The following is a 72,089-nucleotide window of genomic DNA, read 5'->3' on the forward strand; positions in this document are numbered from 1 at the left end:
CCTCCTGTCACGTGCATGTATATTAACAATGTTTGTATTTTTATTTCTGTATTTTACTTCTTTTTTTTTTTCCCCTCCTTGTCTCTAACTAGCAAGCTGGAATTGTGGTTTCTGCTAGGACCTGAAAATAGTCCTGTGATTCAAATGATAAATGATAGCAAGATGTAAATAACTTTGATCGTCACTGTGAAAGTTTGCTTTTATGGTTACGGTCTAGAACTTTAAATATTCCTGGTAATAAAAAAGGAATAAAGAAATGAGTAGCAGGGACAGATCATGAGTCTTTATGGTTCCTTTGAAGTTGTTAGTGCTCATCTGCAAGCAGAATTTGGCCTACAGGAAGCAGAAATGAGATAAGCTGGGTACATCTATTTTTCTCGTTGAACAGAAAGTTCCAACAGAGGCCTGGCTTGTTGAAGGTAGTTTCTTGTGATGTGAGATTTCCACCTTCATCTCCCATCCCATCAGCAGATAACAGAAGCTCAGGGCTTTCCAAAGCTACCCTTTATGCTATAGTTGTCTATGTCCTGGGAACTTGCTCTGATGGATCTGGGCTTCAGCTTTGGTAATGCTTGGAGCAGAGAGAGCTCCCCAGAAAATTCATGATTGTTTCTTGCACATCACTCTGAGAACATCTGAAGAGAAAAGTGGGAGTCTCGGACTCAGTCTGGGACCTTTGCTAACAGCGAAGTTGCAATACTTCAGCACTTACCATGACTTCACAGCTTGAAATACAGTTTTATTTGGCTGGAGCTCCTTTCATATAACTAGTCATCCTAATTAGTCTTCCAGGCTTCTTGTCTGGTAAATAGAGTGATATAGATGCCTTGGAAAAGCAAGTAAGACAGATTTCCAAGAGAATGTGATAAAGTGCCCCTTTTCCATGGAAATCTTTCTATTAGTTCCTAAAAAGAAACCCAGAAGGACAATAATACAAAGAATATGTGTATTTAGGGGGAGAGAGGAAGGAGGGAAGACTCACTTGTAGATCCAGTGTGGGAGCAAACTTGTCTTTCACATTAACATGCTGTTGTTTGGTGTCTTCAAACAAGGAAAGAGTCAAGTGCATGCCCTGACTAGATTTTTTTTTTTTTAAGGTTGAAAGCGAGAGTAGGTACTACATCAGGTAGTTAACAGCAGCCAGTGCTCAGACTCTGGTGGTGACCAAAACACTTCAGTTCAGACTTCAGTCCAGGAGGTATCACCTGCCACTGTGATTCATCTACTTTGGGACAAAAAAATCAGTATTTGATGATGTGTCCAGGTGAAGATGCTTCCCAAAATACATACCACATTCCTTCCAGTGTATGAGATATTGCTTCTTTTTTTTTTTTTTTTTCCTGAGCCAATGTCTGGCCCCTTTTGGGCCATTTTCCTAGTACAGAGCTAAATCTCTGTGAATTCACTTCAGATTTCTAGAAAAGAGTAGCTGTTACTTACACCCTGGGCTTGTTTTTTGCCTAATGCCACTGAAAACAACACAGCTTGGAACAAAGGAAGAAATTCACCTTTGCCCATCCCTTGCACTGCAGCTGTCTCTGGCAGTGGTTTAGTAACAACACGAAACGTTCCACTTTGAAATTTACAGCAGCCACATTGCAGAACAAGCAGGGACAGCCAAAGGATGCAAAAATAGTTCCAGTGCCATATGAGCTGCTGATCTCATACAGTACCAAAAAAGAGACAATGAAGGAGCAGAAAGGAGGAGAGCAAAATGCCACAGTCCCATTCAATCAGCTGTGTGGATTCCATTTTCCTTCTAATGGGCTTTATAAAGTTGAAAGCACAAGGTAATGATGAAATCGTGATGGTAGTGAGGATTTCTGGATAAACTGACATGCATCCACCACTTTTGCCTTCAGCATCTGCTCTAGGATCTGCAAGGTCACCCTGAAAAGAAGTCTTTACTTACCCTCCTAAATAAGCAGTGATCAGGGTGTGGGGTAGTAACCCAATGTCAACCTGGCTGATCATTTCACTTTGTCCCTGAGAAGATCATGAGTTGACTTGCTCATAGCCCACAAGCATTCAAAGAAGAAGAGTTCTCTGACTCCGTTGAGTCCCAGAGACAAAAGCATAAAAATCCGTGATGGACGGAGGCTGGGGGTAGGTATGCTCCTTTTGGAAACAAAGCAATGCATTATTTTATTCCTTTCCTGAAAATAAAATTGAAATATCCTAGTGGGGATGGAATGGGTTGTGCGGGTATGGAAATGTGGAATTTCCTCACTTTAAGCATCTGAAAGTTAAGCCTCCAATGTGAACTGCTGGGACTTCCTTTGCCAATATATATATAAAAATAAAAGTCTAGAAGGATATTCATCCTACCCGTTACACAGACCAAAAGTTGGAAAGAATCACCATCTGGGAGCATTTCTTTATTTTGACAAAGAAAAGGCATAGCTGATCGCTCATCTAAAAGCTAGACATTGCATCTTTGCTAAAGTTAAATGACATCACTGTTGCCTAACATTTCTGACAGGAATTAGATGATTTTCTGAATAAAATAATGCTCTGTAGTTAAAAGAAGTAGTCTGTTGTGAAGTATGCAAAATAGCTGTTAATTAGTCCTTTTAATTGGTGTCTAACACTTTTTCCTTTCAACAATCCACTGAAGGATATTGTTGCTTTTTGTGGACTTTTACTGCCTTTGCAGCAGAACTTTAAATGTTCGCTAAGGCTGTAACACACAAAGCATTTAATTTCTATTCCACGTCCTATGGTACTTAAATAGTCTCAGGATCCATTAGATGTTAATTTTCTACTAAATCCCACATGTCTTCATGAGCAAGAGCACATTTCCGCTGAATTTTGTGTCACCAGTGCTGCTTCACTGCTTGGCATATTTAATGTTGTATTTTCTATATAAAAGATACAGCTTTTATTTTCTTTCTTTTTTTCTCTTCCTCCCACTCCCACCTCATTGAACAGCAAACATGTGTTCTCCTGATCCCAATAGTCAGAAAGTAAATGATGGTTACTGCCAGACAATCTACTATTCTGGTCCATATCCACAGCTGGTATGAATCAGCATAGCTCCCTTGAAGTTAGTGGAACTCACTGATTTATAGCAGCTGAAGAGTTGGTCCAAAGGCAGGCGTTTGCGCTTCTTTGGAGCTGATGTTCCTATGGGGAGCAGTGGTAATATTGATCTGACAACTCACCCTGTGGAAACTGGGAGCAGCAACAGTAATCACAGAGAAAAATTCTAATTTTTACCTTTATTTCTGTCCTCCTCCACCTTTGCTCACAACAGATTCCCATCAGATAAACACCCTCTCAGCTGGCCCACCACATCCCTTTCTCTCCATGCAGATATAACCCCTTCTGGTCTTCCTTCCAGCATCTTCTTGTCTTGTTTTAACCACTCCAGTGTTATGGCATGGATGGAAAAACTGACGAGGGAGGGAAATACAAATTTCTTAAAAGTTCTCCATCTGGCTTTCTTTTTAATTTTTTTTTCATTAACTATCTTTGACATTCCATTGGCATTTGAAAATATCTGACTTTCTGTTTATAACTTGGTTATATTAAAGTACAGAGGTTGAGCAGCATATGAGCAGATGTGGTTTGGAACTTGGTTTCTTCATCCAACAACTGACAAGACATCTGCTTTGCTGGGGACTGAAGAAGCAGAAAAAATAAATCGTCTTCTCATCGTAAATCTTTTAAAAACACTTCTTCTCTGATCTCTGGGCAAGACGTTCAAGCTGTGGCCATCTTACAACTCTAGGACAGCATTCCTTACTGGGAAACATTGCAAAACCAATTTTGGTTAGAGAGAGAACATCTTTGACGTGCTCTCCACCTCTCATTTAATGATGTCTGGAGAGTTTCCATCAATGGTGTTTTTTGAAGAGAGAATTTAGGTTGAAATACAAAGATTCATTTTTTTTAATTATTATTAAAAAAAAAAAACAACAACATACTTGGAGGGGGATTGTTATTCTATTGAGAAGTCAAACATCCAAAAATATGATTCACTTTCTCTGTACAATCTCCTCTACCTCATCTGAGGGAGAGTGTGGCAAATTGCAGTAAATGGAGTAAGACTACTAGATAATCTCATCTAGGTTCCATTTCCTGTGGAAAGGCTGGACTAGATGACCTTTTAAGGTCCCTTCCAACCTGGTTTGTCCTATGATTCCAGTAAAACTGGACAGATATATCAAGGACCAGAGGATTGTAAGGCTCTGTTCCACTACTCCCAAATTTAAATGATTCAGATTTTGGCCAGAATATTTTATTTTCACTTATATTCTATCTTTCTGGTTCTTAAATATTTTTTTTTTTATATGGGACATATCTTGATGAGCTCTGTTCTCTTTGAGGATGACCCCACACCATCTCTCAGGAGAAACTTATCAAACCCTGATGATCAAGAGAATTATAGAAAATTCACAGCTAGCCCAGACTCTCTTGTAGGGCTGTAGGGTGACTCTGGAACAGCTTTTTGGCAGTGAGATCTGCTGCTAACATCTGTTGTAAGCACGACTGAAAAACTGAAGAGCACTCCCCCTCATCTTCTGCCCTTCAAAACCTATTAATAGCAAGAGGGATTTTTGGTCAGGGTTGTTTTTTTTTTGCAGCTGCTGGGACTCTAGGGATCCTCACGGAAGAGATGAATGGGCAATTTAGGGCAAGATTAGTTGCATTGATTTGTCTGTTTGCAGAAGAATTTACAGGGCATTGGAGTATCTTTAATCCGTGGAATTGATCCAAGACATCCACCCAGCAGTGGTTAGTCAGCCGTGTAGGTACTTAAAACTCATAACGTACCTCCCTGTTTTGCCTTAACGTTGTATATTTAAATAAAGATAAGCATACACATGCACATCACATAGGTGGGGTTATTGCCTGTCGTCTACACTGCCTTGTGATGAAAAAGCAAAGTGAAGAACTACCTGAAGCTGTGAGAAAGGGCTGATCTGTTAGGGTATTTTGCTCACTGACAGGGCTACAGAAATAAACTAAACAAAATTCAGGAGGGAACGTGCCACAGGCCTAGAAGAGAAACAGACAGGTAGGAGACCGAATAAAACCCCAAAGAATTTTACAGGGATTTTTGGCGTTACCAGAAGCCTCCCCCAACCCAAGCAGAACTGACAATTTACAAAAAGTGTCAGGATGCTGCAACTTGTCATTTTGATTTTCACGGAAGTGCAAAGGATCTTTTCAGCCAGCTGTATCGTGAATATACTTTATCATGAATATATTACAAGCCATATTGCCATAATCTCTCTATGACAGTACAACTATTGAATTTTGGCTGAGATTCAGACTGAGGTGAGCTTTCAGCCACCTTTCAGAGTTATCTTTGCTATTATTTCTCTAATGTCTTTTTATTAGAGAGTAGCTGAGAGGGGAAAAAAAGAAAAAAGAAACCCATCAACAAACCCCACAACCATGGGTGATTTGTGGAATTCGGAAAAGAAAGTGTAATATGACTCTCCTTGCTATTATGATCTCTTCTTATCTTGCAGAGGTGGAGGTGACAAGATCCCAAGCTGCTGTTGAGCTGCTGCTGGCATCTTAATTGCCTGGTATTTTCCACTGGTCTTTTCAGTTCAGCAGTAAGACTGCTGTCTTTTTCGAGTGTTGTGCACAACACACTTGTGTGCTTAGGCTGGTGCCTGTTCCGATGCTCTGCTTGTGGTGATGACTGCTCTCAGAGCACACGCTAATTTGCACTGTAGTTCTGCTACTGTGAATTAGCAGAACCCAAAATTTCCTGGGTCTGTGCTGATTCCTTCGATGTCAATCGAGAAGTTTGCAATGGGGGAACACGGTGAAATTACTCCCTGGTAGAAAGCTCTTACAATTCTCCAGCCATGACTCATTTCAATGTAGAAATCAATGGAGCAAAACTTTTTACAGGGCATGAAAACAATGCGAGATTTCAGTTATTTCTTTGCAGAAAAATCTACAGCTTGCAAAGTTTGCAGAGATTGCTTATTCTGATCAGCAGGGTACATAAGATACTTCCCACACTAAATTTTTTTTTTTTTTGCTCTGGACAGAAAATGGCCAAATGAGAAATAGAAACCTGCAGAAAGACCTCTACTCCAGGGCTTTGCAATGTGAAGGAAATCTCAGGAGATGGAATCCAGCCTGGGAAGGGTTCATCTCACTTAGTTTAGGTGTGTACAATGTCAATATCTTTATGTGAACTGTGTGGCTCTGCTCCCATTATAGTCGACAAGAGATCTAGACCATGTATTTCATGGGACGGTGCTGCACCTTTTTCAGCTGTAGGTATCTATGGCTTCAGTCAGTTGCTCAAATGCAAATATCTAGTGTCGTTTGAGATGCCTCTGCCTACAATGGCCTCTCCAGAACTGTGTGAGTGTCCTGTAGTTTAAGCAGGGGATGGGATTCATTTACCCACGTAGGAGTTTCTAGAGCCGTTTCTGATACCCTGAGGTATGTATGGGACTGGCAGATATGCAGTTATGGCACAGACCCTACAGGAGACTAAAGCCCTTCTGCAATGGCAGCTGGGGGCCAGGTGGGATCATCTAATGCATCTCTGTTACATCTCCAATGCAAAGGAATCCCACCCTATCACCCAGGGACCAAATGGAGGTTTCTACCTTAGGGAAGCTGACCTGCTCCCCTGGCTACACTGGTTGTAGTGAGTAGATTAGTGTGTTTATAATTTGCTTTCAGCAATTTCCTCTCCAGGACAACATGCCAATATGTGGATTGGGACTGGTGGGCTCCATCAGAGTGGACCTGTGGCTATGGTGAACTGAAGATGACTAGAGTCTGGTCTGGCTAGAGTGAGCAGACGGATCTCTGCACCACTTCTCATGCTGACACATCCCTTCTCTGCCACCAGATCTGGACCTGCACTTTATGGTGTACAGACACAAAGCTCAGCCCTTCCCCATTCCTTCTCCAGGACCCCCAACTGTTTTCACTTGCTGAAGCCATGGTGGAGACAGCAGCTTAACGGAGGTGGCCAGCGTTCTGCATAGTATTCTTGTCGTGTTTCAAAGCTGCTTGTCTACCGCCTGTAATGGATGCGCCAGAATTTGGGAGCAGCTGGGCAGGACAAAGCACAAGTGCTCTTCCAGCAAAGCCACCCAGGGAATGGAGGAGTCCAGAGGGGCTGGCAGGGGGGAGTCAGGCTGACAGTGATTTTGGGAAAAGCAGGTCTCAAAAAGGTTTGAACGGTAGATTATCAGGATGACATCCTCAGTAAAACAAAGAGATTTATGATTCAACTGATATTTATTTGAAATGCCAGCATAGATCCCCTTTTCAAATACATTGTGGTTTGGTCAGTGGTTTTCTTGTTATAGGGGATGATTTTTTCTTGAAAAAAAAAATCTAGGCAATGTGGAAGCAGCCATGTCTCAGAGAGCGATCTCTTGATTTAGAAAAAAATACATAAGCAAATGCAGATCTGAAAATTGTTATCTACATTTTGCTTTGAAGTGGGGTTGTTTAAATCAAAGTAAGGCTGGGATTAGGAAAGCTTCAAATGGATACCCTTATCTTAGTTATTTTAGTAGGAATTTGGCATTTGAATCCCTCAAATGGTCTGGAAAATCTCAGCCGTGAGGATATACTTACAGACACCCAGTGCTATCCCAGACCCGGTGTGTGTGTGTGCACGTGCGTGTTTCCTAGCTCGTTAGATGCATTCTGCTGTAAGCAATGCTGGCTTTTTGCACCTTCCCAGGAGAAGAACAGTGTGTGATCTGAGGCATGAATTCTCCCCTGCACCAACTGACGTGTTGATGGCCAACCTCCTGTACAGCTCCATCCTCACGTCTAAATATAAATCTGTGCTTGTCTTTCAATGAACCGCAGCACAACAAAGGCCAGGGGTGCCGTCCAGCCTGAAAGAGAGACACTCTGCAGCAAGTGAGCTGGGAAAGTAGGCGTCAGCATGGCCCTGGGGAGGATAAAACCAACCGATGGAACCCAGGTCATAACCCAACCTCCCCCTTATATGTGTCCACGTATGCACATGCGCACCAAAAATGTTTGACCCAGCGCCAGCCCCAGCCCTAAAACCCCTAAACTCTCTTTCCATTTAAGTGCTAATTCATAACAATGCCATATCCGATGGCTCTAAAATAGCCCTGTGAATGTCTTGTCCTTTTATAGCAGTGGCTGTATTGTAAGGTCTGGTATGTGACAGGTCTGATAGTGACACAATGTGTGACTTCAAGAGACGGAACAGGGATAAAGACCTGTGTGAGCTGGTGATTTGTCCTGCATCAGCCACCTCTCTCCTCTCTGTCTGTCTGTCTCCTTCTCTCTCTTCCCAAAGCACCCCACAAGCAAACCAACATGCCTCCAAAGAAACCCGAACCTAAGAAGGCCGAACCTAAGAAGGAAGAGCCCAAACCAGCGCCTAAACCAGCAGAACCAGAACCCAAAAAAGAAGTTGAATTTAACCCAGCTTCTATCAAGGTATGTATCTTTTAACCTGGCGTGGGACGAAGCAGACTGGTGGGGCTTGGGTTGGTGGTGGTTCTGGAGGTGGCATATTCAATGCTCTGAGATTACGTTCTCCAAAGGTAGTTCTTGATTTTGAGCAGAAAAGGCAATTGCCACAGTTAGAGTAAGACCAGGAGTAAAGTCACTGGGGGCTCTGTTAAACAGAGAAGCCAAAAGCTGAATCTCATTTTATCTGAGGATGTTCAGACCTGTTTGTCCTGTTTTACCTCCAAAGTAGCAAATTTTATGGCATGCAAGCTTCACTGACCTTGGTGGGAAATTTATTGCTCTTCTACAGGCAGTATTGCAGGAAGATGCCAGCAAGGCTTGACTGTACTCAGGGCTGACCATCGACTCGGCAATGGCCAAGGCTAGACTGTAGACTTGGAGTGGGCTTGGAGCATGGGTTGAATTAATTTCTCTCTGCCTGGAATTCATCACTTTGGTAGACATCACCTGCCTGGGAGTACCTCAGAGGGAGCCAGTGACACCTCCTGTGCTTTTCCAGAAAAGCCCAACCGAATAGCAAAAGAACTGTGTGTGTGCTTCTGTGTGTGTTTTGGAAGGCAGAGGGAAACTTGGGCAAAAATCCAGATTTCCTGAATAACTTGCTGCTTTCAGGTTCTGCCCCAATAATTCCTCCAAAGGGCATAAGTTTTCTCCTGCTCCTCCTTTAAATAAGTCTCTGCTGGAAAGGGTCGCCGCTGATCTCAGCAGGGTTTGCTGAAGCCTTGCTCAAATGCGTAAGGACAAGATTATGTTTCCAAGGCCATTTCAGAAATAGGTTTTGGGAAAATTTGGGGCCATTGCTCTAATCCTGAGCTGCCTAACTGGAATCATGTTGCTCTTTCAGTGAACAATTCCATTGACAGGCAACTGCCAATGTGTAGGAAACAGGGTTTTAAAACTGTGAAATAGGTAATTCCAATGAAACGACACTGAAGATCTGTTTCTACTTCAAACACTTTTTCCATGGGAATTGACATTTCAGCAGATATCTGAGAATGCCTCTTTCATTTCAACAGAAATTTCAGTCAGAGAATGATGAGGAGAAAGAAATAATACATTCCTATGGAAATGACCATGAAATGGACTGTCAAAGAGTGACCTCCTGACTTAGAAAAAATGCAATAAGCAAATAAGGATCTAAAAATTACCAGCTCCCCTTTGTTCCTACTGAACCATACAGATTCACAGGCAATGTCACAGACCCCTGCACACGCCTTTCCCATGTTGTTTGCACAGTAAATACCTCACGATGGATATAGGATCATAGAAATGTAGAATCATAGAATGATTTGGGTTGGTAGGGATTAAAGGCCATCCAGTCCAACCCCCCTGCAAGAAGCAGGGACATCTCCAACCAGATCAGGTTGCTCAGAGCCCCGGCCAACCTGGCCTTGAATGTTTCCAGGGATGAGACAGCCACCATCTCTCTGGGCAACCTCTTCCAGTGCTTCACCACCCTCATTGTAAAAAATTTCTTCCTTATAAACATTGCAAGACATAGCAGGATTTCTTTGACAGGCATTTTCCTTTGGGAATTGTGCTTTGGGAAAAGGCATTTCCCTTGGGGAAAAGAAGAGGAGCTTTGCAGCATCTCTCAGGTTTCTTTCTTACGGGTCTTTGGGCCAGACAATGACTGGGTGTAAATCAGCATTATTTTGTTGATTAGTTTAAAGCAGCCAGATTATTTCCTGTTTTTTTTTACAAGAAAATAGGCAACCAGCAGGGGAGTCCTGGTGATCGCCCATGTTCCTGGTGAGCCAGAGGACTCAAGACAGGACTAGACAATGTCAAAGAAGAAAACGGACAGAGCTCCACTGCCATCCATGGGGCCTCAGTTCCTCAGAGCTGAGGCAAGGCATAAATGTCTCTGGGACCCTCTCTTGTTAGCTCAAAAGTAGTTTATCCCTCAGGAAAATACAGAAACTCTGTGAGAAAGAGAGTAAGTTACTCTGTTTCTTCAGTGTGCCTCCTGAGCACACTGCTACAGGTCCCAAGGGTGGCTTTTAAATCATGGGCTGCAGAAACCATTTGCTTCTTCCACGTGGCTTCTGCAGCTGCGGATTTCTAAGAAAGGAAAATAGGTTTGTTCTTCCTTGAATGATAAAGACCTTGAAAATATTTAAGTTTAAATACTGGCAAAAAAAAAAAAAAAGCAGCCCCACTCGAGACCAAACTGTGCAGTTGCTCTCTCACTCCCCCCACCCTCCGAGAGAACAGGGAGAGATAATATAAGAAAAAAGGGTTGAGGTTTGAGATAAGGACAGGAAGAAATCCTTAAAGTTACCGTTACGGGCAAAACAGACTCGACTTGGGGAAAACTATTTGTTTATTATTAAAACCAAAGCAGGAGAATGAGACAGAGAATGATATAACCGCCCCCCTCCACGCCAACCTCTCTCTCTTCCTGGGCTTAACATTACCTCTACTACCTTCCACCCCCGAGCGGCACGGCGGGGAGAGGGAATGAGGGTTACAGTCAGGTCATCACTTGTTGCTTTACACCAATCCTTCCTTGTTGGGGGAAGAACTCTCAGGTTGTCTTCTCATCTCCTCTCCACTTCTTGCAGCTGGCCCAGGCCAGAGGGTGAGGCCTGCAAGGCCCACAAGGCTTGCACCTCCCCCTCTTTTTCTCCACTTCAGCTTCTTCACATTTTCTTTTTTTTTTTTTTCCTGTTTTTCCCATTCTCAAATACCTTATCACAGAGGCATTCTCAGGGAATGTTCTGCTACCAATTGTCTCGGCCCTGGCCAGCAGCAGGTTCGCCCTAGGCCTGGCCAAGTCCACCAGACACAGGGGAAACCATGTCTAGCAGCTTCTTGCAAAAGCTCCCACCGCAGCCACCCCCCCCCGCCAAATAAAACCAGGACAGATAGTTTTAGAATAATGACACCAGGGTTGGTGCTGTGCTCTGAGAAGGACTTCCACCATGACCTTGGGCAAGTTCTATGTGATGGGATCCAGCTCTCTGCCAATGTCTCTGTTCTTAACATTCCTGCATTGTAAAAGGAGGAGGGGGCAATTGCATCAACTTCTCTTAGAGGGCACAGGTACCTTCAGCCAAGATGCCATGACACTGTGGTAATATTCAGCTGGGATACTATGACATTGTGGTATGAAGGGCAGCTAAGTCCAGTAGAGACATGAGTGGAAATTTAAAAAAAAAAACAAACAATACCTCCAAACTGGTATCACTAAAAAAATAGTCATGCATCTTTGCAGTCAACACAATTTAAAATAATCGTATACATTTTCATCCAAATAGGATTTGAAATAAATTCATTTCTACTTTTTTTTTTTAAAAAAAAACACACTCAGTCTGCACACTTATTCATGCAAAATCTTATTCTTCCTTCCAGCGCAATTTGCAATTATGGACTCTTATTGTGTTTTCTCAAGTGCTAAAACATGTGTATTGAGTTCCTAAAAAATAAATAAATCCAGTACTCCCATGATAACACCTGTTTATCTTTGCAGAGACTATTCCATTATCTGCTGTAGACAAAATTGGAGTAGGGAAAGCGTTGGTAGATACACGGCTTGAGTCTGTGGTTTTGGGCTTTTTTTTTCCAAAACTCATAGGAAGGGGAGATAATATTCTCTAGAAGTTTTCCTGGGAATTGTTCAATTAAATGTTTTTCATCAAAAATACTTTTGTCAAAATTGAAGCTATTTGTGGACAGGAACTGGGTCTGACACATATACAGCTTCCTGTTCCATAAACCTAGCTCTGGTGGAGCTCAGGCCATCTGGTGTAGATCAGAATACCTCCTTAGATCATGGTACAACATTTGAAAAAAATGCTTTAATGAGTTTTGAAATTCTCCAAACATCCCGTTTCTGCATTCCAGGATGAAACTGGCTCTTCTTTTCAAGCAGAAGGTAATCTATAGTTAAAAAAAGACAAGGAAAACAAACTTGCATCAAAACCAAATGTTAAAAATTATCAAAATGCATTTCCCTATGGAAGTGTCTCAAGTATCAGCATTTATTCTCAGATATTATTGCACAATTTTGTATTTGGAATTTCAAACTTTGCTTTTTAGACACTAAAAAGTCTCAAAATGAAAATATTTCTGTGGAAAAATACTTCTTGCTTCATTTTTCTTGACTGCTATAGTCTGCTGTCATGATAATGGTCTAAAAGCCTTATTTTGCACTTCAACATCATGTTAGATTTTCCTATTGTCTTTCTCTTGCTGCTTCGTGGTCTCAGTCTGTATGGGGTCTATGAGGCAAGGCATAAATGTCTCTGGGACCCTCTCTTGTTAGCTCAAAAGTAGTTTATCCCTCAGGAAAATACAGAAACTCTGTGAGAAAGAGAGTAAGGATGTCAGTTACAGTAGCGTAAATGTTAGATATGTCCCCTTAAGTAAATGCAGTTATTCTAAAGTTTTAATGTTACTGACATATACATTCCCATAGGATTCGATCCAAAATTTAGAAATTTTCAAAGTAGATTGAGTGCGGTTGAATGTTGTTTGCAAATCACAGAAAAAGTTTTGGGTTTTTTTTGTTTCTTTGTTTTTCTGTAAGAGTTTGGCTGAGACCATGAGGAAGTCTTCTTTTAGCAAAACATTTCTCTAGGATGGCCCCTGAACCTCTTTATTTTGGGGACCAGATCTCTGGAGACATTTTGTAGCTAGGAGCTTGTATTTTCCGTATATCTAATTAATTTCCACCTGAATGCTGTCTTTTAGCAGTGGGGGAAATTTTGCTAGAAATACATTCTGCTCTCCTGAAAAATAGTAAGGCTGATGCGAAGCAGGATTCATATTTTAGTGTTATGGGCAAAGTGGGAATGGCTTGTCTAGCTTTAGCCACCAGAAAGTTGATAATTGATCTTAAACAGATCATCTATAATCAGCAGAGAGGAGCTCTCTAGAGGTTTGTCACTTGCTAAAAACCTATATTGGGATGGACTGAATCACCCCTGGGAGATGCGGCTGATAGAGGGAGATGAGACAGGTATGAGGGTGCCAACATTTCAGCGGCTAAAGTTATCTGAGGTGACGTGCGCTCAAAGTCCAGTGAGTCTTGGGTCCAGAAAGGCCACAGAGAGACAGCTGGCGTGTGTGAGGACCTGGAAAGGACACGGCTTACTGTATAGCTATCCTTAACAACCGCATTTTCCCTTGTCATCACTTGATATGCTCATTGTAACAGCATGCAGTAATACAGGTGCCTGGGGAAAAAACAGTCATCGTTTATTTTTGTGGAGTGCTGTGATCTTGAAGCCATGTGAAACCTGTTCTCCCTGAAAAGCGCTGCAGGCTTCTGAACATCTGCAGGGATACTGAAAAACAAAAGCTTCTTCCCTTTTTCTGTGAGAAAATACGTAAGAGCATCCGGGATGGGAGCAGCCAAAAGGGAAATAGGCAGGCATCGTGTGCCACCAGTAAGGATGAGATCCCACCAGACTTGTCTGTTCAGCTCCAAAGCTTCTGAGCGTGCCACAGTGAGATGGAGGGCTTGAAGCCAGGCAGACTTGCAAGAGTGCACGTGTGAGCAGCCACCGTGGCGTAAAGCTGGGCTGAGCGGAGGTCAGGATGGCTGCAGTCTGGGAGGAAGGGAAGCAAACGTCTCTTGGGGAAGATGAGTTGATTTTCATGGGGGAAAATCCCATTTCAACAAAACATGCCCTGCTAGGTGAGATTGTCAGAGCAGTTTTGGTGCCTTGCTGAAGGATTTATTCTGGGCTGAAGTGACTGAAATGCTTATTTCAGTCAGCTTGGACATGGGAGAAATGCATGTGTTAATAGTGGACATATATGTGAGAAGGGCTTAGTTGGGGGAATGAAAAAGCAGGAGTTACTTTGTGGATGAAAAGGATTTTTTTTTTTCTGTTGTGTAAATGTATTGCATTCATGCGCAAGAGAAAAAAAGTTCTATTAAAAACGTATCTGTATGAAAGAAAGTCAGTTTTTGGGAGTGATGAATGTGTGTACAAGAGAGGGTGAAGCAGCATGTGCCACCTTTGAGCGTGAAGAGGTGCGTGTGTGAGACAGGTTTTGTAGTCACGTTTTTGAGGAGTTTGTGTGAGCAATCAGTAGCCATGGGGTGTGTGCCCTGATTTCTTGGAGTTTTGTAGCTCTGTGAGAAGTTTTCAATGTACCTTTTATTCAGAGAGAGGAATTTAGCTACATCCTTGACTTCTGTAAGAAGAGAAGGAGGGTGGGTGTAGGGGTGAAGGGTTTTGTAGACAAAAAGGCTTCTTTGTGAATAAGAAAGCTGTTGGCCCACTTGAGAGAGATTTTGAGTGTGCAAAAGAAGAATTTTACCTGGATGCGTGAGGGAAACGGGATATGAGCTTATAGGTGCACATCCCTTCTGGCGTGTGAGGCTCAGCAGTGGGTAAGCTTGGAGCTGGCTGGTGGCAGGAGTGTAAGGTCCTTTGCAACGCAGACCCATGGAAAGTGTGACACAACATGGGTTGCGTAGGAAAAAGAAGGGCTGTTCTTGCCAGAAAAAGCCATTTACTGGGCGAAGGTTAGGAGATCCCAGCACTGGGATGGTTTGAATCTCAACATATCGAAGAACCCCTTCCCTCTGGTGCAGAGACAACAGGAGGTTTCTTCAAAGCCGTTTCCCCAACCTGTTTCACCTCTGCTTTACACCAGGAGAGCACAGCTGTGTCAACAGGGCATCGGGTAGAAGGTGGTACAGGGCAGCACCGTACTCAGTGTGGGAACCATTTCTCTGAGTCTCAGAGCAGATGATGACCTGGGATGATGACCTGCATCCAAATTACAACAGGAGAAACTTCTAATTCAGGAGAAAGCCTCTCGATATCCCATGCAGCACACACGTATCATATCCAACTTGGAGGAATAAGTCATGTTATACTTTACTAAGATGTTTGGGGGATGGAAGTCTTTGCCCACTTTAAAACCTTTCAGAATGTTGGATCCCGTTGAGAGTTTGGTCAAGTCTTCCTTGACAATGATGTGGGAACTCTTTACACGTTTATGCCTGAGCCTCCAAGATCAGGTGAAGGTGGCCACCGTATGCATTGAACCTCCTAACACCCTGTCATCTTTCTCTCTCCAAACTATTTTTTCCTTGGTTTCATTCCTTCCAGGTGTTACAAATTCCCATTGTCATCATCATTATTATTATTGGCCTACAGTGCATCTCAGCAGAAATACTTTTAGAGAGCAATTTCCCTCCTGTGCTCACATATTTGAAGGTTTCTGAAGTGGGCAAGCACCTGTCAGGCTAAACCGAGCCCATGCTGGGCCTCTTTCTCTCAGTGGTTTCTTCCTGAGCCTTTCAAGCACAGAGAAATTTGAGTAGTGAGTCTTGAGAAGGCCCCAGGCGAAAACGACTGAAATTTTAGCAAAGACAAGAGAACCCATTGCAAACCCGTGGGAGTCAGTAGGAAATTTTTCCTTTTGCTTTTTATAGGATTTGCGTCTGACTCACTGTTCTTGCTACAGATCGGTGGTCTGGCAAGGTGTGAGAACTTTTGTAAGTTTATTGTGATTTATTTTTAATTTAGTGAGCGATGAATGCCTCTTAGGTGTGTGCTCAAAAATTGCATTGATCTTCAGATGCATAGAGACAACTCCCTTTTTAGCATCATAACAGTACAAACTCCATAGGAAGATTACAGATGCCATGTATTTTAAATATCAGATATCTCTCTTAGGATGTGATTAACCTTTATTTGAAATTGGAGAAAGCCCAGCCTGGCCTCCAGGGAGGGAACATAGACATTTAGCTTAGATGAGATGTCTATCTCAGCTGGTTATAGTGGAAAAAAAAAAGGAGCTCTACCCTAAAACCTTTGGCTGAACAAGTCTGAGTTGCTACCTCAAGCCCTCTGGAGGCTTGGATTGCATTATTTAAAAGTTTCCACAACTAGTTAACATGTGACTCACTGTCCTTTTGCACTGCAAAGGTAATGAACCAAAGTGCCCCGATACCCTTGGGATGGGCACAGGAGAGGAACCAGAAATGAATAAAATAGGAGAAATTCAATTCAATTGTAATAATCAGGAGAACCAGGTTTTTCTGCCCTGCCCAGCCTACACCAAAGAGAAATATGAGGATGAGTGAAGAAGGCCAAAAGCTTCTGCATGTTCTGTCAGCATTTCATGTCACTGAGTGTGGCAACTACTTGTTTTATAGAGCTTAAAGCTGCTTAATAATCTAATCTGACATCCTATATGCGGATTTTGACCCAGATGAACTCTACTGAGCCCAAAGATTTTGGTTAAGAAAAAACATTTTGGGCCCAATGAGAAAGAAAGGAAGGAAGAAAAAAAAAAAAAGAGAGATTCACCTGCTTTATCTGGACTGACCGTGGAGGAGAACAGACCTGCAGGGTCCTGAACCTGGGAAATCTCTGCTGCATCTAAAAGAAAATCCAGCATCCTCCCTACCCATCATTCCCTCAAAGCTGAGGGGAACCCAACTTTGGTAACCTGCGGTCCTTCCTAGGAAAAACCTGACCTGAGGTTTTCAGGTCGTAGTGGGCAGCAATTGTTTTGGGTGGGAACTGGAAGAGGATCATCCTCCTGGAGCGATCCCCTTCCCAATTCAGGACAGCTTTTCCTCCATAAATAGTGTTTTAACCTACCGTACCTCCTGCCCTCTGCATAGCAGGACGTGCAGAGACCTGACGTTACACACGTTACACACTCACAAGCGTGCGCGGAGGAGGGAAGCTCAGCTGGAGGATGCTGTCAGGGCTGCCAGCACAATCTCTGTTCCCCCTCCAAAGCCTCCTCGCTTGTGAGAGGCTGTTCTGTTTCTCAGGCTGAGACACACCTTGAACACAAAAATCAGGTGATGGTCGTGCTTATAATGCCTCGTTAGCAATTTGCTTCGCTGTTTCTGGATGGACACCGGAGATAAGCATAATTCAAATGCCAGGCTGCCATAGTATGCCTCTAAACGCAGCTCTACTCTTTTATTCACTCCTTTATTTACCACAGTCCATGTCACTCTGGAAGCACAGGATGTTCCCAGCCAGATTGGCCATTTTGGGGCAGCTTTTAATAGTGGAGAGAGGACGTTTCTCCCTCCTGCCCACCCCTTCGGAGCAGATAGCCTCAGGTCGACATGAATTTGGCAGCTTGCTTGATAGAAATTAATCAGTGCCTGAAAGCGTAATGGGTATTTCAGCATTAGGAAGCAACCTGTAGCCTTGACCCAGTGAAAAGTTTCATCAGAAGAGGGGATGTGGGATGACTCAAGTCCCCAGGGCTGTAGCACCCCCAAAGGAGATGATCTCCAAGAGACTCAGGCCAGGATGCAGAACGGCGAAGAAATAGTAAGACGTTGAGCAAGCAGTCATTAAAACGCCACAGAAGGGTTTCTTTGTGGTATATTCCACTCATTCTTAGGGCCAAAACCGAACAGTGCTGGAAATTGAAGGAGCTTTCCAGATGAATTTTCTGGGCCAACAAAAGTCTGGCTATCTTTGTATATCTCTCTTGTTCACAGAGCTGGGTGATGTTTCTTGTAAAAATGCTTTTTGGGGAGACTTGAAAAGTGCAGTTTGATGGTACCAGAATATTTTGCAAATACATACAGATTTTATAAAGACTTTGTAAAATCTGAAAAGCATAAAGAAAATTACCAGTTTCAGCTTTTTTTTTTAGTTAATTCCCTGTTCAGATATTTTTTTGATCTGAAGCAGCTATTAATTTTGGAGGATTCTTTCCTTCTTATATTAAAAAAAAATACCCAGAAATTTTTAATAGTTGCAATTAGTCCAATTTGGGCAAAAGAGAACATTTTGACCAATCTGGAACATTTTTTCTCCCTCATTTCCAAATAAAACTGTCATCAAGTAGAACACAAAACCCAAACCTGTTTTCAGTCTTAATCAAAACGACATTTCCCCCAAAAATTTGGAAACTGCTCAGTGGCACCCTAAAATATGTAGTAGTACAAGTTAAAAAAAAAAAAAAATCTGGGCAGTTTCCTCTTCCAAGTCTTTGTTACGCAGCTGCCAAAAAAAATAACTTTTTTGCAATGTCTGATGTCTGTGGCACAGGGATGTACAAACCCAAACCTGTAAACAGCTCAGCTTGGTCTGAGGGATGTAGAGATGAAAACCTGTCAAATTTCATATGCCCCGTTTTATTTTACATAGCTCAGAGTTGCAGCATTACTGAATTCTCAGGCCTTGGAGCATTTGAAGAGAAATGTGCAGCTTTCTGAGGAGCACAGCAGGATTTTCTGGACTTTGCTTGGTCTCTCATGGAAAGGAGATGATTTCTGTAGAGGATCTTAAACACCATTAACTTTATTTCCCTAATATAGAAGAAAAGCCTGTGGCACTGGGTAAAACCCTGCCCAAGGGTAGCCCAGCTTTGCTGATTCATTCGAAATCATGGAAAATAAGGTTTTCTGCAAGCATGTCTAGGGTTTTTTTTGTCTCTTTCTAAATTTCCCCATGTACCTCTGCATGTTTCACATCTTTATCTGTCTTCCTTGCTATTTATACACCCCTTGTCTCGGCAGTATCTCCCAGCCTGCTTTTCATTTCTGTGTGAAACATGCAAATTGTGCAAATGGTGCAAAGCAAAGGATCATGCAAAAGCAAATAATTAGTTTCAAAAGGTTTGCACTGCTCTCAGCAGGGTGATTTTGATGCACTTATTATTTTCCCGTCTCGATTTCTCTTTTAAGTCATTAAAAGGACACAAGAGGTTATTTATTTCTGTTTGCCCCCGAATGAGCTTTGCAGCTTTTTGAAAAGGGGGAGATGAGAGAATAACAAACGAGCCTTGTTTTGACAGTTTCTGGGGTTTTCAAGCGGCTCGGCAGCAGGTCCTGACTTAGAAAGCCCTTACAGCAACACATCCTGCCATGGAAAGTTATCTTCCGAAATCTCAGCCAACATCTTTGTCTGCTTCTCCAGCACGTGGTGTGGATGCGGCCTCTGTCGCCTTGTTTGCACATCCATAGTTGTGCATAAGGTAGATTTTATTTAATTTATGGATGGGGAAGAAAGAAACATATTGATGTGGAGATCCTGTGCTGTGAGTGGAGGCTGCCCAACCTGCAGCCTTGCCATCGTCCCTCCCGGCCTTGCCTTTTCCTCTTCCTCTCTCCAACCCATCTCTTGATGAGCAGGCAGTTATTAAAAGCACACTCTGGATACGGAGCAGCTCTGTAATAAGATCTGCATTTCTCACATAGCTGCTAAACCTCAATCAATATGGTTTTAATCGCCATTTGTGTAACGTGCAATAACTATTAAATTTAAATTAAATGCACGGCTCAGAGCATGCACAAGGCCCTGGCCAAAGTGCTAACTTTTCCCAAGCTGCTGGAAAGTTGGGCTGTAGAGACTGATTATTCATTTCTGTCGTAAACCGGTTAAATCTTAACTTGGACAAGGGGAAAAAAAATTGAGAGTGGCTATAGGAGGGAAGGGGGTGGGGAGGAACAGTGACTCTTAATAGAAACAGAAACTTTGGGTTTCCCCTAACTTTTGCAAAGGCGTTAGTGTTCGGGCAGAGGTGCCTGGGTGCATTTTTCCCTGATGTCTGTGGAAAAAGGCATTAGTGGGTGTTCCCTGTGTGGAGCAGAGCCACGCAGGTCGTGAGTTGGATGGGGACGGGAGTCAGAAGCAGATGATGATGTGCTGCCTTCTCTCCTGGTCCTGCACCCCCTCCCTTCTCAGGGGCAGGCTGGACTTTGGGTCAGAAATCACCCCAGCCTCCTGTAAAGCTGTAGTGGCTCTGGATATTCTAAAATCATAGCGCTTTCTGATGTTAGACTAGCAGTGAGCTCCTCCACCTCCATCTTCTTACCCCCCCCAGCCCAGGGACTGATCTGTTTGCTTAGACTTTGTTGTAAGGTTTCCAAGTGGCAAAAGAATTGGTTAAAGCCCAGATATTACAAAAAACATTAACAACAAAGCAACGTCAAAGCATATTTCCTAACAATATTTCTCATATATATATATGTATAAAATTGTCACATGCTGGCCAGTATAAAGAAGCGGAAAGAAATATGGGAAAGGAAATAAAAGTAATATTAGTAGAGGGGCAGTGCCAATATAATATCTAGAATGTTTCTTTTTCCCTCCCAAGCAAATTTCCTTCTTAAGTTTAATTTCATGTTTCATTGTATGCATGCGGCTTACATGGCATTGTTCACTCCCATCCTAACTGCAATCTGAATCCTAAAAAAAGCAGACAGACAGAAGAGGGACTCAACTAAATTTAAACTGAAACCATTGTGCTATGCTCGGGGTATGCGGTCAGCTTGCAGCCCAGCTTTCTTTGATGGGATAGTGGCTTCCCAGAATCCCAGCTATAGCCAGGGGACTGGGTGTTACTGCCACTAATAAGAGGGATCAGGAGAGCTTTAGCGGCTTTTGCTCATGAACGCTGTCCACGTCACAGCCCGATTCCTAGCAGGGAGTCAATCAGCATAGCCCCCTCCAGTCACGCATGCACCCGTGTGGATTTATCCCAGCTGAATATCTGCATCCAAGGATCTTTGCTCTACATCCAAAAGATCATATCTCCTAGATTTTAAAGGATTAGTGCAGATTTATCCTGGTCCTTTAAACGATCGTCTCTCACTTCTGGTTTCTCTGGGCTGATGTGTGTGTATGGTTGTGAATGTGAGTTGTGCATACATTATGCAGAAGGAAGAATTTTTTTTCTGTGGGAAGCTGTGGATGCCCCATCCCTGGAAACATCCCAGGCCAGGTTGGCCGGGGCTCTGAGCAACCTGATCCGGTTGAGATGTTCCTGCTCCTTGCAGGGGGGTTGGACTGGATCATCTTTAAAGGTCCCTTCCCACCCAAACCATTCTACAATTCTGTGTTACACATATTTATGTCTAGTAAGTATATATGTATATATATAAAAAAATATATAGTGTATATGTAAAAAATATATAGTATGTGCATGTGGGAATAGAGGTACATAGGAAAGAAATGTGACTGCGCATTTATGTGTATTCATACACACGTATGGATCAATACACACATATATACAGATATATATATATGTAGATGAGCAACCATTTACACTCATGCACACACCCCTATGCAGTTTGTTTTCTTTGTCCAAGAAAGCACACACCATACCCATGCAAAGTGCCTAGGTGGCCAACTCGGGGACCAGTGCCACCTTCCCAGCCCTCCAACAGGTACAGGATAGCTGAATCCCACAGCCCATCCTGCTGGCATCGTTCTGGGAAGGAAGGTGGAACCCAGCCTCCAGTCTGTGAAAGCTGCTCTGCTCCCACCAACTGAGGTATCCAAAGCCCAGAGTAAAAACAGTGACAATCCATTCATAGTGTTTTCTGAGAAGAAGCAGAACATTGCAGCCACTGGGCAGATATGGCTGAAAAACCTCTCCTGTGAACGATCTTAGGAAAACAAATGGGTTTATCACCCACTCAGCCTTAAAAAAACAGTGATGGGGAGCAGGAAAATGCAAAAAGGCATCATTGAGAACACAGCTATGGTTAAGAGCAACCTGACAACGACTGCTGAGTGCTTGGGTGAAAAAAAAAAAAAAAAAGCAGAAAAAAGAAAGATAAAATGTTGGTAAGGGAAATAGCTCTAACTTTTCAGTGTTTGTGGTTAGTGCTGAGTAGTAGATAACAGTCACAGCCTGGCAGGGGGTAAAAATGCTCTCTCTTTGATTTAATGATTGCAAAAAGAAATCCCCCCCAAATGCACCCTTCTCCATCTAGAAACAAAATGTCATTGAATGCCATACTGCTTGGTGACAGCACTTTATCGACACGATGGCGGAGTCCGCCAACGGCATCTTCGCATATGGGGAGCCAGAGGCGGGAGCTGGCTGCGAGGAGCGCGGAAGGGCGTTGGGGACCGAGGCTGCGGGACACGCACAGACCTCGTGGTTCTTGGGAGAAACATGTTTTTCAGTGTCATCTCACAGGCTCTGCTTGCACAGCCCGGAGAAAACCGTCACGGGTCAGAGCACTTGTTAATACGATCAGGGTTTGGACATTGACACTGTTGTAAGCAGACCGAAAAAAAACCCAAACCAAAACTCTGAAATGTCGGCTCCAATTACAGTTGTAGAAGATTTGGCTTCTTTCTACATAAATAAATAAACTTCTAAATCAAGCAAAGACCCCAGTAGGCTGAGCTGAAAGGAAAAACTCGTGATGGTGGCAGGGAGAGGGACAGGATTTCTCCTTCTTTCGTTTTTTTCCTCAAAATTTGAAATTTTGATAAAAGGGCAGGATTCAAAATAACAGTCATCTTGATCACCCTCCCAGCTGGGGCTTGGCTTTTTGGACCCGAGCTCCCTGGTAATACTGCGGATGGGCAGGAACATCCAGTACGGCTGCGGTTACACAGGGAGATCAGAGCACGCTGTTTTTCAGCTCGCTATGAATAATGTCCTGCGTAGGAAAATAATTTATTTTAAAAAATCCCAAAACCAACCCCCAGACTATGAAGTATGGCAGATATTAGTTTGCGCTCATAGATTTGCTACGGGGAAGTTTTGGCCCATTTGAAACCGAGGCCGGGTTACAATGTGATTATTTTGGGAGCGGCATGCGCGCTGTGCCTGCCAGCTTCATGAAACAAAAGCAGTGCTCTTCCCACTGCCAGTGCGCTATCGTGGTGACTCTTTTGCAGCTTAATCCTATTTTTTTTTTTTCCAAGACAGTTGCAGGGCAAGGAGTGTGACATTTTAAAGGGGTCTAACTACTGTTTGACTTTGCAGGAGCTGCAAGCACGTGGCGATGGACTGGCTTTGCTGAGGGCTGGCAATTGGTATCATCCCATCCCCGGGAGGGCTTGGGGTGGTGATGACTGCAATGCCGATGATGGAGAAAAGTAACGCCTCTGGGACAAAGCTGAGAGAGAGCAATGTTTGCATTGCATTGCTCTGTGTAGGGTTGTATCAGGGTATTCTGGGAAAAAATACTTTCTACCCAAGATGCTGAAGCTCTTTTGTGTGTATCGCTAGGCTACAAAACACTGTTAGACTAGACCTTGGAGGAAGAAAAGCGTGGGAGATGGTTGTGATGGCTGGTGCTGCTGGTGGAGGTACTTTGCCAAGATATATTTTTTCTTGGGGGAACGACGCTTGGTATGAGCAAAAGCTTCAACTTCCACCTCCAAGCCCAACTCCTTTGTTCCCAGGAGGTTTTTGCTTTACAGATGCCTTTCTGCTGCATCTTGCCTGAGACCCACCAAACTCATTTCATTTAGGCCAGTTTAGTGCCTCACATGGTCTCATTCACTACTAGCATGACTGGCATGTCAATCAGCAACCTAGAGATGTTACACAACTGTGTCATCTGAGAGCAAAATTAGTTCAGCAAAGGATGGTTGTTTTTACACTTGGTCGGGGAATTAAAATATTAGAAGAAATCAGCTTGAATTTTCAGGAGGAGGTTTCAGCAATACACAAAAAACCCACAAAAATTCTCTTTTGGCAACTCGAAATGGATTTGTTCAGCCCAAAAAGAATTGTTTTGGTAGGGTTTGGAGTGATCTAATGTGGGATTTTTTAAGTCAATTTTACATGAAATATGCCATTCCAGTGTAAAAATATTTGCATCTAGAATTAAAAAAAAAAAAAAAAAGAAAAGAAAAAGCTGCCAATATTTGCAGGACAAAACATTTGATTTTACAAATGTAAGACAAAGGGAAAGGCTTTTATGTCAAAATAATAAGTGAAATAATAATAATATCTCATTTTTCCTTACTTTAAGCTGTTCATCCAATTAAATTCAAGTGTTTCACTTTTCCTGGGCACTTTCCAACATAGCATATCCACCAAATGTATTATCTGGTGACTAATTTTCCCTGTCCTGTTTGAGACCTTCTATCTTAGGAGGATCTTGTTGCAAGGGGCACAAGTGCAATGCTGTCCCATAGTTGGGTGTGGAATGGTGCAGTCCACCTGTCCCCATGCATGTGGGTTGGGAGGTGAGCCCTCTTCCTTCTTAGCACTCACTTACCAGGAGGTTTGAGGGCCTGAAGCCCCTAGGAAGTGTTGCAATGGGATCCACAAGCTGTATCCTTGGGGTCCTTTTCTTCTGCATCAGAGACCCAACTGACAAGCTATTTTCTAATTGAAGCAGACAGCACAGGCAACGTCTGACCTCTCCTACACCGCAGGCTGCCCTCCCGGATTTAACAGAGGGTATTTTTTAGGTTCTATAATTTCTTCCATGGTTGCGAACATCTGAACAAACATCTGCTGGTGAGGCTGGTGAACGGGGGAGTTGCAGAGAAGGTGGGAAGCCAGCTGTCAATAAATTGTTGGAGAATCCAAAACCATATGGCCACAGGCAGAACAGTCAGTCTACAAAGTGTTTTATATTTCTGGTGCTGGCCGTTGCCAGAAGCTGTCTCCGTTCTCCAAAGCGGCTGTGTCATTCTCCTGTCGAGGCTCTGGAATTTCCCCTTGTGCTCCGGAAAGTTGTGGCAACACATTCCCCATCCAAGAAAGGGAGCTACCAATTTATAGGCTACTACCAGAGCTGGAAAAGCACAGTGATTGAAAAGCGTGCTGCTCCTTCAACCCCAGAAGGTATTTACAGAAAAGCAAGGAGCAAGGGGATGTGAAACCCTGCCAGGGGACTGCCACCCAGCACTCTGGCTCAGGCTGGGGATGCAGAGCATCAGCACCAAAGTTGAGGATGTTTTAGTCATCACCTGCTTGGACGAGCTTCCTGCACGTCCTTTAGTGTAAAGCTAAACCTGTGCCCCGTAGACTGCGTTTCCTCACTCAGTGGGGATTCAGAGCATAATACTATGGCTGAGTATATGTAGTCTGAGGTATTGAGGTTCAGGATTGTGTTCTATTTCTTTCCTTCAGGTAGGAACCTCATGGGTTCCCCAAATTGATTTCTCGGTCTAGCTGCACCACTGATCTCATCTCTCCACATTTCCTCACCACCCCATAACCTTTAGTGCTACGCACCTACCTCAGGGTCTCCCCTGCCTCCACCTCTGTTGCCACCTGGGTGCATCCCATGGAGTGACTCTGAGACCCAGATCTCTGATTCCTAACCCCAAACTAGGCACCACTCCTTCCCATGAAGCCTTTGCATCCACTTCTCGAGGTATTAGGTGAACTGAAAGCAGTAACGTGGCAGACGTCATCCAGACTTATTCCAAAATAAAGTAGGGACTTGGAAGCCATAATATCAGCTAAAGGTATAATAGGAGCAATGGTCATACACTGCTGTATTTTTTTCAGCTCTTAGGAAACCCAGACAAAAGGAAGATTCAACATTACCATCTTCTGGTGAAGAAGAGTGCAGGCTGGAGAAAAAAAATATTTGTGTATTTCTTCATGTAGCAATATCCTTTGCATGACCTTGACAAAGACTTTGCCTCATTTTCCTATTCTTGAAATAGAAAGTTTTTAATGAAGGGCTTCACTAATTCATCTGAAAATAATGTTTCATTTTTATCTTCACTTGACTTTCATTATCAATATAGTTAGGTGTGCTAAAAGGTTGACAATTCAGTTTTCTGTTTGACTCCCAAACAATATATTTTCTGCCATTCCAAAAATACCTGTCATTTCATTCCAACTTGAAATAATTTTTATTCTGAAAACATTGGGGACCAAACATAAAACTGAAAACATGGAGTGTCAGTAAAGATTTACGGTTGGGTTTCTATTCTATTCGTTATATTTTAGCTATTCCCCATGAAGACCAGGTGGAGCATCTTGTATTGTCGGGTGTCACAGCTCATACACTAGTCAAGTGTCTGTATGTTGTACCCTTCCTTCCCCCTCATCAGACCATGAGCTGAGCAGAAATAATGAGGAAAGTGCTTAGGGAAGCCTGGGAGCTAGATGTAAGTGTACCAAAAGAGTTTCAGAAGGCAGAGGAGATGAGAGATCAGGAGTGACTATCAAACAACAGTAAGGGATGGAGCTATATGAGACTTGACTATGTGTCAAGGTTTGCCCATGGGCAGTGGAGGAGTTTACGCACATCATAATTCCTGCATATACATCATTCCCTGCTCCTTGCAGGGGAGTTGGACCAGATGACCTTTAAAGGTCCCTTCCAACCCAAACTATTCTATGATTCTATGACAATTGCTCTGCGCAGAAAGTGATGGGAGAGGGATGATGGGGATGATGCATATTAATAATTTTCAAAAGGTCTTAGTGGAAAAAAACACATGCTTGTGAAATACGAATGTAACCTCAACATGACGATACTGATCTTGATGGCCTTCTGGGCCTCTTTCCATCTGCTGCATTTCTCCTAAATCAGACTCCCAAGAGCACAATGGGAAAAAAAAAAAAAGGCCCCTTCTCCTTCTCTTATCAAGGCTAAGTTAAAACCTTGCTATTTGTATCAGGTTTCCTCATAATACTACCAAACAAGAATATTGTTTCTTTTCTGGAGAGGGTCTTTGCTTGCATTGTCTAAATGCTTCCCCCAAGATAACCTACTGAGGGCTGGTTAACAACAGTTTTATTAATAGGACTTATTTCAGACTTAGTTACGTCTGACTTATCATGCACAGAGTTATGTGCTTGAGTGAGATACTATGGGTTTATAAAAAAAGCCCCCGAGATATGAAGCTGTGAATGACGTTAACAGCACTGAGGAGTGCGTGAATCCCTCCTGGTGTCTCTGGGACAAAACCAGCTGAATGTCATTGTTCAAGCAAAGAAGACAGTAGCATTAGGACTACAGCTGATGCCACCAGTGACCAGGTGATGAACCCCAGCCAAGATTGCTAAAACAGCAGGAAAGCTGACATAACACTTCTCATTTGTTATGGAAAGGATTTAATTCAGACATCTGAGTTCTTCAAAGAGCATGCAGCACAGTTCACACAGCAGGGCAAGAGACAAGTGGAAAGAGATTATCAGCCACTAGCTCTGTCTCTCGTATGGATTTGTACCAAATACTTCCTCTGTGAGCCTTGGTGCTGTGGACACTTGGCACTCATAGGAATATCCTTGCTTTAAAACCTCAGTTGCCAGCAGAAAAAATACCAGGGGAAACTAATTTCTTCTGAAGTGCCAGTATACTTAAAACAAGTAAATAAAGAAACCAACAAATCCCAAGGGAAATCATCCCAGTCTACTTCCAAGGAACTGAAGAATGTAAAGTTGCATCGGGGAAAGAAAATTCACATTAACCCTCTGAGGAGGTTTTGCAGCCTCCACCTTTGGGCAGTGAGGACAGCTCTGCTGACTGAGCTCAGTGAAGTGCAGGGTGATGCTGCTGTGCAGCAGTGTGTTATCAAAATTATTCTCAAACTAAATCCAAAACGTAGCACTGTGCCAGCTACTACAAAGAAAATTAACTCTATTCCAGATGAAACCAGGAAAGGAGGTAAAACAAAACCCCAGTCATCTTCAGTCTAAATATAGCTCAAAGTTTTTTCCATCTTCGATGATACCTTGTGGCTGGGTAAACGATGACTCGCTTTTCCTTACAACTCCATGGTGGTATGTGCTGAGAGGGGAGAAAATAGCAGCAGCCACCACCCACAGATCTCTGCAGCTTTCCTGAGAGGAAGCTGTGCCTGGGTGGTAGGTCTGGTCAAACCATCTGCCACTGCCTTGCCAGCTGCCACACACGGTCCTTCAGCTCTGAGTGGTGTTTTATAGGGGCCATGATTAGAGGTGAAGCACACTCAGCCCTTCAGCTCAAACTTTCCCTTTGATCCAGCCGTGGGAATTTGCAATCGTCGTTTTTTGCTCTGGCACAGTTTCTCCTGGACCACAGTCTGCCAAAGGGCTAGCTCACGCTTTCTGGCTGGGACTCACCGGAAAAGGACATCTACGTCTGTGCTGGTCGCCCACACTCTTTTTGTTGTCATTGTAGAATCGATTGATCCACTCGGTGAAAAGGAGAACATAACTCATCTTCTCCTCAAGTATAGACCTAAACTGAGCCAAATTACACCCTAGAAGTGCCTTTTCCGTTCTGCTGGTATAAAGCGAATGTGGGGTCTCTGACACATCTGGATGTCTACATCTTAGCGCAGCTGAGATGAATTCTTTCCCAAGAACCATCCATCATAGTGATTTAAATACGAGTTGCCAGCAGCTCTGTCCTCGTTTCACCCACACTGGCTATCGATGCCTGAATAAACTCAATATACGATTGGTTTCAGTCAAATTCTCAAAGCTTGATACAATTAGACACACTAGGCATGAGGCTGCTGCTGACAATGCACCTGTACGAATGTGTTCCCCGATGGGTATTTGTTTCTAATTAAACTAAGGCATGTGGATTTGGGATAGGACCCAACCTAGATGGTTATAATCTTCATGACAAAGATGTGTTTGGACCCCACCATGTATTAGGAAAGGGAAGAGCATTGCTATTGTTTTGGAGGTTCCTTTCTTGCATTCTTTAAATGTTTCCTTCCAAACCGCTTCCTGGCTGCCACTTAGGTAACTATTTTATTAATTGGATTTCATTCAAGGTAAATCATGACTGAGAATTGCAAACAAAGTGGTAATCCCCTGAGCGAGCTAGTTCAGATAAAGATTGAACAGGGTAAACACAAAAATAGTGGCCTGATTTTCAACAATTGCAGGATGAGTGTTACATCCAGCCTTCAAAGTCTACCAGATGTTTTCTGGTTCTTTCTTCTCCTAAGACAGAAGATGCTCAGAAATGTTACGGCAGGGAGAGACAGGCAGGAATTATGGGTTTGGGGCTGTCTGTATCTGCCCTGTAGACCATCGTGACCCATGAATGCTAGAGGTCCTTCTGCTGCTCAGGGTATCTGGAGTGAGAAGAACATCTGGGAGCTGTCCATTGAGCCCTGGGTAGAATAAAGATGTTGGTTGTGTCATGCTCTGCCGTGTCACAGACAACCTGGCTGGAGAGCTCCATGCTTTAATACTATGAAAATCCCAAGTAGATGATGAAGGGGTGTCTCATGTTGCATTTCACCTTGAGACAAGGAAACAGGGAGTTTGTGTTTGAGGTTCTTACTATGCCCTTGTTCCACTTTGCTACCACGAAACAAAACATGACACCAAGCAATGAGAGATGATCAGCTTCATAAGGAAATTCTGACCCAAAATATGTGGGGTTGTACATGTGTTGAGGAGGAGTGAAGGGTCATATGTGTCCACAGAGGAATGCTTCCAAGAGTGTGCATTCATGTACTGCTAGCTGTGTCCCAAGTGTATGCTTTGCATAGGTGCATTTGCATGTTTATGCATATCAAAATATGGTTTATCTTTGTTTATGTATTGACCATAAGGACAATCTGCCAGAATTCCTGCACTGCAGGAATGTCTCTATCAGCAGAGATTGGGTTTTCCCTGAGAAGCAGATGTAAATTCTGGTGTAAAGTCACATTGCAGACCTGGACCTGTTCATTCAGAAGCCTGGACCTCATGTTCTGACATAGTGTTTCCTCCCTTTGCCTTTGAGCTCAGCAGTAGCCTGTTGACATCTTGGAACATTTTTGAAGTCCAGTGCCGCAAGAGTGCAGTGCCATGTAAAAACAGGGAGTGGGACAACCCTAAAATTTGGGAAAAGGGGGAAATATGAAGTGATGAGAAAACAAGACAGAGATGGCAGAGCCAGAGCAAGGTCCACAGAGCTGTCCAGTATAGCATAGCTGCGGTTATCAGAGGATGCTTTAGGAAAAGGTACAAGAACAGGGAAAAACTCCTCCGAAACAGTCTTCTAAACATCAAGCAGAGACTTTCTAAGCTAAGTATTTCTGTCCATTTGGTAATGTACAGAAAGGGGTTTCTTTTCTAGGAGATGGTCCTGTCACCCTTTACACACATGTAGACTTTCAACATCTGCTGTATCCTATGACCAGCTTTCCACAATTCAGCTGTAAAAGCAAAGAACCACTTCCTTCACTTTCCTTTGAGCCTGATTCATGCCAGCTTCACTTGATATCCCCTAGTTCTTCTACAGGAAAAGACTATGGATAGTAGATTCCCATCTGTCTACAGATAAAATCCTTTCAGCAAAGTAGCCTGGGATTTGCCATGGTGCTAAGATACCTGGAGAGGGTATCAGCACTGAGGAGTCACTTGGGATAGGAGAAGGACACTACAGCAGGAGCACAGGAGCAGCAGAAGAATGGACAAAGGGAATCTGCAGTGTTGTGGTGGGGGAAGAGGTCCTAAAGGTGGGGCTGTTGAACATGGAAAGTGGAGGAGAAAAGAAGAAGAATCTACTGCCTCTATAAAATTATTTTATTAGATTTATGAGTCATTATTTTTCATGGATCCCACAAGCTCTGAGAACTGTAACTCGGAGACTAACTCAACACTCTTCTTATGTTCTTCATTTTTCTGCTTTTATCTGACTTTCAGTCTTTGTCTCTTCCAGGTTGAATTCACCCCTGATCAGATTGAAGGTGAGGAAGATATGTTTCTCTTCTGTGCACAGTAAATACCGTCACTGGGAGGTGCTGGCAAGTGCTGGGGCGGACACGGATGTGGTATTGGAGCTCCCCTGGGAAAGGAGTTGACTCCCATGCTTTAATTCATGGCTTTGCTCCTGCTCCATCCCTCCTCCAAGTGCCTTGTTAAGGTGGTCAAGAGAAAAAGGGGAAAGTCATGCACTATACAGATTAGGTACTAATTTCATTAAAGAAAACATCAACTTCTCTGCCAATGAGGCAAAACCAAAAAAAAAAAGAAAAAAAACCGACACACTGCCAAAACCTCAGTCCAAATATATACTCTTTCTTTAAGAAAACCCACTAACAAAATATCAATCCTTTCGAGAGAAAGTCTCAAAACTCTGCTTTAGAGTGCTTTTCCCTGTGTTCAGTCAGAATTTAATGTGTTACAGTTTTGTGACAGCTCTCCAGAAACCAGCAAATAATGACAACAGTGGCATTTTTTTTTCCTTCCAAAGAAAAACATCAGCATTAGTTTCTGAACCCCTTGTCCCAGCCCAAGAAACTGATACTGAAACCTCATGCATGAAGTTCTGGGAACACTACCGCTGCAGCTGTCCCCTTTTTGTTCAACTACCACCCTGCTTTTTATATAAAGGGATAACAGATAGATGCAGTCAAACATCTGGCAGAATTTTGCTTTAGCCTTTAAACACTTGGCAGAACTTGGTAGAACCTATGAAAAATGGCATCAGAAAATGGGCTAATTGGAACAGAAGAGAAAATAAAATCACAGGCTATCCTATCAGGCTGATTCAGAGAGGAGAGATAAAGAAAGGAGGATTTTCTTAACTAGAACCAAATGTCATAATAACTTAGAGATTGAGGCTTTGCCACAGACTTCCAACACTACCTTGAGGTTTTCAAGCCCCCCTCGATCGCTTTAGTTTCTATTTTCTAACAACAGGTCAAAAGTAACTCACAATTGGAGGCAACTGCTAACTTCTGGGAACCTGTCCCTTTTCCAGTCCCAAAGATTGGGGACAACCATAGGAGAGGCACAACTCTGAGCCACAAACCTCTGAACTACTCCAGCAGCACACAACAGCTGGATCATTCATCAGCTAATGTTCTGGGGATTGGATAGGACCCACCTAGTTTCTATGTCTTGTTTTCTTGTCCCTTAGAAGAAACAGCTCTAAAGACTATGTTAGAGAATGGGAAAAGATAAGACATATTCAGAAAACCTTCACTGCATACACAGAGAAAAGCTGGGAATGCAGGACTTGTGAAATAGAATGTCCTTGAAATATCGAAGGGAAAGCCATGGGGCAGGAAGCAGATAACATCATCTGTGTGAGACCTCTGGGTCAGCTACAAGAGCATAAGAGAATTATACTGTGTGCTAGCATGGGGGAGAAACACTAAACCCCCTCAAGGTTAATTCCACAGTTGGCTCCTAGGTTCTGCCATGAGTTGCTGGAAGGAGTGCCTAATGGCCTGAACATCACCTGGGGACTGATCGCTGCTCATCAGTCAGCTCTTCAACTCCTTTCCTCTTGGCCTCTTCTGGTTCTTTTTTTTTTTTTTTCCCTTTCCTTCATCTGATGTTTAGAAGGTTCTTAGGTTCATAGATGAGTAGGCAAACAGATTGATAGTTGTTAGATAGATATTTACTCCTAGGTAGAGCTTAGATGCTTCAGATGCAGAATTATATCTGCAGCACGGTTCACAGTTGTCTCTGGAATGTCCCTAGCATGCTCTGTCCTCTGTACTATTTTGCAAATGTAAAAAACTTGCCAAGAAATGTGCCATCAGTTGGAGAAAGTGGACAATCAGTATTCCAGTGCTTGAGACCATTTTGTTTTGTGTTAAAAACACAGGTTAAAAAGCAAGCACCACTTGCCGTAATTTATAGCTATTATGCTGGCTGTTGATATGACTTGAGAGTTGTGACTCTCATGAACTCTAGATTAATATGTCTTTTGGGTTTGTTTTTTTCCTTCTCATTCTCTCAAATTTCCAAGATTGACAGCTCTCCCCTTCTTCTGGATTTCAGTTGCACTTGTTTTGTTCTAGGTTAATTTTCAGCTCTGCGCTGCACTGTTATTTTGTCAAATTTCCTCTTTCAGGAAGTCATCAGGAGGTCAAGGTCACCTCTCATGCCTTTATATATGTTGTTTTTTTTTTAAATAGACCTCTGATGTATAATGAACAGCTCTCTCTCTCTGTTGACCAGATGAGGACCTAGGTGTCCCAGTATGACTAGATGCTTTCCCATTTGTCAGCTGCAACTAGATCAATAGGAAGTTCATCCTATGTGTTAGATATTACTGGCCATCAGTCTATCACCGTTGACCCCGACTGGTTTTCTAGCAGCTGATTCTGAATTGAGGTGACAGAGGAGAAACAGACAACACAGTACCTCAAGGTCTTTTCCAGCTCTGTCCTCTAGGATACTTTGAACCTCTTCCTCTTGCTAAGGAAAAGACTTTGCTTTGTCAGGCTTACCTCCCTACTCATTACTATTATTATTACTCATTACTTACCTCCCTATTCATTACTATTTTAGCCCCTAAAAAGTTACTCTCAGGAGAAGAATGGTCTGTGGGTGAAGCCATGTGTAACACACCCATCTTTGCATGTCCTTCTGCCTCAACTGCAAGTGAAATTCATTGGTTATGGCAATGTGTATTTATGAAGCTGGATTTCTGGCCTCTTCAGGCCTCTAAATTGCTGAAAAGAGAAGAATATGGGCTATTCAAGACTAGAAGATAGGTAGCAATTAGGCATATGAAAATATACACTGCTTCTGCCAGTGGTTTGATGGCTAGTAGGACAACAAAGGAGGCCATAGCCACGTTGGTTTCCTTGCTTTGATGGAAACTTGCATTAAGCCAGCAAATGCAAATGCAAATGCAAATTAAAAAAGCAAAAATAGGCTGCTTCTGTATATTGACAAAATGGGGTTTCCAAACCCACAGGCCAATGCTCTGGTGAGAGGCAGTTAGATCTGATTTTAAATTTAAAAAAAAAAAAAAAGACACAGAGAGAGAAATGTGATCTGAGAGAACATGTCAGTAACTATGATGAATTGAGAACTTTTAGAAGGTGGCCTGAAGGGTACTGAGGTGGTTGATCTCAGGGAGCAGGTAGGCAGCAAGTGGATGAGTAGCTCGGGGAGGTACGTGTGTTTCTCAGCTGCCGAGACGCCCAGGAAAGGACAGAGCTGGGAGTGGGGCTCTGGCCCCCTTCCACTGCCAGCAGGGAACCCATAAAAAAACACTATTGCCCTCTACTGGAGCGAGGGCTGCCAACGGACATAGGCTCTGGCTGGTGATAGAGGACACAAAGATCCGGGAGAGAGAGGTAGAGACAGAAATAAAGACAGAGCAAAGAGATAAATGCAAATAAGAAAATAAGGGAAACATTAATTAGTCCAAAATAAGAAAATACATCACTGTTTGAAAGTCTTGGATGAGGAAGGAAATAAGATATAAGTGGAATGAAAAGGAGGAGAGACAAACCCAGCAACACTGGAAGAAGGAAGGAGAGAGGGAAATACGCAAAGAAGAAGAAAGAAAAAAGAGGGAAGAGGAATAATGAGGAGGAGAAGGGATTGAGAAGGGAAAGATGGAGAAAATCTGGCATGCAGAGCTTATGACTGAATGGTTGAATGAGTCAGGATGTAGGGAAAAAAAGGTAGCCTCACTGTGTTTGGAAAGGGAAACATATACAGAAGAATAACAGCAGGACAAGGGGCAGATTCAAGGATTCACAGCTTTTATGCCGAAGGGATATTTGTGATCACTCATAGACCATGCACTATTCAGTGTGTTCAGTAAAGGATAACAGCCTGTTCCTGTTGTTCGTGCCCTGAGATGTTCCTCTGTCTCTACAATGTGTCTGCAACTCCAGTAGGGAGAGGGGAACCTGAATACCTAGGGTCTGGAGAAGTCTCTCCTGGGATCCTGCACTGACTCCATTTATTAGTGGTAGAACAGGGACCCTCTCCCATGGGAACGCTCTTGTCAAGATATTGGTTCTCGCAGTGGTAAGGGACTCCCTCTTCGGCTAGAAGTAAAGAGAAGATGTGAGAGTGTGTTCACAAGGGAGGGGCTCTGCATGGGCGCATGGGGGAAAGCAGACAGACGTGAAACCACTGAGGGAATGATTGCATCTCCACACATGAGATCTGGCCTGACATGGGCAGTTGATGGCGTATCAACTGATATCTGACTTCTCCACATGCAATTGGATTGGGTGCTGGAAAAAGAGGAAAATCAAAGGATTCTTCTAGATCTGCTCCTTGACCCTGTTAAATAGAACAACTGATCAATTATAAGGTTTTCCATGAGCCTTCACCCTCCCCCACTAATAGACTGTGTGTTGTATGATTTGTCCAGTAGGTTATCATGCCATATCTCGTTACCTGCTCATAGAGGTGCTCCTTTATCTCCGTGAGCTGTGTAATGCTGAATGCAATATCCAGTTAGCTAACGAGCAGAACTGCTATTGAATTCTGTGAAATCCTGACTGCTCTCGATGAGGTGGAAAGCTCTCAAGGACAATGGTTTCTATAAGGTTTTCTGCACGTCCCGTTATTAGCTGAGAAGGAAATACCATGAGAAGAGTATTTGACCTCTCTGATCCCATTCCCTGATTGAACCGGAAAATGCAAGGGAGGAGGAACACAAACATTGCAGATAACAACAACAACAAAAGTCATCAAACTTGTTCCCAAAAGGCAAAATAAAAGGGTCAGACAGAGTTAGTTAGGTGGAATGTTTAGGCCTGTTTTACCTTTATCTGAGGGAGGATGGCATACATTTCTTTTTACTTTTTTGTCTTTCAGAATTTAAGGAAGCGTTCTCACTCTTCGACCGCACTCCTAAATCTGAGATGAAAATCACATATGCACAATGTGGAGACGTCTTGAGAGCTTTGGGGCAGAATCCAACCCAGGCTGAGGTCATGAAAGTGCTTGGCAGACCGAAACCAGAAGGTTGGTGTCCTCCTCTATGTTTGTTTTGAAAAAGTTCACTCCAATAACTATTTGTGAAGCAGATGAGGTCTCCATTTTCTAATGGAAAGAATAATTGTGAAATAGCAAAGGATATGGAACAGCCTTTGTAAATTACTAGCAGAAAAGTAAATGAGGAAAGAAAAAGATCTTGCAGTCAATATAATTGCCTGAAATTTAGGAGAATGAATTAATTTAATGGCCCTGTGTGTCATTGTGTTTTATAATTACAAGTTTTTCCCTTTTAAAATTACTTTGATGGCAGGCATTCACTTGTATTTACTAAAAATGAAGGCATTATTTGAAGACATCCAAAGAAACAAAGGGATAGACTGAACGTGAGGACACATTTTGTCCTACAAAAGTCTGTGTTGGAGGGTCTGTAATGATGTCAGTGATATCTCCCTTCAACATTCACCATACAGTGGATATCTGTTCAGATCAAATGAAATCTCTCTCAGACTATATCTGCATTCAGGCATTTTCTAGATTCCTCCTCTGATTTTTCCCTCCACTGAGGTGGAACTGCCAATTAGACCCTCACTCAGCAGCTGTGATATGTCAGGATATGGCAATGACATAGTGGCAGGTGGGACAAGGAGTCATGTGGGACCATAATGCCCTAAGATGCTCTTGAAAGGCAAATAATGAGGAAAATGGGCTACACAGCCCTGGTCTTGCCTATTTGCTCTGAAGCTCCTCTCCTAGTATGGTTTTAAACATCTCTGCATTACAGGGCTGCAAAGTAAATCTTATTTCATATTGGGAACAAGCTTCTCTTGTTGTCTGCTGCTTAGTTTCATTCTTTTATGTTGCATGAAAGTCTAACAGCATTTTCTTTCCTTGATGTTTGCTTATGTCAGATACTAGGACATATCTATCTATCCATCTATCTGTCTATCTACTAAAATCTCTGCTTGCTTTCTTTGCCAGACCTCTTTTCCACTCTATACTTTCTTCCCTCTGTACTTACGATATTTCTGCACTCTCTTCTTCCCTTTAGCTGGCTTTTTTTTTGCCACAGTTCTTCTATCCTTACCACCTACTCATGGTGGATGCCCCGTGATTAGTACTCAAAGCTCCCAGAACACACCAAAACTTTAATTTCCATCTGTGTATTTGTAGAAATGAACTCCAAGATGATTGACTTTGAGACCTTCCTGCCCATGCTCCAGCATATTTCCAAGACAAAAGACACAGGCACCTATGAGGACTTTGTGGAGGGTCTACGTGTGTTTGACAAGGAGGGAAATGGAACGGTGATGGCGGCTGAACTCCGCCACGTTTTGGCTACACTGGGTAAGGTGGACCTTTCCTCATGCAGTTTCATCACCAAGCTCTTTCCCATACAGCTGCTGTCATTATGGGTAACTTCTATGGAGAAAGTATCTGAGCAAGACTCCATCCATCACATTGTCCTCAGTTATAAAGACAAAAAAAATAATGAAGCTAAAAATCAGTGATCTACAGCTCTCTACTTATCTTTTTTTCCCTCCTTTCTTCCTTTCTTCTTTGCTCTAGCCTGTTATTTCTCCAATGAATATTGTATTTCGATCATCATAAAGTTATCCAAATGTTGGAAACCCTATCTATTCCTTCAATATTTTTCTCAATTTTTCTGCACCTTCAATAAAAGTTTTAAGATATAGCACTTTTTATCAGTCATCTGTTTAACAGAAGTGTCTCTGAAATGGAAAGCTCATGTTTTTAAAGTAGGGATCAATATTTCTCTGTCCTCTCAAATTTTGACTTGGGAAGCTCAATTTTTCACAGAGAGTGATGACAACAGAGTGAGTGCAGGACAGACAATTTGGCTGTGACTTAATGATGGGTTTCCAATTTGGATTAGAAAGCACTGACATGTCATCTGAATCCAGTGAGCATTTCTCAAGATCAGCCGTTTCTATTAGTCTTTGTCCCCTATTTTCAAAAAGGATAAGCTTTTACAAGAGAGATTTGATTTAGATGAAAGGATTCAAATGATGGATTTCGACTTGTGATATCAATTGAAAAAGTCAACCCTTTTACGCCCAGGGGTTTTCATTCCATGACATATCCATCTCTGTTAATGATACAGGGAATAAAAAAAAGAAAGCAATGCTGTTTTGCTTTTTATCACTGATGCTATGGGATCGGTTTAGGGATCAAATTCAGTGATGACAAAAAACCTCACAGGGTCAAGACTGATGATCTATCTAACCTTACCCGGGACAAAGAAACCACTCTAGGCAGTTTTGTGAGTTTCACAGAACAACAAGGAATATTTTTGTACCTACCCTTCTACTTCTAGTAACACAGAACAATGTGTCAATGTTTGATGTTCAACCACCAACAGGAAGTATTTCAATCTTAAGAATTAACAGTTCTCTAAATACTGTTCATATTCTAGATATGGCCAAATATTCTGTGAATTAGAAAGTTTTTATGTTCAATTTTTTAAAAATTGGTTGAATTTTCACAGGTTCACATCAGCTGAGGACTTGTTCCTTTGTGCCAGAACTCAGTGATGAATAAGTGGAACAACATGAGTAGCAGGGCAAACTCAATGCATTCTATTTTGCTTTATTTTAATTTCTGTAACTGCAAGTGAAATCACCCTGAAATTTCTCATTTACTTTTCTAGAAGTCATTTGATCTCATCCTAAAATCAATGCCCAACATCAAAATAAGGGGATGGACTGGATAGAGCTCTCTTAAACCGGAATGAAGCCTTACAGGCAAACAGCCATCTAATGTTTAAATAATTAGATTAAATGGCATGGACCACTGATCCACACCTAAGTTTGAGCTTGGAATCTTCCTGAATCTCAAACTCAGAGGCAGATTAGATGGTAACTCTACTAAGAGATAGCTTAGTGAGGACTTGGTTAAAAAGTGACTAAAGCTTTCAAGATTTGGCACTTAGAGAAAGCTTATTCTTAGAAGAATGAGTATGTGAACATGATATCATGTGGGTTTCTGTATTTATTCTGTCTTTTTGGTTTTCAGATCAAATTTTGTCAGTTTGCAAGTACAAAAGTAGCTTTCCTAGCAGTCAGCACCACAAATTAAACCAAAAAGAAAAACTCCCTATCTTCTCTCTCACACTCTTCTGTGTTCTTTGGTTCTTTGAATTGTACTTCGTAAATTCTTAAAAAAGGGCCCAGGTGCTGAACAAGCATTTTATTTTCCGCCTAGGTGAGAGATTGACTGAAGAGGAAGTTGATAAGCTCATGACTGGTCAGGAAGACGCCAATGGCTGTATCAACTATGAAGGTAGGTATGACCAATCCTGTCTGAGCAGTGGTCGTGTACTTGAAGGTTTTGTACAATTATCCTGAGAAAGTTCAAACCTGTGGAGGATCTGATTCCCAAATATCAGAATATGTGCTTTTCAAAATTTTAGAGCAATTCAGATTCTATAATTCACCTGATATACCCTATCTGTTGAAGCTGACTTGTATTTTCCCTAGCTGAATGGCCATGGCCCTTTCAGGTGATGGGACTGTATATTATTTTGTTTACCTCTTCTAAAAAATATTTTTTCTACCTGCTCCCACAAGGAGTACATCCCTTTTGAGACTTCTTTACAGAAAATCACTTAAGATTTCCGTCAAAATTTCAGCAAAAATATATTATCCTTAACATCCTCTTTTCTGTCCTAAGAATCCTACAAGACCTTCCAGAGACCTTCGATTTTATTTCATTGCTATTGTAGAAAGACAGAATAAAAGGATTTGGTCATGAGTACATGGGTCATGGTTGTCTCCTGGATCTTGTAAGCCTACGTGCTTCAAGCTGTTTAATAAAACCACAGTATTCTAGTAAAGATCATGAACACATGCTTTTGTACACAGTCCAGTCCTTCTTAAACTCCACTGGTGACTGATCATTGTATCATCTTGGTGGTTTAGCTGGTCTGTCACATTCGCTGAACCTTTTATGAATATTTGGGTTGGTGGTCTCCTTCTGTTTACAAATACCAGTGATCTGAGCTCAGGGAAACATTTATTACAAGTAGTTTGTCAGTAGAAATCTGTAGATTTAGCCAACCCAAATGACTCATGAACGTATGCTGAATTCAGAGAAATTCACAGCATGGGGGAATTATTGGAAAGGAAAAAATATTTCCTTATTGTAAAATGGATTTTTCCTTTTCCTTTGAATTTCAAATTATATATAATGAATGCTTTTTTAAATGGAGAAAAATGTAACCCAAAACTTTTTCAAAAAATTGAATTAATTTGACTTTGAAGTATCTTTTTTTTGTTCGTAAACCTGAGTTCACTGGAGAGATATAGTCGCCATACTTGACTTGCTGACCTTCTGTAGATTAGGGGGGGTCACTCCAGAGAAACCTTCAGTGTCCCCTGACTTAGTACAAGTGTGCTGAAGTCTTGGAAAACCTTCTGAGATGAGGACCCAGAGTTTCTCATGGCTGTATGTTTTGGAAAGCCGGTTCCATATAGCAGCCAGGGGTAAGGCATTAAGCAAGCTATGGATTAACTGATGTGTGCTCATTGCCACTGGCTTCATAGACTGCTGGCTAGACTGCACTTACATATTATCTTGAGGACTTACAAAGCATTTAACACCTGATATGTAGAATCCTTTTTAGAAAGCAGTGTGGTCTTCATTGCACCAAAGGAAGCAAGAAGAATGAATTTAAATAACAACCAAACTGAGATAGTCAAGACATTACTGAGTTCAATGAAAGGGACTTGATAAATAACCCTTCTCTTTTTCTTGTTTCCAGCTTTTGTGAAACATATCATGGCTAATTGAACATCAGGTGAGTCTTTTCTGTCCTCCTTGCATATTCTATTATTTTAGTTCTGGCATCTCAGATAGACTTGAAGAATGTGTAATTAACTAATCAAAGAGGGGGAATATTTTCAGCCTGCTGTACAAGAAAGTAGAACAAGAATGAGTAAAATATTATCTTCATCTTACCAAGTGCCCAGAAAATCAATGACCTTTCTGCAATTGTCTGGTAAATCTGGATGCCTTTATTTTAGAAGTCTAACATCTAAAAGAATTTGATTTCCAAAGAGCAAGTGCTTGTTCCTTTTTATTGGCTGGAAGCTTCAAAGGAAGCACATTTTTCATGTCCGCTTAGAAGTCTCTGCTCCTAGATTTCTCTTAAAAAGATGAAAAGATAGAACTGAGCTGACTAGAGAAAGAGTCGGCAAAAAACACAAAGAAAATTAGATAAGAAGGAGAATTGCATGCCTATGTCGCTGAACCTACACTTGGAAGTGAATTATTTGCCTTCCATAAATCTGGGTCCCAACATGCCCTGGAAACTGGGTTGGTTTTCCAGGGCATGAGCTGGAAACATGAGCTTTGTTCAGCACATCTTCTGGCTTTATTCAGCAGTGTTCTCCAAACCACAGTACCATTAAGGGTACCTCTGTCTCGCCATTGCAAATGAGCTGAACTTCATTTCCGGTATTTCCTGGTCATCGTATATTTTTGTATTCCTGGAAAAGGTGCCCACTGTTTTCAACTGGTATTCACCATTATTTATTTCTGTTCAGCTCTTGGGAAAGGTCTGACCTGAGAGTTAACCAAATCCATCTGGTTTGGTTAACTCTCTGATCGGATAGACTGGGAAAAGCAGAGGCTTGCTTCAGATTTGCTCTGCTTGTTTTGGGCTTTGTTTGATTGTTGTTTTTTTTTCTTCTGCTTTGGTTTGTTTTTCTGCTCTGTCCTGACCAGACCTGGCTTTGTTTTGCTTTTGGAGCTGACATTATCCCAGCCCAATGAGACCTGTCTACTGTGCGGTGACTTTTGATTGTGTTCACAGGCACCCTAGGGAGAGAATCAAGTAGGAGTCACATCCAGGTCTTTGGGAATTTTGTTCCAAGATATAACTGAAGAAAATGTAAACTGGCTAAAAAAGAATTTTTTTTTTTCTTATTATGGTCCAGTTTTCTTTCTTAAAGGTGTTTATCTTCTCTGAACATGCACTCAGTTTTCCAACATTGGCTCACAGTTTTTGATTCCAAAGATTTGGACTGGCCCACAGCCACAGTGGGTAATTCCACAGCTAGCATGATCCGTACGTGTTGTTTAGAGATGCTTTCAATCCTTAATCCCATCCTAAACCCACTGCCATGGGAAATTCCCATTCTGATGCCAAAAGTCTTTCCAGCCGACTAAAGCAATGTCAGCTACTGAAGAAGACAAGTGAGCAGTGGTAAACGGCAAAGCTGGCACAGGGCTGGGAGCTGCAGCACAGGGACTAGTGAGAGGATTTGGAAATGTTTGGAAAGGTTTTGCCAATGAGCCATGATGGCAGCCATTCAGGGATGGCATCTTCCACTCACTGCTTTGTTGCTGTTGGCATGTTTAGAGAAAGATAAATGCAGTCTTTACCTTTGAAAGGGTGATGGCCCATTGCCACAGAGCATATAACAAACAAATAAAAAAGAAAAAGGGATTTGAACTCAGTGGGAATCTGGATCTGAGTGCAAAAATAAAGTAGTGCCTCACTTTTCTTGGCCATTCCCATATGCTGGAGGAAAGCTAGAGCTGTACCTCAACATAAGTACTGAACCGTGTTGTTACCTTTCCCTTTCTTTATTTTCTGAGCATAGTTATTGTGACTACTCTGTATTGACTTTTCTTATGTATAGCCTCTCTGCTGGCTTGTCCCCAAGTGTTTTGTATCATTTATAACGCAGCGGAACTAATTATATCTTCAAGTAGTGATTCTTCCACTATTTTTTTCAGCCCCCTCACCCATGTAAAGTGCTCTGCAGGACTGTAGCCAACTATTCTTCTCTCACAGTAGACATTGCTGTAGAAAACACTCCCAAATTGGCTATATATCTACTCCTTACACTATTCAGTGGGAAAAACATGGTCAGCAGGAGACATTAAACTTTCTCACACAGGTAGAAAGCACTGTATCTTACTTGTGGCCCAGGGACCACTGTAGTATGGAGCTGGGCTGTGGGATACGTGCAGTGGACCCTCCTGTGAAGGCAATGCACACAACTCTCCCCCTGCTTGCGTTGGAATGTGTGATGAGCAAAGTCAAGTTTATCTCATGGCGTATCTCTTGTGTGCGTATGCATTCATGGGAGCTGATCAAGCAGCCCAAAATGCTGGGAAAGAACATCTTTGGGAAGTTGTCTGAATTGTTCAGATACCTACTTCTGTAACATAGACCTTGTGTTAGAAAACCACCCTATTTAAATTTAAACATATAAGCCCAAGTAGTAGAGCAGTACAGCTGGAGGGACAGTCCATATTGTGTACGTAGACACTCAGCTTGGTGTCCCACATGTAGATTCTTTGTGTTGAAACTCTTCAGCAGGGCCTGTTGTGAAAGGACAAAGGATAATAGTTTTAAAAGAGAAGGAGGTAGATTTTAACTAGACATCAGGAAAAAAATTTTTACACTGAGAGTGGTGGAATACTGGCCCAGGTTGCCCAGAGAGGTGGTGGATGCCCCATCCTTGAAAACATTCAAGGCTAGGTTGGCCGGGGCTCTGAGCAACCTGATGTGGTTGGAGATGTCCCTGCTTCTTGCAGGGGGGTTGGACTGGATGGCCTTTAACGGTCCTTTCCAACTCTAACCATTCTGTGATTCTATGATTCTGTGTTCCAGTTGTCTCAGATATTCATGGCCTCACAGATGAGATGCAGAGCCCATGGCAGACTTGTGCCTTCTGGCAGCTGGCAGCTAGGCAGAGTACTCTAGGACATCTCAGGTGGCTCTAGGTGCTAAGGTGTGGGGAAGTGAATTGAGCCCTGTGGCTTGAAATGATGTGACTATCCTAGAATATTCCATCAGTATTTACCAGGTGACATAGTCTTCCTCAGCTCCCATCAGATTAAGATGCCTACAAGTAGGTGCCTGTATGAAAGTGGAGTATCTCTGCTTCCCGACCTAAAGGAGTGCAATTAGATGGAGTATGAACAGTGATCCACCTCATCTGAAGAAGAGACATAGATGCAGTACGTTCAGCTGCCAGTGCTGAGAAGGACAAATCTCCCATGGACCCTATATTATATTTGCCATCTGTATGGGGACATTCTGAACGCCTTGGGGCTCTCAAATTGCATCGTATGCTTATGGTTTCAGAACTGAATTCTGGGCAAATCTAGACATTAGCTAAGAGAAATCCTTGTGCTCAAATGTTGCTGGTGGGAGACTGACTACAGATTATAGAGGAATAACAGAAGTAGCAGAAACTGTGTAGTGGTTCAGGAACTGGACTGTTTTTCTGGAAAGCTAAGTCTTTACCCTGGCTTCACGTCTGACATGGTTATATTCCCTCTTCCTGTCACTGCTTCCCATGTTTCGCCCATCATTTGCACGTTGGGTGTAAGATTGCGGGGTTGAGACTGGCTAAGGATGTTTTATCACGTTGTGTGCTTGCTCTCTGATGTTGGTTGGCATCTTTGCAAGAGCAGGGATGCTCAGTTGCAGGCTTTGCTGCCAATAAGCTGAGTATAGATGCATGAGAATGACTGAGGCTGATTCCTGGTGGCTTTGTTTGTTTCTTCTTTCTTCCTCTAATGCTTAAAAATAACTTTATTTTTAGGACAAGATAGGCGCCAAGAACCCCAGATCCTGGCCTTGGATTTCGATGTAATGGAATATCTTCTCATTTTGCAGCCCAGATTCCCATTAGAGAGCTACAAAATGTGCTGTCCCTAAAGTTATTTGGATAATTTTTTTGTTTGTTTGTTTGTTTTGTCTTGTTTCTTCATGGGAAGAGGGTGGCCTCTGTGGAGATTTAGTACACTCAGGAAACTGAAGAAACTGGAATCTGAATTATGAATACCTGGGCATTGTCATTTTTTTTCTGATACAAAATTGTTAAGGGAGAGGGGAGAAACAGGGAGTAATTTTTTTTCATGGCTAAATCAATACAAAAATGTATTTGTCATTTACCCATATCCTTCCCTCCCCTCCCCTCTTCCCTCCAAATAAACTGGACTTTTCTCTTTGTGTTTATTGCAATTGTACAAGATGCAATTGTACAAGAATAACTGTAAGAGAGTATGAGAGAAAAGAATCTAAACCAACTGTATAAATCTCACGTATGCAAGGAATACTCTTAATCTTTAGAGAAAAATAGTAAAAGTAGGATGCCCAGCAATCAGCATGGCGTTTGTTGAACATTGTTCACATGTTTCTCCGTGTTGGAAGATACCACCTTTAACACAGAAAATGTAAAGGAAAAAAACCACATCAAAGCAGAAGTGTATACGATGTTTGCCGAAATGCATCCCTTCTCCACAAGGATTACTTCCCATTCCAACCATCTGACCTATGAAACAAATAAAATGCCTTTCCCAGGGCAAACTGGAAGTTTTTCTCGTATGCACATTTTGGTCCTGTAGCTTTTCACACTAAAACTTGGGATTCTTTGTCCCCAGGTTTCATTATTGTTTCTATGTCTATGTGAGGGAAGGGGAAATGGGAAATAAATACTATTGGGAAAAACCTCAGTAAAGGCAAAGGAGATATGAGAACCATGAAAAAGCGTGTAGATTAAGTTGGCTCATTTTCTGGGGAATAATAATTTTAAAAGTTAAAAAAAAAAGCTATATCCTTTGGGAGAGGAAAAAGGAGAAGCTAGAATCTGGTACAGTTTGTTAGGAAATACCCAAAAATCTAAATATGTGACACTCCATTTTAAGCAAGAGGTATTGTTAAAACAGACAACTTGGAAACTTAGTGGAGGGGAGATAATCAATGGAACATTTTAATACCAGGATGTGAACTGCATAGCAATGACTGAATAGGTCATCCCTGCAGAGAAGAGTTGCTATGAACAAGAGAACACAAACAATCAAATTATATGGGTATCCGAGCTGTAACAAAATGTACCATTGAATGACCGTAATATAAAATGAGCAGTTGGAGAGCTAAATGTAGTATTAAGCTGATGGCAATAACAATAAAACCCTAAAGGAAATTCAAAACGCTACAGCAGAGGGAGGAGTAGAAGGATTTTAATAGTGACAGGAATGTCTTATATCCAGCCTGAGTTAACTGTACACAAAGGTACCAGTAAAAGACAAAAAAAAAAATTTGTCACTGTGAATCATTGGTTTTGAAGAAACAACCTCTGAAGCATCAATCCTGAACAGAGCCATGCGTTGACCAGGCCATTGATAAGTCCATGAGATCAGTTACGAGGTCTGCTCTAGTGAGCCAGATATGGACACCACCAGTGGTCCATCCATCCCTCAGGGCTCCCTTTGTGGACATCTACTTTCATTTTCTACATTGGCTCCTGTGATTTCCTAGGGCCTAGTTTGTGTTGGGGCAAGCAATATTTCAAAGGCATCTTGCCGTCACTGTCCGGTATATTTAGACCCTAATGATAGTTTAATTTTGTTTTGAATCAAAGGTGCACAGTAGTTGGAAAATGCAGGTCTTTCTCCCTTTCCTGCTGGTGCAATGAATCACTGGGGAATGTCTCCTCTCTTCTGTGACACTCTTACAAGGGTATCTCTGGTCTAAAGACCCCTTGAGCTCTAGGACTCGTAGAGCTGAGGAGCACTGTGAGGGCTCAGTTCAGAAACACTTTGCTACCAGGTACCTCTCTGTCCTCCATCTCCCATTGTTCTGTCACCAAAACTAATCTCTGACTTCATCTATTGCCATCACACAATGAGTCCTATGTGGCCTAGTCTAGCGCCAGACCTGTCAAACCTTTCAAAACTAGGGCCAGACTTGTCAGCCTGTGTAGTTATTTGTTCTGACTTCTTTTCAGAGTGATTTATTCACCACATCAGGTGCAGTTTAGATGGAGGAGAAATCTTAATCTCTCCAGTCGGCCATCAGCCTCTTTCTTCCTCAACTGTTGAACACAAGGCTGTGTTGGTGCTAACCCCACCCTGCTGCTACTCAGACTCCTGGTAAGGGCTCATCTTGAGTTCCTGTACCTAAATCTTGCAGAATATTTCACCGTACATTCCCCAGACAACATCTGTCCTCTCCCACAGATACAGGTGAGACTTTCACCTGAGCATGTGGGTGGCATTCACCTATCCAAGTTTAGATATCTGTAGAGCTGGTGTCTCCAGCTGTCTTAGGCCTCAATGCTTATCTTATTGGCATAGTTAGTATCTGTACCATGAGGATCACACATTATTAGTGTTATTGTTACTGTTTCTGTTGTTGCTACTACCAAAACCACAGTTAAAACATCCTCATTACACAAATCCAGCAGCTGGGACTCAGCTATTTCAGGAAAACTTGAAGAGCTAGTAGTGCTACAAGTGAGCAAGCGAGTCCTTGGATGGACCAGGATGAGAAGCAAAGACCAATAGGTCAAGCACACCCACCTGAGTTGACGTGCACCAGTCAAGAGTACAAGGCAAGAGGACTGCCGAAGTGCAGCCCATGGAGCAAGCTGGGCTCACTGGTGGCCCAGTGAAGCAGAACAGAATAAAATAACATCTGGTGTTTCACCCCAATTGCACTGGCAGGGCTCTTTGAGGAAGGATCCTCAGGTCAGTCCAAGGTGCGTAAGCAAAGCTGTGTGTGGGAGAAGGCTGGAATTGTGCCGATTGCTTTCCGTGTCTCAGGACATGCTATCGCTGAATTTTGTTTTCGTGAGCACAAGATTCATTCACAAGCAAACCGGAATAAATAAGCAATATCTGGCCCCATCCCCTCCTCCTCTCCCTTACCCCTAACCCAAATTAAAAAAAAAATAACCTTCCAGCTAGAGAACATTTCTTAAAAAAAAAAAAATGTGGGCAGGAGACATGCCAAGTTAGTAGAAGATCTTTTTATAGCAGTAGCATCTGGCTCTTTGGGCGACTCCGTAGGGAGTTTTGTTGGTGACTTTACATCTGCTGTGGTTAAGCTGCTAATGGACTGGCTGTCTGGGTTGCTGCCTGCTCCGCTGATTTCTTAGTACCATGCGTTGGTTATTTGAGGAGCTTGAGCCTATTGACTTTTTGCCAGAATTACATAGTACATTCCAGCAGTAACTTGCATTGCGACACCCAGTCGTGCAGAAGGGGTTTCAGACGAGGCAAGGATATTGGCTGGCATTTCACTACCCTCTCCTTAAACCCACCCAAGCCTGGATTAGAGTAGGAGGTGAAGTGTGGATTTTTTTTTGATCTGGAAGCCAAAAGGAAGGTGAATGCTGTAATACTTTTTCAGTGATGTTCACAAGCAAATAAATGAGTAAATACATCAATGTTTTAATCTGGAGGTCAGTTAAAAATACTTTGCCTCCTATTACTTATTCATCACTCTAAAAGCTATTTTTTAACCTCAACTAATTATTTATGGCTTTCGAGTAAAAAATCAAAATACATCCATCTGCATCATTTTGAAATGAAACATTTTTACATTTTCAACATTGTCTTCTATGACCAAATTATTTTTTTTTCTGTTAATCTGTTGTCAAAATTACAACTGATTTTAAGCATGCATTTCCTTCATAATGCCATTCCCTAGAGAACCTGCAGGTTTTCCCAGAACTGGTTTCAGGATTAATTTTTTTCAGCTGACCCATTTGGTTTTTCATCGCTTTTGCTCCTATGATGAGATTAATCGGCCCTTAGAAACACTGTTTTTTCCCTCCACTGAGAATAAAATGACCCTAAACAACTGCTTCAGGAATAGGCTTTTTGAACTCAAGTCAGTGGCCAAAAGAGTGATATGACTTGTCATTTGCAATGCTGTAGGTCATTGTCTTATTTTGCTCAGAAACATCTTCTGCAAGTCCCGTTTTGAATTTTTATGGATAAGATTCATAAAAATTCACACACACTGTTACTTCACAGTCCTTGCCTTCATACTACTTCAGCCCTTCCTTACCCCATCAGGATAAAGATCCCTCCAAGGTAAAATAGGTGTTTTTGGAGAAGTAATGATGCAAAAATGTCTGTGAATTCATGTTTACTCATAGAATTAATATCTGGTTATATGACACCGATGCTAAATACATATATGAGTGCTTGTGCAGAGATGTAACCACACTGCACAATGTAGACAATGTGAGCTATGAATTCACCAAATGCCTTGTGATTCAGCACAGTTATTTTTCCCCACTTTCATTTAACATCAAAATTCTCCGGATTCCCTAAAGTTTCTTATGTAGCCTGTGTCAATCTATCTGTCTCCCATTTATCTCTGTGAAGTTGTTGAAATATGTCAAAAGCCCAACAGAACAGCAAAATGAATGTTTTCATTGATAAATCTCAAAGTGCCTGTGTTTCTGAACTAGCTGTTCCATGAATTCCTTCACTTTCCTGTAATAAAAGTGCCACGGGAGAGTTATGATGCATGCCAAAGATAAAAGACAGGAGAAATGAAGAAAGAAAAGTATATATGTTTGTAGGTAGGCTTATACTGAATTGAAACAACTGTGTGTCATTTGGGAGAGCACTAGCATTTGAAGCCGTGCTTCTGTTCCCACCAGGAAGAATCAATGAGTGCATAAGAGTAAGCACAGAAACACATCGATAACACAGACTCACACAGAATCTCTCAAGATGTGGCTTGATATTTCTGGAATGAAGTTTCTAGTTTGATGATATTAGGCTTTTGGGAGTCTAGTGACAGATTTTTAAAAAACCCCAAAACATCAAAACAACCCCCAAATCCATGGTTGTGCAATCCAAAGTAGGTCTCCAGTTTAAACCCAGTGTGTGTCTTCAAACCAGCCCAAAAATTCCAAAGAACTTCCCTTGGTTTAGGTAGACTTATGGAGTATCACCTTTGTCACTCTAACTTTATGCTGGCTCGCCAGAAATAAGATATCAGTAGTATCTTCCTGTAGCTTCTGTAAAGCGGGTTTAGGAGCAGAAACTCAGCACACACGCTGTGTCGTGCACATCAGGCAGAGCGACAATGCCACAGTTGCACACTCAAGGTGGGTCTGGATGAAAATCTGTGCATGTAAGTTTGTGAGCCCCTTCCAGGTACACTCATAGACAAACTGACCCTCCTAGACACTTAAAAACAGAGACACTACTTGAAAATCCTTCGGCAACCACCTTTCCAGAAGGCATCTTTTGCTTATGTGACATATCTCTTCACATTTGTCCTGTGCTTCAAACCTTCTAGCTGCATGAGGAAGCACTTGTCCACAGAACAGACCAAATTGTGTCTTAACAGGGACAGACCAAATATCATCAGAGCACCAGGTAGGAACAAAATGGATTCCCATTGTAGAAAAAGATAAAAAGATGTGCTTTAGGGCAAGAGGAAGAGGTCATAAGTCTGTCATGCAACACTTTTCTGAGTGAAGGAAACAAAACAACCTTGAGGATTCCTGTCCTGATCTAAGCAGACATACCCGCAATCCATTCCGGCTCCAACCGGAGTGTGAAAAATCACAAATGCGGTACAGAAGAGGTTTCACCTCATCTGAGCTGAGCAACATGGAAGCTTAAAGAGTGATGCTGCTGCTGATCATTTTAGTTTTGAGGAGCTCATTGTCTGATGATCCTTAGTCATGTCTTCCTCCTGCCAGACTGTCTGTATTTTAGCATATCACCCACCAAATAAACCTTTAAAAAAAAAAGAAGAGGGAAAAAAACCCAACCAAACAAATCTTTATCCCAGTGAGCACAACTGGAGAAAAAAAAACCTTCCAGAAGGTGCTGAACCCATGACTAATTCCTCTCCACTGCCATTTCTAAATGCTGAGAGTTGGTAAATAGCAGAAAGATATTTTGTGCCAGGATGTTTCAAGAAACCATGAACAGTCACAGATTAAGTAAGTCCATGCAAAGCCTATCTTTGAGAACTGAGTATTTCTTGAAGGGAAATGTTTTTGAAGTGCTTATGGCGTGCAGAAAACAATACAGTTACGTTTTTGACTGCCTCAGCCCATCTCATGTCTCTGTGCTGTTAGTGAGATTTATTTATTCTCACAAGGTACCTAGACCTGAAATTTTACTGCTGATTTTAGCAGTAGTGGGGTCAGTTCACTCCCTTCTCCCAAGGAAGTACGTACAGGTTTGTTTCTAAAGCACATAAATAGCTTTGGAAGCTAAATCCCCATAAAGACAATTACAGCACCAGTGTGCAAATGAGACAGAAATGATCTCACGTAACTCAGACACTTACAGTGTGGATATGTAGACCGGAACACCCACCACAGTCAGCAATATTCAGTCCTCTGACATCATTCAGCTCTTCTATTTTAGATGTCTACGTATAGATTTATTAGAATAAAATACTTCATGTTCAGAACTCCATGGAATATATTATCCATGTCTCAGGTACCAATGAGGAAAGCTTGGGTGGACGATGCTTTTCTAGATGTCCTCGTTTGATTGGGTTTTCACTCAGGTTACCTCAATCCTTGAAAATATGATAAGTGTTTAAGATTGTTTTGGTTTGTTGGTTCATTTTGTTCTTTCCCAGAACAAGCTCCTTTGCTGAGCTGAAAGCCTGAATCTGGTCAGGATCAGTGTTCGCTCTGACTTATATTTCTCCAGTACTGTAATGTGATGAGTAGAAATGGACTGAAAGCAAAGGCTTCCAAGTACTGCATTTAGAAGCCAAAATACAAGTTGAGTCTGTACAGTTAATTTATTGTCTCCATAGCAGAGCAATCCAAAGCAAACTTCTGCCCAGATTCAGACCCTGAGTAAATTTTATGAAGCTCTCTCCAAGGTCCCTGATATACAACATCTATATTCCCACAAAAAAAAAAAAGTCCCAAACCCAAAAACCCCAAAAACCAAAACCCTCCCAGAGGTTCCTAGGGTGTTCTGCTGATGTTTTTGCCTGATGGATAGAGTGCATAGTTGTTTGATATGGTGGGGTCAGATCCGATGTGGCATTTGTTGCAGAGTGGAGAGTGGACCTTGGCGGTGGGGTGATGTGCATATGCACCCAATTTTAAAAGGCAAATTTTGCAATAGTAATGAAATTATTTGTATAGAAGTGTATCTTGGGATATACTGAGTAGCGCTGGAACAACCTAGTGGGATTGAATTCTACCTATTGTTTGTGGGTATTTCTGGAACATCAGCAGTAATAATACCATAAACCATCTCCAGACAAATATGCCTGCATGTCCCTGTCTTACTGAAGCAATCATAGTGGTGAACCATGGAGGTCCCCAAAATTTCCTTCAGCTTGGATCATTTGGGACACATGTGCTGACACAGACACCAAAAGGAGCAGACTGGAGTGGAAGGACATGAGGTAGCAGAAACCCCGTGGTAGTAGCCTGCAGAGATCTCTGCCTCTGTCCAGTCCTCTTAGGATATTAATTTATTTTCTCTGGTTCAGCAATGCAAAATTCCCCCAGGAGGGATCCTCTTTTACTGTCCAAATGAGAAGTCTCATATATTTCGGAAAAAAAGAAAGTGGGAAAAAAACGCTGATGCATGCATGTAGGAGACAGCTAGCAAATGCAAAATATTTCCTTAATACATTCCAGTATCACAAAGCCCAGAATGAACATAGGCACTATTAGTAACGACCACTCATCATTAATTGTTATTAATTTATAAATCCCTAATAATCGTTGTTCTTGCCGAGGATTACAGCCATTGACTGGGACCATGCTGTACTTGATGCTAGACCAAAACACAACAAAAAGACAATTGCTTCACTGTGCCATTTACAGTCTAGTTTCTTTCAAAAACATTGTTTTCATCCAAATATGTATTTACAATGTTTGCCTGGTGATTCATGATTCTGTCAAACAGAAAAGTGAGCAACTGACAAAAAAAATTACCATTTTAAGCAACATTAAAGTGTCTAGGAACTGGATGAAAAATGGCAAAGAAAAATTCTTCAAAGTAAAGCCCAAATTACCGTGGCTTTCTGGGGTCAAATTGTAAATGAGACATGGCAGAGTAATTTCACATTTCTATTTTGGAGAATGGGGATGAATTCTAGTCAGGGAAAAGTTATCAACATCCCAAATAAGCTGGAGTTTTTCTTTGCACCTCTCCTGCATTCACATTGCAGCTGACTCACATTGTCACGTCCCGCTCAGCAGTGAAGTATGGGCGTGTTGATTGTGGGAGGATTTCAAAGGAATATTGCCACAGAAGACTGGAAACTGCATTGTCTCCAGCCGCAAGCTCAACAGCCCTGCTTAGAGGCACCGGGCTAAAGGGAGTTTATTCAAACCATGAGTTGGTACAATGAGCTGTGTTTATGCTTGTTTCTCCCCTTCTATACCTTGTTCAGTAGCGTGAAAAGGTGTGAATGTTGCCTTGTGCAGCTCTGCCAGCAGAAGCTGTGAGGATAATTGCCCAGACAAGAGCGCTTATTTTTTATTGGTATGGTCTGTGCACAGCAGTAAAGCTGCCTGATCAAAGCTCCCCTACCATAACCCTGCTTTAACCAACAAATACAGCATTTTAGACACGAACGATATCTAGATTAAGTAACAAGCTAATGATTTTGGGAAATAGTAAGATCTTTGGCCATGTGCACAAAGGGGATGATGTGTCTGGCATCATGTTGAGATGCTTTTAGCTCCCTTTACAAATGCAATTATTCAAGGTCAGGTTGGATGGGGCTCTGAGCAACCTGATCTGGTTGGAGATGTCCCTGCTCCTGGCAGGGGGGTTGGACTGGATGGCCTTTGAAGGTCCCTTCCAACCCTAACGATGCTATGATTCCACAATTCTGTAATTAACAGCAGCTTGTTCACAGCAATGTCGATGAAGATGGCAGTGAGCGATGTGTATGTAATGATACCCCTTCAGCACTGCAGTCTTAAGTCCATGTAATGTCAGATAGGACCAGTATTAATAAATACTGATACTAGTGTGGCACCCATATTACTGACCCATAGCCTGGACCTGTTTCATCAACTGAGGGAGCTTTTTTCTGGGAGGAAAATAATTTGCCTCACAGCTGCTGAGTTACGAAGGATGTTGTGACTGCACAGGGAGCTGTAACACACCTGAAGTTCCCCTCATCCTAAAACCCCAGACTGTTTCTGTTAAAAGACACTCTTAGTCCATAGCTAACAATATAATGCTTATGATAAAAGGCTTTGGGAGCCTAGAAGTGTCTGCTGTAGGGCACTGACACAAATCAGAGCCAACTTCCCATTGCTGCTATTTAGAACAGGGGTGATGGATTAAAGTGATTCTTTCCAAGGTCAAAGCTGTAGTCTGTTTCAGAGCCAGGGTAAATACTTAAGAAATACTGACTACTGTCCAGACCTTGTTTTTATGTACACAAGCACTGCAAAAAATGCAATCAGATAAACATTAATAAATAATACAGAAATAACATCAAGATGCCAAATTCTGCTGCAGTGGCCATTTTGCCATAAAAGCAAAGATTGAAATGTAAAACCCCAGAATATGACAGAAAATATGTGCCACGTGGGACTGTTTTATATTTCTAGCAGAAGTAAAAAATACTGTCTTAAGAAGTTCCAAGGTTAGACTCTGTTCATGGCTTACAGATTTGTGGGTGGCAAAGCCTGTGCCCTAGCCTGTGTTGGCAATTTCATGCTGCTCCTGGACAGAGCTTGAAATACAGCAGCCATCTAGAAAGCTAAATAAAGTTCTCTCAGGATGAAAATACAGCCACAATTTATGGGAACGCACCAGATTAATTTGAGCCATGTGGTTTTGTAGAGAGCAGCTTTGACTAAGATCACCTCTGAGATCTAATAGCTGCTCCTGCTCGTGAAACCCACAAGGAAAAGGTGAACGCTAAAGAAAGGAAACGAAATCAGAGGATGCTTTGCTCCCAGGAATAATGTCACAAGAAAATGAAGATCCTCCTGTGGGGAGGGAAGGATTGTATTAGGTACCCTGTCACCCCAGGGCAGACCCTTCTGACATTAATTTATTGAGGATTTCGCTAGCTGGCTGCATTTACTACCTGCCATCCTGTGACGGCTGAAAAGGAAATGGAATTCCTTGATGGGCACTTTTGGGGGATTATTTGCTAATCACAGCTTGGACACTAGCACCAAACATTTCTCTCCGATGAACATATCCTTCCCTTTTCTAGACAACTCCCTTTCGGTCACTACCAATAAGACGAGACGATGTAAAAACGTCTATTATGGATACTAGTACTGAAACACTCATCTCCATAGAACCATAGAGTCATAGAACGGTTTGGGTTGGAAGAGACTCCCTGCAAGGAGCAGGGACATCTCCAACTAGATCAGGTTGCTCAGAGCTCCGGCCAACCTGGCCTAGAATGTTTCCAAGGATGGGGCATCCACCGCCTCTCTGGGCAACCCGGACCAGTGTTCCACCACCCTTAGTGTAAAAAAATTTCTCCCTTATGTCCGGTCTGAATCTGCCTCCTTCTATTTTAAAACCATTACCCCTCATCCTGTCACAGCAGGCCCTGCTGAAGAGTCTCTCCCCACCTTCCCTGCAGCCCCCTTTGGGCACCGGGAGCCGCTCTCAGGTCTCCCCGGAGCCTCCTCTTCTCCAGGCTGAACAGCCCCAGCTCTCTCAGCCCGGCCTCACAGCAGAGCTGCTCCAGCCCTCTCAGCATCTGCGTGGCCTCCTCTGGACCCTCTCCAACAGCTCCACATCCTTCTGATGGTGGAGGCCCAAAGTATGTACTTATCTGAATTAAATTCTTCTATCTATATGAGTAACAGGACTTGGCAACCAATTTTGCATGTGTGTCTGTCAAAGTGTGCCTGTGTCTGTGTCTGGTTAGCATCCATGGGTGAAAATATATGTGGGAAGGGAGGGGGTGTGACAGGTATGTCTGTCTGTGTGTATTTCCAGGTAGGTATGTGAGTCTGGACAGTTGTAATACAGTGGTCTGCATCTCCCTTTGCTTTTTACAGGCAAGAGTGACAGCCTGTTGATGTGTGGCATAGTCATGCTTACAGAGTAAGGCTGCTGAGAGGCAGTAGAGCTAGCAGAGGTATGCAATGCCCAAGATACAACCTGAGCAAGATGTAATATCTGAAACAAGTTGTGGCAGATCAGGTCATAGAAAGCATTCAGCCCAGCTGTGGTGTTTAGCAAAGATCTCCTTTCCCATTTCACAGACCCTTGGTCTAGTCCTGCACTGGCTGAGCTATGATAAAGGAGGAAACACTGCCTCCCCTGTAAAAGGGAAATTTCAGGCCTCCCTCCTGCCTAAGAGGAGGTCTGTGACAGGAAGAGGTGAGCTGGGTCTCAGGGATGTCTGCATGTTTAGTGTTGGAAAAATTTAAAACAAGGTAGTAGAAATAACTTGCCTGTAATCCATAAAAACACATCTGTTCCAGAAACAGCTCTGCGCAAATGGTGCTCTGGAGCCTTCATGGGGTGGTGGGTTGCTGGGCAGGGATCCTGAGGCTGTCTTTTTCCCCATGCTCTTCATGTTTTTTGACTACAACAAGAACCAATTTCCCGGGTGAACTTCAAGTCCAACATAGATACTTTATAAACTGACAAAACCTCAGAACAACAGGAAGCATCTAGAGACAGGGCAGCAGCACAGCCAAAGACAACAGGCTCTGAAGATACCCAAGAATACTCCACCATCCCCTCCCCAGAACCATCATTAAAGATATGTTGGCTCTATTTTGGCTGGGATATTTTTTTTTGGGAGAGGGTACTATCCCCAGGCTCCTTGGATGTTACATAAACAAGACAGGTCCTTCTCCCTCCCTCTGTCCTTCTCCTCTCTCTCACAAACTCCTCCAGGAGAAAAACAAACAAACAAACAGAAGAGATTAAAAAAAAAAAAAAAAAGAAAATAAAAGGATGTGGGGATATGACCAGACAGACAAGAACAAAGTTTCCCCAAGGATGGGCAAATGTTTCAGACTTGCAGGGACTTCTTGCAATCCCAGCCTCACCTCTGGCCTTGGTTTTACCCAGAAAATATTCCCCAGCCACAAAAACTTCTGAAAGTTCCCACTGCGCAGGGCTCCAGTGGCATAAACACACACGCACGACTTTCTGGTTTAGTTTCTACAGACAAGACTTTACTCCTGCCTTGCCAAAAAGTTGTACAGGCTTGCCAGTGATGTCCCAAAATACACATGCCAGGCTTATCTCTTACCTTTTCCACAGCCAGGCTTTTATACTCATGACCTTCTCTCCCTCTCTATCCTTTCCAAGCAGTAGCTGCAATTGGCTGAGCTGGTGGAGCTCAAGGACTTCTTCAAATTCGCTTACACGCTCATGGGCACCATCTCCCCAGAGCCTTTCATGAAGGTTGAGCTCCAGTATGGGACTTGACACCGGGGCATCCTCTCCTCCAGGTAGTCCCATGCATCAAGGGAGAAGGTACCTGAGGAGTCTGTGGAGAAACAGACAGCATCTTGCCTTGGGCAGGGCACTGAGTCTGCCTGTGCCATAGTTTGTTACCAAAGGATGGAAAGCAGGAGTTTTAACCTCAATTAAATGAAAGGCAATCCAAGGCAAGGCTACTTCTTGTGCTTAAGTCTGATCCAAATATAGAGACAAAAGTGGAAATTCCTGCTACTGACTGACAGTGGTTCAGCTCAGGAGATAATTTCCCACTGTTTCCTTTTCTTTCTTTTATTCCCCCCCGCTACAGGGACTTCTGACATTGCCAATATCCAAGCTTCCTCCTATTTCCTTCTCACGGGACATTTTCTTTTGAAGGGTCTTCATTTGAAGTTGTAGGGATTCTGAATTTGACATAGAAATTCGGTCGAGAGGGATATTTTTTGACTTCTGCGTGTGGACAGAAGGAGCATTTATATTGCAGACTTGTCTGAATTAAACATGAATTGAGTGGTTCTCTGGAGTGAGGTCAGGAATCAGCTGCCATAAAAGTCCCTTCCTACCTATGAAGCCTTCTGAAGGTTTCATCTCACTGATATAAATAAAAATCCAAATATACACAATTATTGACTCAGCCACGAGTGTAAATTGGTGCTATTGAAACCAGTGATTTCTTACTGGATTTCCTGAAGGGCACATATTGACGAAAGTCTGAGGGAAACTGGCACAAGTGTGTGTTGCTGAAAGCCAGTTTGCATTCCTGTCCTCCCTTGCCACGTTCTTTTCTGGTGTGCTCATTTTTGAGTTTCTGTAGGATGTGGGTTGATTTAGGGGACTTGGTAATTTTTCTATGATTCCTGATTATCTTCCTTTATACAATGAAAGGTGTGGACAGTGATTGTAATCAGCGCCTTGCAAACAATTGGCTGAACTACAGAGACGTAACGAGGACTCGTGGAGGTACTCTCTGCCTGCCATGTACACCGGAATGAATCTCCTCTCACACAAAGGTGGCAATTTCAGAGAACAATATCCTTTAATGCTCTGCAGATTTCATTTCTCATATCTGCTACAGGATGACAAAGCACAGAATAAATGTCCTTGGCCAGACTCCTGTAGGACAGCATTATATAAGAGCTGCCATGAAGTATTGGCTATGGGATTTACGTGACTAAGAGTCAACACTTCCACCTGAGTTAGGTACTCTGACTTCTTTTTATTGTCATCAGAGAAGCATTCAATACATTTAATAAACTGGAATGTGGTTCTTCTCTTCCTGAAGTTTGTGTTGAAGGTAAGTCAGATGAATTATTCACTAAAATCCCTACTCTTTGCTAACTGCAAGGAGGGAGAAGGGAGAGTGACTCAGCTGTATGTGTTGCCACCACAGACAATAAGGCTCCGTTCACCATCTGCAGTGGGCATATTTTTCCCCAAAAAAGCCAGGTGGGTTTGGCAGCTGGTGCAGATCTTTATTGCAGAAAGCCACATATAGCAGCCAGAAGTAATTTACAGCTAGTTCATGCTGACCTCTCAGGCTGCTTTCCCCTCAATTTTTGGTGGTGCTGCTCAGCCTGTCCGTGGTGTGACTAGAGATGGCAGAGGCAGCAGGGATACGGGACTCCATCCTGCTGCCATTGCACCACACTGGTGTTGCTTCTCTCAACTCTGTGACCACGCAAACTAGGCAGAGCAAGACCGCTGAACTGGTTTGCTGAACCTCTCCAAGCTGCTGGGACCTTTCCACAGCCCTTGGCCACCCGGAGCTCACCTGCTTGACCTCTGGAAAACCTCTGCATCCCAGCATGCCAGTACTTTCTCAGTCTCTTTTGGCTTCTCTCCAGAAATAACTCTCCTATTTTACTCTGCTTTTTTTAAACACTAACTGTCACCTAAAATTATTTTACAGGCACACACATATACATCACACTAATATGTATTTTCAGTACGATCTGCAAAAAGGCAAATTTGTCAGTAGGAAGGAAGCCGTTCAGAGATGTGAGACACTGGGAGATGTACAAATCCTCTATTGTTTAACTCTAAATGAAATAACCAGCTGTTTCTTAAAGGAGGATTCAAATGTACTGTGTGCTGCTTGGGTGGAGTTCACCTCCTTTCTTCACTGAGTCCTCTGCTTTTGACAGAAGGCGTTGAGTGGGAAAGCATGTAAGGGAAAGAGGTTGGCAGGCGGGAATTTGAGTGCTTCTTTGACAACCCATTTAAAGTTGGCATGCAATTGGCTTCTGAGTGTACTTATGTGCAATTTTCCAGACTTTTCACTTTGCCAAGGAATTGCAGGATGGCATTATCTGTAGATATTTTCATAACTTCTAAAGGAGGCTTAGAACATCCATTGCATATATGCACTGAAATACTCGTTTCCAAGTATTTATAGATGGTTGGGATTCTATGAATGAGGTTTGTGATTAGTAACTTTAGACAACTAAAAATGATCTGTTTAAACCTAACTCATCTTAAGAGATATCCAGATACAGTTCAAGAGGCTGCAGGCCATCTAAAGTCAGGTCAAGTAAATCTCAGGCCTAGATTTTCTTGTATTTTCTGGAAAAGAATGTAATGTAGGGGACCATGTATCTATCAAGCAAAAGCAGGATTGGTGATTGGCTGTTGTTTTGGATCAAAATTTAGACCACATCTAAAATATTGCACCCGTTTTTTGGCCCCAGTTACAACAAAAACATTGGCAAACTGGAGCAAGTTCAATGGAGGGCCACCTCCCTAGATGGCTGGGAGCTGGAGCACTTGTCCTGTGAGGAGAGGCTGAGGGAACTGGGTTGTGCGTCCTGGAGAAGATAGGGCTTTGTGGAGACCTAATTGCAGCCTGCTAGTACCTATGAGTACCTTGTCAAGAAGACTGAGTCAGGCTTTGCACAGTTGTGGTGGATTGACAGTGGCTGTCCACCAGGTGCCCACCAAGGCAGTCTATCACTCCCCCTTCTCACCAGCACAAGGGGAGAAAATACGATGGAAAACTCCTGAGTCGAGATACCATTTAAAAAAGCAGAGGTCGTGTGCAGAAGCAAAGGAGAACAAAAGTATTTATTCTTTACTTCCCATCAACAGGCAATGTCCAGCTACTTTCTGGGAAGCAGGGCCTCACTTCAGAAGGCTTGAATTATGTCTTCTGAGTTATGCTGAACTCTTTCCCTTGGCTTTCCCTTACTTGATCTCCCCTTGCTGTAGTCCCTTACCCTTTGAATGGATGGGACACTTAAGCTTTTTTGCAGGTAGCTCCTTCTAAAAGAGGTCATTGCTGCCTTCTCCACCTCTGCCATCAACTTTGGTTTAAGGTCTGTGGTTCTGAGGTCTGCAGAGGAGCGTATTTGTGGAGAAAAGGTATACTTTGGATTTCACAGCTGCAGGAGTTAGACGGGAGGATGAGGGGAAATGCCATATGGATTTCTTGTGGTTTGTTAATTTGGTCTTTTACAAAATATTTTCCCCTACCTTGACATCATGGTTGGAGGACCAGGGGGAAAAAAAAAGGAAAAAAAAAAAAAGAAAACCTCACAGTTATATATTTACCCTCAAACCACTAAATTCAAGCACCCACATATATTAGGCCATTTCAATGCACACAGGAAAGCTATTGTCGAGCAAAATTATTCCTTGGTTTTACTACTGTAATACAGGAGCATGTGTTAGAGTTTAGAGACTCCCTAAAGAGCAGCTGTTGGCCTGCAGCAATTTAATTAAGAATGTAGCTATGGCTAGCTGATTATATTTCTAAATCTTTTTTTGTCTCTCTTCCCTTTTATCTTTGGTCTTGTAGACCTGATTCAAGAGCCACATCAGTCAAGGCAAATCTGCCTTAGAGATCTATGAGGTTTGGGTCAGTCTTGGACAGCAAAAACGTTACAGCCAAACATGTACTTAGTTTTACACCCTGTCCTTGCAGTGGGTGGGAATGAAACTAAAATAACAACAGAACTTTCCATTCCCCAGGGAAAGAAGCTGCTAGAGGTTTTTCTAAGCATGTGTGCGTAACTTGGGACATATACTGCTGTAGCAGTGATCCCAAGAAAGTCAGACATCTAAATTAAGGCCAACACTAAGAGTCTAGATACCCCAACGTTACTCTGTATTCCATGTAGAGAGACAGGTTCTTTCAAAGAGTGATTTACAGGAAGGATTCAATACATTGTTCTGAATTGCCCTCTCAAGAGTATCTTTCTCTATTAATTATAGAGACCATGCAGAAAGATTAGCTTCCTAATGCAGGTACTTGTCTTAGAGCCAGATCCACATCTAGACACCCACATTTAGAAGTCTACCTGTGAGTGTCTGTCCACTGAGTGTCCTACCTCCCATCACAGTCAAGACAGTGTCAAGACTCGTTTTGACTTCCTCAACATAGATGTGTGGTGCTATTTGAGATCCTCTCGGCCAAGTATCCTGCTTCCCACAGGACCACTGACAAGGGCCAAGGGAAAATTTCGGGTGACTTGGGGTGCCTGAAATGACACTAGGAGTCTATGTTTTGACAAATTATGTTAGCCTCAGATCTACATAAATTATAACAATAACTAAGATATGAACACATTGCATATAGATGAATTCAGATGTCTAAATCTGCAAGGTGAATGACGTCTCTAGGGTTAGACAGTGTGAATAGCCCTCTCTAGATCATGGACCTGTCAAGGTTCCAATCTCCACCCAGAATATAGTCTGCTACCCTGAAGGAAGGGTAGCATAAGGAAGAGAACTTGTTTGTGTGTCTACTGGGGATCCAAGACATGATTTACCCAGGAAGACAATGGAGTAGCATGATCCTGAGCCTCCTTCATGGTTTCACTGGATGCTGATGGGTTATCAGTCATTAGCATAAGGAGTTCCTGAGGTGTCTCTCAAACTAGAACCTTGGCACAGTGCAGAGCTCTGAGGAGATACTAATTTGCATCCTGAAACACTGTAGTTACCTTATGTCAGAATTATTTTCACACTAATAACGTCGAATGTCATAAAAACAGATAAGGCTTCTAGCCAGAAACCCAAAAATTCACCTAGTTTTTTTTAAAGCAGTTTTTCCCGCACGACATCCTTCTCTCTAAACTAGAGAGACATGGGTTTGATGGACGGACCACTCGGTGGATAAGGAGTTGGCTGGATGGCCGCACTCAGAGAGTGGTGGTCAACGGCTCAATGTCCAGGTGGAGACTGGTCACGAGTGGTGTCCCTCTGGGATTGGTGTTGGGCCCGGCCCTGTTCAACATCTTTGTCAGCGATATGGACAGTGGGATAGAGTGCACTCTCAGCAAATTCGCCGATGACACCAAGCTGTGTGGTGCCGTCGACACGCTGGAAGGGAGGGATGCCATCCAGAGGGACCTTGACAGGCTGGAGAGGTGGGCCCGTGCCAACCTCATGAAGTTCAACCAGGCCAAGTGCAAGGTCCTGCACCTGGGTCATGGCAATCCCAGGCACAAATCCAGGCTGGGCGGGGAATGGATTGAGAGCAGCCCTGAGGAGAAGGACTTGGGAGTGCTGGTGGATGAGAAGCTTAACATGAGCAGGCAATGCGCCCTTGTGGCCCAGAAGGCCAACCGCATCCTGGGCTGCATCAAGAGAAGCGTGGCCAGCAGGTCGAGGGAGGTGATTCTCCCCCTCTACTCTGCCCTGGTGAGACCCCACCTGGAGTACTGTGTCCAGTTCTGGAGCCCCCAGCACAAGAAGGACATGGACCAGCTGGAGAAGGTCCAGAGGAGGGCCACGAAGATGATCAAAGGGCTGGAGCACCTCTCTTATGAGGACAGGCTGAGAGAGTTGGGGCTGTTCAGCCTGGAGAAGAGGAGGCTCCGGGGAGACCTGATAGCGGTCTTCCAGTACCTCAAGGGGGCCTACAAGAAAGATGGGGAAAGGCTGTTTAGTAGGGCCTGTTGCGATAGGATGAGAGGTAATGGTTTTAAAATAGAGGGGGGTAGATTTAGATTAGAAATTAGGAAAAAATTTTTTACGATGCGAGTTATAGAACACTGGAACAGGTTGCCCAGAAAGGTGGTGGAGGCCCCATCTCTGGAAACGTTCAAGGCCAGGTTGGCCGGGGCTCTGAGCAACCTGACCTAGTCAGGGATGTCCCTGCTCCTTGCAGGGGGGTTGGACTGGATGACCTTTGAAGGTCCCTTCCAACCCTAACCATTCTATGATGATTCTATGATTCTTGAGCTGTACTGACTCTGTCCCTGTTGATATCACCACTTTGCAGTGGTAACATCAGCATTTATGTAAATAAAAGCACTCTCCCCATGTCCAGCTGCATCGGAAAGCACAAGGCCTTCTTGGCAGCTGTAGGACGTCCTGTGCTGCAGCTGGGAAGTCAGCACTGTTGTCCTAGAGTAAGTTTAAAACAGATGGAAGAAGAGAAGGAGCTGTGTGTTTGTATGATGGCAACTAACATTTTTGGAGAGCAGCTCAGTTTGAGACTTTACTGACAATCCACAGTTTTAATATTCACATTTAGGTTTGATTTGTTATCTTCTCGATTACACCACATCTCTCCTGTTCTCACATGTATTAAACCCACAGATGCTAAACAGGAAATAAGTTACAACAGCATCTCATTTCTTCTTGGTAATGTTTGGATGAGTGGTTAATGCCTTAACTAATCCTTAATGCAAGCACCTACTAAACTTGTGCAAGACCTGCGTCTTATCAAGGCAGACAAATCAATTCAGCTTTTAATAGCTGACCCTTGCTATGCTTTTTAATAATCAAGAGGTCAGGAAATGGAGACAAGGCAGCAAATAAACCATTTAGAACATCTTTCTTTATAAACGACTTGAGAAAATACAGGTCAGCCTGCCAAAATCAGCAACGGAGGAACGTTTTATGCAGTGGTCTCCATTAAAACCTCTACAAATGCCTTTGCAATTACCTTGGCCACACTGTTTCCCAGATATTCCTGAGGCTAAACCTGTGTTTGATCTTAATTACAGGGAATATAATGAGGAAGGTTAATTGCTAACCCCAAAATTAGCCACATGAACTTGTCCATAAAGGAGATGACAACATTTATATGGAACATATTAGTCAAGCTATGAGTGATAATCCCCAATCAGATCACTCATGATACTCAAGGTAAAATTAGGCACCTATCACAATAGCTTAGATTTTGGATAGAGATTCCTGGTTTTATCTTAAGATGCCTTTCCCTGACTCTGATCCTTGCATAGCCAACAGAGGAAAACCATGACGAGACATAAGACACTTACAAAATTGGATTGAGCACAACCCTTTTTCTGACTAAGAATGAGAATCTATTGCCAATGACCTGAGTAAAAGTTTTTGTGCTTGGGGTGTACGATTCAGCTCCAAAACCTTGGCCAAACCACAACTGAGAGACTCTAGTGCTCTACGTTTGACACCTGACTTTACCAGAAAATTTATTTTTGATGCTGGATATAGCATTTCCCTTGGCCTTTCCTCTCCATCTGCAAAATGCAAGGGGCACAAATTGCTTCATCTCCTCAGGAATGACTCATTATCTAGTCTCAGAAATCTCATTACATTTTAGATGACTAAAGTTATTCCACTAGGTCTCCAGTTTCAAAGTCAGATGATCATGGGTTTCCCATTGGTCTTCTGTCACATCTATCAGCCCTATGCAGATTTCTTGGGTATGTAAAAGTGCCTCAGATGGCAGTAGACACTGATTTTTAGATACTCAAATTGTTCAACTGGTGTCTGTTGTTAAACAAATGTGTACAACACACTATGGGTCTTGAGCTTAGGGTCTCTTGAGAAACTCATCGCAAAGAAGCACATCTGCTGCTGCCTTAGGAGGAAAAAAAAAGGTTCAACTGGTAAGTAAGGACAGGAACATACCAATTTTCTGAGATATAGTAAAGAGGCTGTTACAAAAAATTCAGAAATCAACTTTTTTATCAGCCCACTGGATGAAGGAAAAAATGTTATTGGCTTTCTTGCAGTAAAAGAAAGCTTTAGTACTGAATACTGAGATTTAGGTAAGCAGTAGTGCAAAATACTTAAAGGTGTTACGGATTTCCTTCTGGGGAAATTACTAGAAACTTTTTAGGGAGATATCAGTGAAAGTATGAATATCCTGAGCTACTCATGCATTGCAGGAACCTCTTTGGTTGTTTACACTTCAAATACCCTACGGACACTCAAATGACATTTTCATACAAAAGCCTAGCTTATTATATTGCTGTTCCATCAAGACTCCAGCTCTCTACTTTTCCATTGTCATAGATGCTGATCTGCGCAAGTCCTTTTGATTAATGGCCTATATTTGAAAAACTGGCTATGAAGATTTTTTAACTGCAGCTCAGAAAGCTCTCGAAAGTGACGTTGGGCAACAATCTTGGAAAGGGAGATAAATCTTACAGAATTTGGAAGGTTGCAAATGTAATGGATATTTCAGATTTAACTCAATGCTTAAACACTAGTTTTTATTTAATTTTAAATGTTCTACAGTTTCTGAGATATCCAAGCTGGACTGGCAGATATGACACAGGATCTACAAGAGAGCTGTGTCTTTCGCGAACTGCAGATGGGAGACAGGCAAGACAACCTAAGGAATTTTCAGCTGAAATAAATGCCTTATGCTTAGGGAATTGAATTACTCCTTCAGGCAGGAGTTCAACTTAAACATGTAGACATATAATTATAGGTGCCCATATATAGGGAACGACCAGTGGGCTGGATGTGCAAACTCCCATTGTAGTCTATGGAAATTTTGAGTTCAGTTCAGTCACCAATATACAGAAACCTAATTTGAGATGCTCAGCAGGATCCTGTCTGGTGTCTCTCTGCTAGGTGAGTATCTACCAGGCCCTATACTATATTCACCACCTCTGTGCAGATGTCTTGGATACCTACAGGCATCTCAGGTGGCAGTAATTGCTTAAATTTAAGCAACTAAACTGCATCCCTACTAGCCTGTCAGATGAAATGTGCTGTAAATTTCACTGAATACATTGACTTTTTTACCCTAGTTGAAATGAAATCTTATACAATAATTTCACATATGGACCCTTGCATGTTTTCACATAAAACTTGAGTTTGAATCTGCAAGCTGAAACTACCCGGAGTTCTGCATAACTCAGTTAATGTGGTTAACATTTCTCAAAAGTTCAGCAATATACCACAAGAGACATACTTTTACACTGTACCTCCGTGAATTTGGGTAAATTGCCTTCACTTAAGCGACTTCACGGCACTCATATAGACGCTAGTGTAGTGTCTCAGGTGACATTTTGTTTTGGAGCTGGGACAGGTTAAGAGCATGCATACGTTTTACCATGGATCAGTGACAAAGCATATGTTGCTGAAGTGTAACTTGATAAAAATGTGAGCACTTGCAGCCATATGAATATGCTTGGGAATCTTTCTCAGCACATCGCATGGTTCCCCCTGCTGCAAACTTAAAGCCTGAGCTACCACATCACTCACATTCAGCACTTGTTTTTAAGCATGTGATGAAGCAAAAACTCAATGCCCCTACTCACACGTGAGTGAGTTTTACGTTCCCTACAAGCATTTTTTTTTCCACATTTGTTTTCTTCATTTTTTTCTAATGGAAAATACCTCTAAAAATGCCTTTAGAGCAAGCAGTATCAATTAAAAAACTCCATGTTTCCGAGGGTGAAACTTGACAGCCTTGAACTTGCAGTTAGAGAGCAGAAAAAACACATGGCTTTTTATTTCTTTTTTTAATAGACACAAATTACAGGGTGATCCGGTAACAGCTCGACTCGAAGTTGTTTCATCTTTAACAGGGGCCATTAAAAACAATGTTCAAAAACAAAGAACACCATCCAGTTATGAAAGTTAATGGAGCAGAACGTTCATTTCAGTTTCCTCATGTCTGGTCCGGGAATGCTTGTTTGTAGAGTCTCGTGTTTTAATGCAGAACAGGTGCTGGATGGAGAAATTCAAGAACAAATTGACTAGACAGGCCGCTTGTCAAGATCCAAAATAGACCATCAAAGCAGGAGGTGGAAGAGAGCAGGTTGCAAACTGCGTATCATCCTGGGGAAGATCGATGTTATTGTTCACGTATGATTGAGAGACTGTACTTACGACTTCCTGAGCAGAGTCTGAGGTTTTTAACCTACTGATTTTAGACTGGTTTTGGACATGGCTATCACTCACTGGAGTTAATGTGTTTTTTCTCCTTACAAACAACTTCAAAGATCAAAATGCTCTTCTTTCAAAAGGGAGTATTTCATATTTTTTTTTATTCATATCCTTCTTTATTTCTTCTTCTGATCTCAAGCAAAAATGTAGGCTTTCTTCCCCATTAGTTTTTTCTTTCTCCATTTTTTTTTATCCTCTGAATACTACCAGTAACAGCAAAAGAAACAAGTGGCAGCAAAAGCTGGGAAAAGACAAACAGATGTTAAAAACTAGATTTTTTCAGAGTATTAAGAAGTTTTATTGCTTTCAATGAAAAGGTTATGAAGTCCCATTAATGGGCAGAAGATGGGCTGCGGTGCTGGGAAAATCCCTGCATTAAAAAAAAAATCCAACCAATAAACCAAACAAAACAGTCTCGGGAGATTATCTGTAGGTCGCTCCTGCATTTGTCAGTGCTTCACTGGGAGTCAATGCTGCTGGTGCAACACCAAAGTATTATTGAATATTTTGTCACCATTTAAAATGTAATTGCACACCATTTGGAAAAGGTTGAGGCTGAGATGTGTATTCTGGCACGTGTTTCCAAGTTTCCCCACACCAATTAATAATTTGACAGAAGCCCTGTAGAAGTCTGAGCACATGCATTTCGCATAACAAATCCATGGATAACCCACATTGAGTGTATGGTACAGGTCCTGATGGGCTTCTTTCACCTGACTTGACTGTAATCTTAAGGAAGAAGCCATAGTTTCGGCTATAACTGAAATCTGAAATTCATTTATGCTCTGAAATCTGGCTTTCCCTAGCTCAGCCTTTCTTGTGCCAGCCACCATGATGACTTTCCTAAAAGCACCAAGAAAGAAATTATAATAGTGTTCACTGGAAATTTTTGGACTTTCTTGTTTTAGCTCAGTAAACCTTTTCCCTCTCCTGCTCTGCCTCTACTGAGACATTTCTTTCTCCATCTGGCACACTGTCCTACCTCCTTTCTGCACCATTTCTGGTCATTTCCATCTCCCAGATGCCAAATGTCACATTTCTGTGCCAATTAGCAGCAAGCTCCTAATCCCTTCTGTTCTCTACCACCCAAATCACCAGGCTCTTTTATATGACGAACCTAGATATTTTATGATTATCTTGCTCTCTTTAAAAAAACATGGAAAATAGAACTGTGAGTTTTGGTGATTCTATGAGATAAATTATTAAGACGACACCATATATCTTCTCAGGAGACACAACCTATCAGCTCAAAAGTCATGGCCTCTTTGGCACTGAACATTTCCTACATTTATCAGGAATCTGGTCACTATGACCCACCATGCTCCTTACCGTGCTGCTCTGTCAGCATCCCTGCTGATTTCAATTAACAAAGTCAATGAGGATTTTGCTTCTCTCAACAGGTTGGTAGTGGATGTAAGTAATCACAATTCTGCTGAGGACAAAAAAAAAAAAAATTGCCAGTTTCGACACTAGCAGACAAATTTTCTTTACTTGTTTGATTTTACAGAATCAAACAGCAGGCATTGCTTGAGGTGTTTGTCTTCCCCCTGCCCTTCTCCCTCTGCTTCTGGTTTAATTGTTTGATTGTTTGTTTTACAGCATTCATCAGATAGAGACAATTAGACTTCATTAACCTGTGCTTTCTTTTTTTTTTTTTTTTTTTCATTCTTAACATTTTTTTCCCTACGATCATAATTCTCTCTCACAGCTTGGACTGAACAACACTAATATGGTAAAACAATTTCAGTATTTCACTTCAGAGCTTTTGCCAAGGGGTTCAACTGATTCTATTTTATGCAGTGTTCAGTTCATTTTGCCAGAGATTAAGCTATTTTCCATGTCCACTGGGGACAGAACAAAAGGTCCTGGACTGAAATTGCAGCTAGGGAGATTTAGGTTGGATATCATGATAAAGTTCCTAGTATGAAGGATAATGAAGTACTAAAAGTGATTGCTTGGGGACGAAACAGAGCCTCCAGCTTTGGAGGTATTTAAGAAAAAAGCCAGATACATCTTTTATACACATCCAGATAGTCCACTTCTCTAGAAAAAAAGAAACACAGAGCCATTCTACTTTTTAAATGCTGAGATAAAGAATATTTAACTCTGATTTTTTTTTTAAAGCAACAAAAAACATTAAAAAAAAAACCAAAGCCCTCCAAAACAAACCACCCACCCCCTGAACCTTAGAGACTACCACTTAGGAATTCTCATACCAAACTTTAGCTTTCTTTTAAGCTGAGAATAACTTCTGGAAAGAAATACGATTAATCTGAATATGCCACCAACCATCACTTGATAGTGAATTTATTGGATTACAACTGACCATTTCTTTCAAGACACTCTTTGTAACACAGGTGTAGACTGAGAGTGAGACATTTAAGCCTGAGCTTGTCTTCTAGAGACACCTCACAGCTGATGGAGAAAAGCACCCTCTCCAGAGCCGGTCTTATCTTACTTGTCTGCCTTTCTCAAATGAGATGGCTTGCTCTCTGACCTTCCCATTTCTCTCCATATACTATGAAAGGAAACTTGGGAGAGCAGCTGGAAGTTTTTGGTGTTAATTGTTGGATATTGATGGTTATCATTGTCTCCCCCTTGTTTTTGCAAATGTAAGTTATTGAAAATTATTTTCTTCAGGCCAAGGACAAGCCATGTGTTTCAATTTGTTGGTCTTAGCAAAAAAAGTCAAGGTGAGGAACAAGAGGATCATGTCCTTGGACCTCGTCTGGTTTTATCTGCATGCAGCTGGATTGGATTAGGTACCTAAATTCAGGAGACGGTTTCTAGGTGTGAATCTGATGTGGAAGGAGGCTTTTTCCACCAGTCTAAAATGTGTTTTTTCAGACCTTTTGAGGATTCAAACCAGCACTGCCCCTCGATGTTTCTGATGATCTGGCTTAGCTGGAACCTCAGCGAGCCAGCTCCACTCGTGCTCTTTTGTAGCACTTTACTCTGCTTGTAAAGAATCCAGATGTTCAGACCCAACAACATGTACAGGCTCACAAAACTTTGGTTTTTGTGTCATTAGGACCAAGAGGAAATTCAGTATGTTTCTGCTCTACAAGATTTGGAACCTTGTGCCTTCTTTGTAGATCTTGCTGTATCAAAGCCATAGCGTGGCTCTGCTCCAGATGCAGCCAAAGCTCATTAAAACCAATGGGATAATCTCCGCTTAAACCTGAACAAGCGCTCAAGTGCTCTGTGGGTTGGGACTTTGTGATGCTGGGAGTTAAACTCGCCGTTAGGCAACGGCAACAAATCGCTGTATTGTATCACCTGTAATAGGAATTTCAGCTTATGATACTAAAGCTCTTCAAACATTTTCAGACACACCAGGAACTCCTGAAGGAATAAATCCTTTACCTACACCAGTAGTGCGACTGAAGATTTAAGAGTGTTACTGATCAGACAGCACAAAAGATGTGCAGAAAACCTGAATTTTACAAGCTGTTTTTCACTCAAGTCCTTTACAAAAAAATGTATAAATATTTATATCTATGAAAAATACCCTGATGGAATCAGGAAAAAAAAGGAAATATTCTCCAGGACTCCTGCTTGGCTGATGGTTGCACTGTAGCTGGTTAACTAACCTAGATTATTCTTGTGGAGCTAGATTTTGTTTTTACTGAAGTCAATATTTCTATACTAATAAATTAAACGGAGCCAAGTCATGGATCTGGGCAGTGTCCCACAGCTGCCCACACTACTACATTGTTAGTGTAGCTCCTGGTGTAGCTTTGACCTGTGTCCAAGAGCAAACACTCAAACAATGCTGGAGCACGGCTGGGGGATAGCACAAACGAGCTTGTTCCCAATGGGAAGATTGCCTGTAGCTGCTCATTTTAGGGTGTGTGGGAGGAAGATAATTTGTTTGTACCAGTCAGGGTCCAAGAAGAGGCTTTGATTGATCTTATTTATTACCATAGCCATGGAGTCTTATGAGTTGGCCCAAATGGGGTTAAGGCCAAAAACTTTTTAAAGTTTTGTGGGAGCAGAATTAGAGAACTCAGTGGCATCACTGAGAACGACAGAAGAGCTTAGGAGTGACTCCATATCTGGAGAAACCAAAACAGCCAGTGACAGAGCAAGGATGTCCCTGATCCAGGTCCAGTGGAACCTCTCCACACGGTATGTAATAACATCTACATGTGAGCAATGAAAATGGATGGGGCAGGCTGGTAGGAATAAACCCAGGGCCTTGTAAAGGGCAATGTCGGGGGTGGGGAATTGGAGCAGGAACAAAGGATGCTAAATTTTCTCTCTGTTGCTTATATAATCTGAGTATCTGTTCACTTTGCCTTCAGCACGCTGACATTTACAGCTAGGTGGATACATTAATAAGAAAGGGAATAAAAGGAAAAGCAGTGTGGATGTGAAATATCATATGTGAAAAAGGAGTAAGATACCTTCTATCTGCTAGCAAGGGTAGCTGTGACTGAAAAAAGTAACATCTCTGCAAGCCTTTTGGAGATTAGAATAACTATATTTTATGATAAGATAATGAAGGATAACTCATAATGAAATAGATCTTTTCTGATTGCCCGTCAAAGAAGAGGTTTCCATGGGCAATGCAGAGACAATTTCTAGAATGCAGACTCCAACATGTAGACAAATTCCTTCCACAAGTGGTCTTTAAATTCAGCATTTACTTTCACTTTCTTCAGTCTCCAGTTTGTCAGGTGTAAACTAGCATGTGCCAAACTGCAGCTTTAACATTTTTTTAAATACCTCAGTTTTTTAAATAAAGCTCTTTTAAGCTGCTTACCAGTTGTACACGAACCTATTTTCTGACGGTGGTCCTCCTGAGCTGTTTTGGTACCCCGGCAGTGCTCTGCAGAAACTTGTTTGAGAGCATACTGGATGTCAAGTTTTAATAGACCTCTGTGGCTGTCAGGGTTTAGCTGCTCAGCTACAGAAAAAAAAAAAATGCTGTGCAAGTCTCCAAGAGACATGTACGTGATGCATAGGCAGATAATTCAGAGCATGTGCAGAGGAAATGTGTCCTATCTGCACACATCCATGTGCACTGG

General features: G+C 42.3%; 1 protein-coding gene across 1 annotated transcript; it reads left to right on the plus strand.

Annotated features, from left to right (window-relative positions):
- The first annotated feature begins 8,215 nt into the window (after positions 1-8,215).
- On the plus strand, positions 8,216-45,106 carry MYL3 (myosin light chain 3). Its single transcript, XM_086741686.1, has 7 exons — positions 8,216-8,430; positions 30,755-30,782; positions 35,626-35,775; positions 36,919-37,092; positions 38,971-39,048; positions 40,529-40,564; positions 44,334-45,106. The coding sequence occupies exons 1-6, from the start codon at positions 8,308-8,310 to the stop codon at positions 40,555-40,557; spliced, it is 582 nt and encodes a 193-aa protein (XP_086597812.1). The 5' UTR covers positions 8,216-8,307; the 3' UTR covers positions 40,558-40,564; positions 44,334-45,106.
- Positions 45,107-72,089: the final 26,983 nt, after the last annotated feature.

Source organism: Chlamydotis macqueenii, chromosome 2 (assembly GCF_036417535.1).
Source record: "Chlamydotis macqueenii isolate bChlMac1 chromosome 2, bChlMac1.mat, whole genome shotgun sequence".
Classification (NCBI taxonomy): domain Eukaryota; kingdom Metazoa; phylum Chordata; class Aves; order Otidiformes; family Otididae; genus Chlamydotis; species Chlamydotis macqueenii.

Excerpts from the sequence above, each read along its gene's own strand:
- MYL3 (XM_086741686.1), top strand. The coding sequence starts at position 8,308 with ATGCCTCCAAAGAAACCCGAACCTAAGAAGGCCGAACCTAAGAAGGAA. Across the intron at positions 8,431-30,754 it reads TTAACCCAGCTTCTATCAAG|GTTGAATTCACCCCTGATCA; the intron begins GTATGTATCTTT and ends TGTCTCTTCCAG. Across the intron at positions 35,776-36,918 it reads TGGCAGACCGAAACCAGAAG|AAATGAACTCCAAGATGATT; the intron begins GTTGGTGTCCTC and ends GTGTATTTGTAG.